A 72,089-nucleotide genomic window follows, 5' to 3' on the forward strand; every position below is an offset into this window, starting at 1 on the left:
ATTGCAATAAGCAAGATCACATAATGTTGACATGAAGAAGTCGATCAATATGACAAAACTCTGACGTTTTACTCAGTGACAACAATACAATACGTGCCTTAGCCCTTCCCGCCACTTGGTTAAATCACCGCAAGATTGAACCCACTATAAAGCGCCACTCCCTCTGAAGAAAAACTAATCAAACTTGGCCAAAGAAAATACATTGATCAGAGAGCATGCAAAGCTATTTAATTATATAGTAAGAAAATCTCAAAAGATTCAATTGATTTCAATGAATAATCTGATCATAAAGTGACAATTCATCATATCCCAACAAACACACCACCAACTACATTCGAATAGATCTGGATCATGTGAGCTAGCTCACGGGAATATGGTATTGAAGGTCAGAGAGAGAGAGAGAGAGAGAGGGAGAGAGAGAGCGAGAGAGAGAGAGAGGGAGAGAGAGAGAGAGAGTGAGACTACTCACACATCATCATGGAGGTAGCAAGGTTAATGAAGAAGACTTCGGCAATGGATTCCTCGTCCGGTAGAACTCCTGAATAGACCTCCAGATAGGTTCTCTGTGAAACAGGAACTTGCGGCGACGATAATATTTTTCAAAAACTACGACGGATGGTTTCGGTATTTATAGGGATTTGTGGCAGTGGAACGGAGCTAACGCGGCATTTGTAGGCCCTACATGCCCGGGCGGCGCATCCGGCCAGGGCGCGCCACCTAGCCATTTCGTCCCACGGTGGGTCATCTTGTCCTCGGCCGATACTTCTAGGGTCCCTCTTTATCCAGAAAAGATCGTTTAAAATTGGTATTGTGTTTTGACCTTCCTAAAAATTAATTTCCTGTGAAACTAAAAACAAGCAAAAAATAAGAACTAGCATTGGGTACTAAATTAATAGGTAGGTCCAGAAAAATAATAAAAAATGATATAAAAAGTGATAATATAATAGCATGCAACAGTAAAAATTATTGATACGTTTGAGTCGTATCAACATTTCAAATGAATAAAATTACTATATTTAGTGTATCTATCTACTACTTCCAAAATCGATGTAGATACATTAGATTTGGGCAAACCCTCAATGAGATCCACTATGAGCACGTGCCAAGCACCATCTAAAAAGGGGAGAGGGTTTCAAAAACCAAGGTACTTACTCATGTTTGGCCCATTGACAAGTCTACATTGTAGAACAAAATTATGCACATCTTGTTCAATTTCAGTCTAGTGAATTAGCTTTTTAATTCTCTGGTATGTGGCCTGAATTCCTAAATTTCGTCCAACAAAGGAAGAATGAAAAGCCTCAACCATCTTAGTTTGCTCTAGACCAAATTTTACTCTGAAATCTAATCAACCTATTTGCTAGTATATATCCAGGTTCAGCATTAGGAAATACAACCAGTTTAGTGAGATATTCTTGTGCTCTACGATCACCCGATACAACTTAAGTTCCTCTTGTAGCCAAACAGGTTGAGCAGTAGATACAACCTGGACTGCAAAACATGACCTAATCTATAAAGCCTATCAACAACTTTGTTGGCCAAAACTTTTTAAGTTGTAATTCAAACTATGCCAGATCCTATTCGACACCTTAAGCGTCGGATTTAGGCAAATCCCCTAACCGGCGCACACCCACCTCTCCGCCTTGAGCCAGCCCACTTGACGTTTTCTTTTGTATTCTATTGAAGTTCAAGAAAGATGCGCCCAACTAGTTTCGAACCCGAGATCCTTACGTAAATTGCAAAGAGAGGCAACCATCAGACAACGATAGCACTAATGATGACTCTGCTCATGGCTTTATTCTTAGTTAAAAATGAAGTAGTTTCTCTCTTTTGGTTTTTTCCTTATTTGTTTTGGCCAGTTTTTCTTTTTTTTTTCTTTCTCTTTCTTTTTCATTTTATTTTCTTTTTACAAATACGTTAATTATGTTTTTAAATCGTGACTTTTCTTAAATTCGCAAACTTATCTTCAAATTCATGATTTTTCTTTCTTTCTGCTAAATGCGTGAACTTTTTCTCTTCAAATTCGTGATTTTCTCTATTTAAAGTTGACAAACTTTTCTTCAAGATCGATGAACTTTTTTTTCAAGATCGATGAACTATTTTCCAAATACTATGAACTTTTTTCAGATTTGATGAACTTTATTTTTAGAATGAAAGAACTTTTTTCACATTTGATAAAAAAATCAAATTCAATGAACATTTTTTAGATTTGATGAACTTTTTTGAATCGATGAGCTTTGTTTGAAAGTCGATGAACCTTTTTTAAATTCAATAAAATTTTTGAGATTGGATGTCCTTTTCACAGAATCAATGAATTTTTTTCAAATCGATGAACTTTTCTTTCAAATTCGATGAAAAAGGCACCGCGCCGCTGTCCTCTACCTCTTGAAACAAGGACATGGCCCGAGGAGCAACTACCACCACGCCTTCTTTTCTTCCTCGGCTACCTCGGCTACGGCCTACGGGCACCGCCGTCTCCTCGCCGCCACGGTCTGCCTCTGGCCTCCCCCCACCACGGCTTCCAGCGTGTGGCCTCCGGATTCCCTTCTTCCCCGTTCAAGTCCGCCCTCGCACCGTTCAGAACCGAGCTCATGGCCATGGCCGTGAGCTCAGCCGGCCACTCCGGCGCCTCTCCTCAACCGGACGCACATGCGGGCATGCTCGTCCGCAGCCCTCTGTTGCTGCCAGCAGGCCTCTGCTGCTGCGGCGGGGAAGTCTAGCAACTACCGACGAAAAAAGGTTGTTGAAACATGTCGACATGTGATCTATGGTCCAAGATCTCGTTGTGGGGGAGATAACGGTAAAAGCCAATCGTGAATTCGAATAGCGGTCTACAAGATGCAGCTTTTCAAATTTCGACACAAAATGGATCTTTGACGATGCCATGCCTATGTGGCTTTGTATGCATTCCGACCGCATGCGTACTAAGACCTCTATGCAGCGTGTTGGAGCATCTCCAGCCATTCGGCCCCCTAGGGGCTGGAAATAGCATCGCCTGGGGTGAATTGATGATAATTTTGGCGTGAGGGTGGTTGGTTTTCCAGTCGCCGCCTCAAGGTCGCCCCACACTCCGTGTTTTAAAAAATAAGTTCGAACGAAATTCAGCCAAACGGAACATAGAATTCGGTGAAACTAGGCCAAACTAGCCAATTTCATTGATATTTATAAACAAAAGAAACATAAACTAAAAAAACAACTAAAAGGTACTACTAGAAATTAAAAAACTACACGCCGCCATGGCCGCCGCCGACCGCCTTCTACATGCCGAGCATCCGGTACGTCTGGGTGGTGTAGTCAGCGCCTTCGTCATGCGTGGGCAGCGAGAGGTCGGCCGCCGTGGGTACGCATGACCGGAGCGGGCAGGACACGTGTCGCCGCGCCTTCACTGCGTCGTCCATAGCATAAATGGCAGGCTAACCCCGGCGCGGCAGCCTTGGCATTGATTCCCCGCGGGAAATCAAGGCGATAAGGAAGACAAGACGCGGCTGGTCGCTGACTCGGCGGGCCCGCCAGGCTTTCGCGCCAAAAACGCTTTCCCCGGCACCCCCGGGCGCCTCCCAGCGCGCCGGGTTCGGCCTGGGTCTGTCGGCGGCAGTTTCGGGCCTAACCAGCAAAAATTGGGCTTCTTGGGGCGCGACTGTGTCGTTTTTTCAGTGACGACGATAAAAAAGGGGCTTTGGGGGCTTGTTGGGGGCGCGGCTGGAGGGGGAGCTCCTATGTGTCGCGTTATGCCGCAGAATGTCGAGCAAACGCACAAGGCGTCTGAAAATGTGCCAGCCCAAAGTACATTGTATGGCAGAATCGAAAATGGGCGATGCTAGGCGCCGGCGCACCGACCGAAAGTTTCGGCCGGTCCAGCCCCAGTCCTTGGATGCGAGCCCGCGCGGCCACTGGATGCAGCAAAAAAAAGATTCGTCCTGGGCTTCTTTTACCTCGGGTTAGATCTGCAGCTCCTGCTCGGTGCCCTCGTCGCCGCGCCTGCAGTCCCCTCTGGTGGCCGTCCTCGTCGCCGGTCTCCGTCCTCGTCGCCGGCTCGCGGCCCTCGCCCCCGGTCGCCGGTCGCGGTCCTTGTTACCGCCAGGTCGCCGTCCTTGCCCCCGATTGCTGATTTCCGTCCTTGTTGCCACCCGGTCGCCGTTCTTGCCGCTCCTGGTCGCCGGTCGCCGTCCTCGCCGTCACCGTGGTTCGCCCGGCTCCCCTGATTGAAGCTTTTTTGTCATTGCCGCTTGAAGCTTTTTCTCCTGGCGGTTGAAGCTTTTTCATTGCCGTTTGAAGCTTTTTTTCGCAGTGGAAGATTTTTCCTCGTGCCACTCTTGAAACTTTTCCTCTAGCTGGATGAAACTTTTCCACAAACTGTTGAAGCATTTTCTTCCTTGGTGGAAGCTAGACACTTGACTAGTTCCAGCAAAAAACGATGCCGGCTGAAGCAAAAAACGATGCCGGCTGTAGCAAAATCTGTTGGTCCAGCGAAAAAGTAGATGCCGTTGTAGCAAAAAATTGACACGGTTGTAGCTTTTCTCTCAATGGTTGAAGCTTTTCCCCTCTACGGTGGAAGCTTTCCTGTAAATGATTGAAACTTTTTCGTTTTGAGCAGCGCCGGTTGCAGCACCCGGTCATAGTGTAGGCAGCCGTGGCCACGGAAGCACATCGCAGCGTCTTCTCCATCGCCGTCCGCGGTCTCTGTGCTAAGCGCGCCCAGCAGCACGAGCACGATGAGCACCACGGCGCACCACCCAGCAGCAAGAACGATTGCGAACTGCCCTCCCGCGTCGTGAGGAAGAAGAAGTACGAAACAAGGAAAAAAACGGTTCGCAGGAGTCGCGCTCGTGGCCTGTGTGACGCACGATCCAGGCGGATCGCAGGGCTGGCGTGCGACCGGCCCAACCGGCTGGAACGATTTCCCATCGAAAATACCAAAAGCAAAAATCCAAGTGCTTACATGGAATCGAACACGGGAACTCCAGTGGAAGTGAGCAACTTTGTGCAGATATAAGCAGCCCAGCGGTTTAACAACTAACTACCCGTATGGACATACTGTAGACAAGCAAAACGACACTGTAGGAGTACTGTAGATATTGTATTTTTCTAAAACCGAACACTTCAAATTTCAAATTGTTTTTGGAACCACGAACACTTCAAAATTGCAAGCATTGTTTTGTTTGCAGGAACATTTTAAGAAAAGACAAACATAATTTTGAAAGCACGATCATTTTTCACAAAGACGAACATTGTTTTGAAATCGCGTACATTTTTCAAAAAGATGGACATTTTCCAAATTGCGAACATTATCTTGAAAAACGTGAATTTGTTTTAAAATTTACAAACATCGTCTGAAAATGTGACATTTTTCAACTTTACAAACATTTTGAATACGCAAACATTTCTTAAAATTTGTGAACAATTTTTAAAACATGATTTCTTTTTGAAAAAATTTGAATATTTTATGAATTGTGCTATTATTTTTGAAAATTGCAAACATACTTTTGATTGCATGAACATTTTTCAGAAAATACGAACATTGTTTTGAAAGCTCGAACATTTTTGACAGAGACAAACATTGTTTTGAAAGTGCGAACATTTTTCAAAAAGATGAACATTTTCCAAATTGCGAACATTATCTTGAAAAACGTGAATTTGTGATGAAATTTACGATTTTCTTTTGAAAAACTGACATTTTTCATCTTTACGAACATTTCAAATACGCGGATATTTTTTTAAAAATGAAATGTTTCTAGAATTTGTGAACATTTTTTTAAACATGATTTTTTTTTTGAAAACCCGGAATATATTTTCTAATTGGGGAACAATTTTTGAATTCTGGATATTTTATAAATTTTTGCGAATTTTGCTAAAAAGAAAAATAAAAGGAGGAAGAAAAAAAGATAAATAAAAAGAAAAAACCAAAACAGAAAAAACCTGAATGAAAACCAGCCTCGAAAAACAACAGCAAAAGGAAAAACCGGTTTGGGGAACCTTCTAAGAGGTTCCCAAAACCGGGACAAAACCACCAGCCCGCAATAGCCACGATAACCGCTAAATGGGCCCTGGCCGACTGAGCTCTTCGCGCCACTCGCCTCTGTGATCCTCCGCCAATTTGACCCAGAATGCGTCAAATAGGAAATACCGGCTGGAGATGCTCTTACGAAGAGTTTTTGGTTGGTGGTCAAATTATACAGACTTAAATATTCAATGCAAAATTACTCTCATAAACACATAAATCCAAGTCAGAAAGCTTATACACGACATAAAAAAAAAACCATAGTTACAACTACATTGTTACTTTATTTTCTGGACTTTAAAGTAAAATAGAACAAAGGAGAAGACATGCTAGTTCATCCAACTGTTACATACTAATATTACAGGTTGCATTTAATCAAAGACCCTTGAGGCCGGACTTGACTGTTGAGAGCCCTCCAGAGCCTCCAGGAACTAGACGCCAGCATCCTAGCCACGAGCTTCTCCATCGCTTGCCCCATAATGGAAAGTGCCATCGCTTGCCCCATAATGGAAAGTGCGCTGCCTGAGCATCTCCGTGAACTGCGCGCCGACGCCATGACCGGCCCTCGCCCCTTGAGCACAACTCCTCCACCTCTACGGCGGTCCTCACATACCCCGAGTGTTGGCCACAAGCGAGTCGACCTGTGCGGCCTGGCTCCAAAGCTCGGACTATAGACTACGTGTCAGAAATCCAAGGTCCTAGTTCTACAGGTACAAGACACAAATGCTAATATGATTCTTTAGTGCCCATTGATTACTGCAAAATGTAGGGTGTGCCATGTGTTTTGTGGTCAATTTGGTATCCTCCAAATTCTCACGGGAGCTAATTAAATTGGACGCTAGCCCTATCTTATTGAGGGTTAAAGACCATTGATATCATGGAAGGAAACACATGTGTATATACACTAGTAGAAAACAGGGCATTTGTCCCGGTTGGTAAGGGCCTTTTGTCCCGGTTCTTGAACCGGGACTAAAGGGTCGTTACTAATGCTTTCCCCCTTTAGTCCCGGTTCTAACACGAACCAGGATAGATGGGCCTCCACGTGGCCGGTGCGTCGAACCCAGGCAGGAGGGCCTTTGGTCCCGGTTGGTGGCACCAACCGGGACCAAAAGGCATCCACACGTCAGCATTTCAGTGGCTGCGGTTTTTATTTTTTTAAGGGGGGGGGGGGGTTTGGGGGTTTTGGGGATTAATTTAAGTGTTTCATATATTGTGTTAGCTAGCTAATTAATAGAGAGAAGTGTCCTCTCTTATGTCCGTGCTTGGTCGACGCTACGTACTGTACATAGAGAGGCCCTCGACACGTTAGCTAGTAAGAAAATGAAGGGAACCATTAAGTACAGAAGTTCATCATGCATACCGAGAGAAGTGATCGATCGACCTCTCCTTCTTTCAGAGATTGGTCGAACAACAAATTTTCGTATTATCTATCCGACGCTACTGGCTACATACATATACAATATGTAAGATCTCTTACAATCCCCTAGCATTTGAAATCAACTTCCACATGGTATTCTCCGACTTTATTGATAACGTGGTCAAGAAAGAATCCCGCCAATTCCTCTTGAATTGCTTTCATGCGATCTTGTTCTAGGAGTTCATTCCGCATCTGCCACGTCTAATTTGAAGAAGGGGGTTAATACAGATATGAATGAAACTCAACAGAAATGATGGTGTAATAAAATAAAATTGTGAATATTATTGCTTACGCACTTCATATTGTCTTTTAGAGTAGCCCCGCTTATTTTTCAAAGTCGCGTTGTAGATGAACTCGCACACGTAGTATCCACAGAAATTATTCCCTTCTTCCTGCCACAAGCACTTTACGAGAAATAGAGGTCAATCAAATTGATAATGAAGCATTATAAATGGCATTGATGAAAGTATAGCTATAGAATCAACGGAAGATGCGCTCAACTAGCTAGCTAGTAGTACTTACTTTCGGGTATGTATATCGCAGCTTCTTCGACAGTCCCGGAGCTTCTGCGGTGAACTGTTTCCAAACCCTGCAAGACAAAGAAAATAATTATTATTACTTGAGATATCAGGAAATGAACAAAAAGTTGCCGATATGATGATCGATTGAACTTACGTGTTAAGCAATTTAGTCATGTCCGCATAGGTTTCGGGATCTTTTTGTCTCGAGTCTAAGATGGTTACTACTCCCCGCTCAAGCTTAATCTCCATAAGAACATAGTGAAAGCTGCGCACGCATGCATAACTCATCAATTACATTATTATAATCTCGCTCGAGTAATAAGGGAAACCGAATATGCACACGATAGTAACACTCACTTGAAGTTGTAAGGAAAGAGTATTAAATCTTTGTTTTGATTTTTGATCAATGATTGTAGCAAGTTAGCCTCGGCCTCTTCGGCGTGCTTTTTAACCTGAATTTCATCTATGATATTTGTGTTAATGAACCCAATATCATACATTTCTTGTTTTCTATACTCGACGATCTTCAATCTGCATAATATAGTGAGGATAATTAATTATAAATATATGCAATGAAAGAGCCGAGCTATATATAGAGACTTAATGACAGAAATAGTACTTACAGACAGTAGCAAAAGACCGCTAACTTATCAAGGGCCTTTTGATTGAAGAACTCGAAGAACTCCTCAAATGGAACAGGCAACAGATCAGTTCCAACGAGGCCGTGCTCCTCTTAAATACTCAGATACAAAGTATTCGTCCCCCCAGACTCTCTGCAGGTTTTCATGTACCAATTATGGAATCTTCGCATCATCGTTGTTAGAGATTTTTCATCTTTGACGAGAGGCTTCCCGTACTCGTATCTGTGTTCATCCACCTCCAAGAAATCAAAATGTACATCATTAGGCAGGTAATCTCCAAGATTGTTATAACCGGGCACCGTCCCCGGAGCATTAGCGACGATGTCGCTAGACACATTGAGCGGGGGGCACGATTACTTTGCTTGTTTGCCGAGCTGGGCAATTTTTTTCCCAGCTGCTTGTTCTTTTAACCTTTTATCACTAACAGTACTTCCCGACCGGTTAGCTTCGAGATATGTCTTTGCAGTAATGTGTTCATAGTTGTTTTTCGGCGAAGACTTTGGTGGTTTTCTCAGGGCATCGATAGTGCGCTTTGCTTTCACCGGATCTATCTTCTCCTCCGGAGGTGGATGTCTCTTTGCTTTCACCCCTTCAAAGAAGTCGTTCACTTCGGTCTGCATGATCTTCGCGTTTTCCTCCTCGGTCCTCTCATATGGTAACTTCTCTAGAGGCTTGAGAGAAGGCCGTATATGTATTGCCTCCCGCCTCTGATGGCTGTACTGCTAGACGTCGGAGCAGACTGAGCGGCTGCGGCGTCTGTCTTCTTTCATGCTTGCTTACGAGGCGGAGGAGAAGGACTACGACGCACCGGAGCAGCCGGGGCAGCGGCGGGTCTCTTCCGCCCTTGCTGGTGAGGCGGAGAAGGAGGAGGTTGCTGGCTGCTCGGGTGCGCCGGTGCAGGCAGAGAAGGAGGCGGAGTGCCGCCACGCGCCGGAGAAGGAGGAGGCTGCTGGCTGCTCGGACGCGCCGGCACAGGCAGAGAAGGAGGCGGAGTGCCGCCACGCGCCGGAGAAGCAGGTCGAGTGCCCTGATCGTCACTCACCGGAGGAGGAGGCGGTGGAGGAGGCGGAGTGCCCTGACTCGCCGTAGGAGGAGGAGGAGGAGGCATCCAGTTCGGAAGCTTGATGAACTCCTTCCGCCATAGGCATGGAGTCTTCAGAGCAGAACCCAGCCGAGTCTCCCCTTCACCGGTAGGGTGGTCAAGCTGGAGGTCCTCAAATCCCTCCGTTATTTCGTTCACTGTCACCCTAGCATATCCTTCTGGAATCGGACGACAGTGAAAAGTTGCGCCGGGTTCAGAAGGTCGAACTTGGCCGACAGTCGCCTTGACTTTTAAGTTCTGCCATTGCGTCATGAGGTGGCAATTTTGAGCCTCCGGCTGAAGTAGCTCGGTGGAAGCCACGCTGCTTCTCCGCTGAGATGGCGGGGTAGCTTCGGGGGAAGCTTCTGCAGGTCGTTTGCTGTGATCTGCTTCTCGTTCCTCTAGCCCTTGTACCCTTTCGTGCAGCGCCTGTAGTTGGCTCTGCTCCAGTTTCTTCCTCCTCTCCTGCGTTTTGTAACCCCCTGCGTCCGGAAAACCAACCTTCCACGGAATGGAGTCTGGCGTGCCTCGTGTCCGTCCAGGATGCTCAGGATTCCCGAGGGCCATTGTGAGCTCGTCCTTCTCCCTGTCTGGAACGAACATCCCTTGCTGCGCTGCATCGATATAGTGCCGAAGCCTGTTGACTGGTATTTTCAGTTGCTCGTCCGTCCAACAGCACTTCCCTGATACAGGTCCAAGGTTCCGCCAGCCCCGAAAAACCAAGTCCGGCAACGGTCTAGTCAGTTCATTGTCTCTGGTTCGATCCCTTTATCAAGCAGATCATTCTCAGCCTTGGACCACTTAGGCCGGGCTTTGAGGTAGCCACCTGACCCCGTGCGATGGTGAAACTTCTTCTTCACAGCATTTTGCTTGTTTGTCGCCGACATATTCTTACTCTTTTCTGATGTCTTGTGGGCCACAAATGCGGGACAGTGATCTCTGATCTTCTCATATTTGCCGATGAATTCTGGTGTCTCTTTTTTGTCGACAAACTTGTTCAGCTCTTTCCTCCACCTTCTGAATAGGCCTGCCATCTTCTTAAGAGCACAAGACTTAATTAATTGCTCTTTAACTGGCTTCTCCGGATCCTCCTCTAGCGGTAGGGTGAAATTTTCCTTCATTCAGTCCAAAGATCATCTTTCTACATATCATTGACATAAGACACCTCAGGGTCTTCCTCCTTAGGCTTATACCATTGGTGGATGCTGATCGGGATCTTGTCCCTAACAAGAACCCCGCACTGAGCAGCAAATGCGTTCTTTGTTCTGGCCGTCGAGCTCGCCGCAGGGTGCACGCTGCAGGCACCCCTGGTGTCTTCTTCCCTGGGTAACCCAATTCTACATGTGGCCATTGTAGCAAAACAACTCGGTGTTTGTAGCTTTTCAAAATCCCCGGTGTAGCAAAAAAAACGAGCGCCAACACGTCGCGCAGCACCACTCCCTTAGATGTAGCAAAATAATCACAGGTTCCAGCTTCTTTAGATGCTGATTCCAACAATTCTATTTGCCGGTTGAAAACCTTTTGTGCTGCCCCTTCCAGCAAAAATGGCGGCGACAGAGCAGCCGCTCTCCACCGTCGCAACAAATGCCGTGGCTGGTTCCAGCAAAAATATGGATCCAGCAAAAAAGGGGTGGTAGCAAAAATCAAATACATAGGTAACAAATTTTTTGAGTGGTTCCAGCAAAAAGATAGATCGAAGCACAAAAATAATCAAAGACGGGGAAGTAGCAAAAATGAAGATGGTTGTAGCAAATATTTGTAGTGGTTCCAGCAAAAAATTCAAGGGCAGGTGGTGCAAAAAATCAACAAGAGACAGTGGTAGCAAAGAACTAGACTGGATCCAGCAAAAAGGTACCCAAAATTGTGGGATCGTAGCAAAAAAGATTTTGATTCCAGCAAAACAACAAACTAGTTGTAGCAAGAAATCTGGCCAAATTGCAGCTCCTGTCGAGGCAGGATCCAGCATCTTGTCCATCAATAAAAATCCATGGCCAGGGAGGTGGCCTCCTGTCGCAGCACCGGCCGTCATGACTCGATGCAAAGCACCCCCTGCCCCCTCGACTACGCAGCTCCCCGACCTCTCCCTGTTGCGGATTTCCACCCATGGGGAAAAGCACAAGGAGGAGGGTTCTCTTCTGACCATTCCCATGAAAAAAACCGCGCCGCCCAGGTGGTGTTTGGCGGCCATCGCCGGTGTAGCTGTGGTGTCCGGTGGCTGAATTAGGAACGCAACGCAGAGCGAGAGCGAGAGGGAGTCTGGTGCCTGGTTGGTATGAAAATACTCAGGTGGGTCCGACGGGGGTGGGAGGGCAAGGGGAGCGGCGGCGGCCGGCGGGGAGAGGAGACAGACAACTATTTCCCGGAGCTCAAACTCCAGCTCACACAACACATACGAGCAGTCCATCGTGACCTACAACCTCTCGGCAATGCAGAGCCTACGAAACGAAATCCAGCGAGCTCTACATGCTCAACCACGGGACTCATCCGCCCTCGTGCATGGAGCCACAAACTCAACCACGGGACTCAGTATCCTCCGCTGCATTGGACACGCCCTAACGCGCTCAACGCGCGCAAGCCACGACCCCCCTGCTACTGCTGCACTCCTACCAGCCTGAGCTACATATAATATCCATATAGAGAACCTACACAGCACTGCAGCCTAGCCTTCTCCGCCCAAAGCTAATTGTAGGCGCCATGGACCCCTTTATCATTCCTGCTATCGGATGGGGCGTGTCTGCTCTAGGTTGGGTCGCCTCGCCCATCATCTCCAAGCTCCTCACCAAAGGATTCGACCACCTCGGCTATGACACGGCAACTAAGCTGGCACAGCTTGAGCCCAAAATCTTGGTGCTGGAACGGGTGACGCAAGTTGTCGAGACGAGCCGAGACAGGCCTCGTCTAGAGAAGCTGTTCAAGGAGCTTAAATCTGCTTTCTATGAAGCCGAAGAAATCTTGGATGCTGTGGAGTATCGCTGTCTTGAGAGACAGATCCAAGAAGGCAAACTTCAGTCTTCTATGGACAAGTTTTAGTATTCTATGGGCAAGTTCTTCTCCCTAATAAATGAGGTACTTTTGTTGCTTCCAATTATTTTCATTTCTCTCAGGCCCTCCAATTTTGTTGTTCCATGTACATATATATGCTTGAAGGAAAATTATATGCGTCTACTACAACACTAAAATTACGGTGTATTTGGATGAAAAGTTAGTTTCATCATGAATGAAATTGTGAGTTTGGCTCCTCAAGTCGAAAGAACATCCCTCATCGAAACGGCGATCTTAAGGGTTTTTTTTTTTTGAAACAAAGGGGGATTCTGTTGAATCATGATACTGTTTTGAGAGGATACAAACATCAAAAGTTCACACCTGACCTCTGCATAACAAGAGGGAAACGACCCATACAAAACTAATGGGATGGGTTGTTAGCAATCAAAGGCACACCACATAATCATCTAGCATGCTTTGCGGTCTGCCTCGAGGTCGGGGAACTAGTGGCAGTGTGTGGTGTTGTCGTCTGATACAGACCAGCCATTGCCTGCCACTTGTGAGGACCACATGGACCTCCGAAGCGTCCTGAACACGGGATTATGGGGGTGTCGGTGTCCTTTCTCCTAGACAAATACTTTGTCATGTTGTGGCGAGCGGCTCTCGCCTCGGCTCATCAGCCCACCACCAGGACTGTGCGTGTATACTGCTGCTTGGACAGTGGCAAGTGGAGGAGACAACATAGGATGACTTCGCTTGGTGGTCTCGAGCTCCGGGGTGAAAACCCTAGGTATGACCCTTTGGTTATACCTGGCAATGGCGGCGTTCTTCGCGTCGTAACCTTGATTAAGGCATTGCTCGGAGTTTTCTTGGACTTGATCTTCACGGTTAAAACCCACGATCTGACCTTCGATTTTTGGATCGGGTGACTGCGGCGCTTGCACGTCGTTCTCTTCCTGAAGATATCACTTTTGAAGAACCTTCTTCATACTCCTTGACCTGTCAAGAGATGATTGGAGCCGATGGTCACTGTCGTATGTCATCAATCACTGTTTTCATCGCTTTCCTTTTTCTCTTCCCCCCCCCCCCCTTCGCCTAGGCATAGCTTCGGTCTTAAATGACTTTGCTATTAGCCGACGTGATACTTCACGCGTGTGTGTGTTAGTGTTGGTTGTGTGCATCATAGTTACGCAGAGGCCGAGTGTGTAGCTATAATTGTATCGATCGATGCTTGATTTCGAGTAAATAAAAAACACCCTTTGTCGAGAAAAGTATTACCTTTGATTGTATTAGTTATCTGAGATCAGTTGGCAGCTCATAGAGGAGGTTCCGAATCAGACCTCCATCCGTTGTTCTTGGTGAAGATGCTGCGTTAGTCAAATGATTACTCGGAGATAATTAGCCGACTAGAAATTAATGCATCCATGGTGGTTTGACATTTCTATGGATCTTTGATCACCTGCTGTATTTTTGTGCCAATCCATTGGCCAAATTGAATGTGGCCTAAGCCTTGATTGAGATGTTTGCAAGCCAAATTTTAGAAAATTTGGACGGATGCAAAGTAAGCATTGCCTCAAAAGCCACAAGACAAGGTCAGGAGATGTGTAGTTGTACAGATGGTTCCCTTCTCTAGGATTGACAAACATCATGAGAAGAAAGCATGACAAGATAGTAATACAGTAGTAGAGAATGTTAACTCCTCTTGTATCCAGTGCTATATCTTGTACACCGTGATTCTGGTCCATGAGAATTCTCTTAGGGCAACTCCAACGCACCGACGCATTTTGTCCGTGCGCGTCCATTTGGGTCGAAACAGAGAGCAATCATGCCCAACGTGCCGAAGCAAACAGACATCCATCAGTTTTCGGTCCGCCCATGACTTATTTCCGGCCGAAATTTGGGCCAAGTTTGCGTCAGCACGGAAACTGATTGGACGCTCGCGACGCCCGTCCTTGTCCTCCCCCTGGCCCACCCGTCGGTGGCACAACGCCCATTCTCTTCTCCCCTCCAGTTGGGAATGTTGCATGGAAAACAAAAAATTTCTACGCACACGCAAGATCTATACATGGAGATGCATAGCTACGAGAGGGGGAGAGCATCTACATACCGTTGTAGATCGCTAAGCGGAAGCGTTTATCAACACGTTTGATGTAGTTGTACACCTTCATGACCCGGCCCGATCAAGTACCGAACGTACGACACCTCCATGTTCAGCACACGTTCAGCTTGAACGTCCTCGGCTTCTTGATCCAGTAAGAGGGCGAAGTAGTAGATGAGTTCCCGTAGCACGACGGCGTGGTGACGGTGGTGGTGAAGAACAATCTCCGCAGGGCTTTGCCAAGCACAACGGAAACTAGATGGAGGATAAACTAGAGGGGACATGGTTGCTGGCACACGGTTTGGTGAATCTTGATGTGTTTCGGGTGCTAGCCCTGCCCCTCTATTTCTATGTTGAGCCCTAGGGTTGTTTCTTGGAGAAAGTGACTCCTCAAAGTCGGTTTGGCACGCAGGGCAAGAGTCCTTCTCGGACTTCAGGACTAGACGCCAGGGTCCTCGGCGTCTGCCCCCCGGCCTCCGCAAAACATCCTTTTTGCACCTTCCTATAGCCCCGTGGGCTTTACCCCTTGGTATAAATAAAGTGTTCTCGCACCTGAACATTTCGGGAAACATCCAAAATCTTTTCAAGTGAATTTCGAAACCCTTTCGGAGACCAAACACTATTATCCCATATATCAATCTTTACCTCCGTACTATTCCGGAGCTCCTCGTCATGTTCGTGATCTCATCCGGGACACCGAACAACATTCAGTCACCAACATACATAACACATAATAATATATCGTCAACAAGCGTTAAGCATGCGGACCCTATGGGTTTGAGAATGATGTAGACATGACTGAGATGCTTCTCTGGTCAATAACCAATAACGGGACCTGGATGCCCATATTGGTTCCTACATTTTTTACGAAGATCTTTATCGGTAGAACCTTTATGACAACATACTTAGTTCCCTTTGTCCGTCTATATGTTACTTGCCCGAGATTCGATCATCGATATCTCCATACCTAGTTCAATCTCGTTACCGGCAAGTCTCTTTACTCGTACCGTAATACATCATCCGGTAACTAACTCCTTAGTCACTTTGCTTGCAAACTTCTTGCTATGGTGTATTACCGAGAGGGACCAGAGATACCACCCCGTCATACGGAGTGACAAATCCCAGTCTCGATCCATGCCAACTCAACAGACACCTTCGGAGATACCTGTAGAGCACCTCTATGATCACCCAGTTATGTTGTGACGTTTGGTGGCACACAGGACATGCCTCCAGAGTCCGGGAGTTGCACGATCTCATGGTCGAAAAAACATGTATTTGACATTAAGAAAGCAGTAACAATAAACTAAACGATCATATGCTATGCTAACGGTTGGGTCTTGTCCAGCACATCATTCTCCTAATGATGTGATCCCGTTATCAAATGACAACTCATGTCTATGGTTAGGAAACCTTAACCATGTTTGATCAACGAGCTAGTCTAGTAGAGGCTCACTAGGGACACGGTATTTGTTTATGTATCTACACATGTATTCGTTCTGGTTAATACAATTCTAGTATGAATAATAAACCCTTATCATGAATAAGGAAATATAATAGTAACAACTTTATTATTGCCTCTAGGGCATATTTCCATCACCTAAGAGAGTGCTAGGAAGGATGTGGAGCGTGTTTTTGGTGTACTAAAATCTTTGATGGGTCATCCTTCGGTATCCTGCTAGAACTGGAAGCACCAAGAAGTTATGTGAGGTGGTGGTGACTGCTTGTGTGATCATGCACTGCATGATCGTAAAGGATGAGCATGAGGATCAAATGTTCGACCAAGGGTTTCAATTTCAGTGTGAAAGTATTGTGTCTGAGCATGTACCGACAACGCTTACACAGTTCAACCAATTTTATCTTGAAATGTGTGATTGATCAACTCATATTTAACTCCAAAATGATTTGGTTGAGCATATGTGGACTCATTTAGGCAAACAATAGACGTATTGGTTCTTTTTCTTTGTATGCGTTTCTGAGATTTAAATTTCATTTGGTTTGTAAACAATGATATTTTTATTTAGTGGTAAACTATTTATTATTGTGGTACAATGTTATTTATTTGGTTGTAATAAAAATATGTGCAATGTTACTTTTTTAATATATTCATGCAAAGACGTGCATGGACGCCGCCCCGTTGACCGATCCAAACTATGAAAAGCGGACAAAAACCATTTGCGTCGACCAGTTGGAGTAGCTCTTAGGCTTCCCTTTGCGAAACAAACATCTTTCTTCCAAATTGCCAAAATTCTAGCTCATGAGTATGTTCATATAGTGCATGGAGGATGTGCGTACACACATTCATGCGTGTGTTGATAGACTGGCATGTGTGTGTGTGTGATTTCTGTGTGGCTACCTTGCCAGAAACAACACTTTTCCCGGCGGCCAAAAGCCCACAGGAAAATGCAATTACCGTCAGTAAAATATTTCCTGTCGGCTCACCGACAGGAAAATTCCGTCAGGAATAAAACGACAGGAAAATTCCGTCAGGAATAAAACGACAGGGAAATTCTCTAATGCCCTGACGGTAAACCGACAAGAAATACTTCCCTGGCGGTTATTCCCGTCGGCCACCCTCAAGAATATCTTGATTCGTCAAGTTTAGAAACCAAATTTTGTGACAGCCAGCCGACAGAGAAACATGCTTTTTCCTTACGTGGTTGACACTTAGGAAAAAAGGGAAAATACTTTGCATGGTGTAATTAACAATTCCAAAATATTTCTATAAGTGATCGAATTAAACCATGATCCACATCATTCCTCTTGCATGCATCCAAAATTAGTGTATACATAGCACATATCAATCCATGATCAGATATCTGGTAATTGACATGTCAAAAGTTTACTTGCTCAAAGGGAATAACATAATAGTGGTACACATACATGCCAATCCCACTCTAAATCTTCATCCATCACCTACATACATATCAGTCCATAGGTTTCTAAGTCATCTAGACACCACCGATGTTCTCATCATCGTTGTTGCATATAGTGTCGTCAGTGTTGACGTGGTTGTCCGTACCACCATCGTCCAAGCTAACATGGGATAAATAGGTGTCCCCCCTGGAAAGTCATTTACAACATTAATGAGAACTACTATTGAAAATAAAATAAAAGGATGGTGAGCAACATATCAGGTAGATACAGTTTTAAAGATGTTTTGGCCCTCTTTGTACTCCCTCATCATAAATAAGTAATGCATAAATAAATAATGGGAGAGGTATTACCAATGTGTGAGAGGTACCTGAGAAAGGTTTTGCTTCGCATTTCACTTCTGCTTTAGATGTTGCAACTCCTTTGTCCATCCATTTTTACCACAAAACTTCGCCCATTAGGAGGAATCTACATGTTGTTTCATCATTGGCACAAGAAAGCTTGTTTGACCATTAGTCCACGATGCCTTACCCTTTTTCCACTAAAATAAACAACAAAGAATTGTGGGCATACTTTATATAAACATTCTGATGAACCATCTATCCAGTAGTGTAATCAATAACTTGAGGACATAGGCAACAAGCAAGAAAAAAATGCAACACACATCACTTCCCTTGCAGACAATTCAGTCTTTTTTCGAATTAATCACATGTGTTCGGTCTTAGTTTCTCTAAGCTGGGTCGGCCCATTCGGGCGACAGCCCCTGTGCGGCGTGCGTCTGTTGGACGCAGCGCGCGTCACATAGGAGGTCCCAATTTTTCGCGCAGGCAAGCAATTGTTTTGGCGCGAACATGGGCTCTGGTGGGACGGGCTGGTCTAAGTATTTTCATGTGCGGCCCAACTTACAGGACAATGTATTTTCCTGTGAGTTACACTCCGACCCTACAGCAAAATGTCCGATTTTTCTCGCGTCTTAAATATGCCCGTCAGGAAAATACGTATTCATGTGAGCCTCTTCGGGCCTCATGGGAAAATGGAACACCGCGGGGAAAAGTGCAGTTTCTTGTAGTGTTGTGTTCTTTTGGGTGGGCCTCATGGGAATTGTTTGTGTAAAGAAAGAACCAAAATCTCCCATCTATAGTGCTCACACACAATTTATTTTTGAAAGATTTCTCGCTTGTTTTTTGGCGTCGCAGGAGAGTGGGATGTCAAAGAAAAAGCTGATAGGGAGCCTAAAGAAGATAGAAGACATTATAAATGAAGCACATCAAATTTTGAATAAGCTTAGCTTGTCAAGCATAAGTGATGTCCATAGAAGACATGGAATGGATGCTAATCGTCCTACTACTGCAGTTTCTGCGCATAAAGTGCTTGGTCGAGATAATGACCGCGACAAGATCATAAAAATGATTCATGAGAAGGAAGGCGGTGTTCAACCAAGCACCTACAACGGTCTATGCTTTTCTGTAATTGGCATACATGGAGTTGGTGGGTCAGGGAAATCTACCCTTGCACAATTAGTTTATGCCCATGAGGAAAAGGACAAGAAAGACAAGAAGGAAGGCCATTTCGACCTTGTTATGTGGGTCCATGTCTCTCAGAGTTTTAGGTTAGGCGACATCTTTAAGGAGTTGTATGAGGAAGCTTCAGAGCCTAAGGTTCCATGCCCTCAATTTAATAACATGAATTCCTTGGAAAAAGAATTGGAGAGGAAACTAGATGGAAAGCGATTCCTTCTGGTCTTAGATGATGTCTGGTGCAATAAGGATGTCGCTAATCAGAATCTACCAGAGTTACTTTCTCCGTTGAAGGTTGGAAAGAGAGGAAGCAAGATCCTATTGACAACTCGAAGTAGATATGTATTCCCAGATCTAGGTCCTGATGTGAGATATACTGCCATGCCGGTACCCGAGTTTGATGATGCTGCCTTCTTTGAGTTGTTCATGCATTATGCCCTTGAAGATGTCCAAGATCAAAGAAAGTTCGAGAGCATTGGGGCTGAGATTGCAAAAAAGTTGATGAGGTCACCTCTAGCAGCTAAAACAGTGGGAGGAAATTTACGTCGGCAACAAGAGGTTAAATATTGGAGAGGAGTCAATGATAAGGACCTTATCAATAAACGGACAGGACCTCTGTGGTGGAGCTACTATCAACTTGATGAGCAGGCTAGGCGTTGCTTTGCATATTGCAGTATTTTTCCTAGAAGACATCGATTGCGCCGTGATGACTTAGTGAGACTGTGGGTTGCAGAAGGGTTCATAAGAAGCACGGATGAAGGGGGTGATATTGAAGAAGTTGCTGAGGAAATCTTTAATGAACTATTGTCGATCTCATTTCTTCAACCGGTAGTCCGTGGCTGGGAGTACTATTATTATGGCATGGGAAAGGACCACTATTTAGTTCATGATCTGCTGCATGATTTAGCAGAGGCAGTAGCTGGCAGTGACTGCTTCAGAATTGACAATAACACGAGCCAGAAAGGAGGAGGATGGACAGGAGATGTTCCCCGAGACGTTCGCCATCTTTTTGTTCAGAGTTATGATGCAACATTGATTACTGAGAAGATTCTTGAATTGGGAAAGTTACACACTCTCATCATTTATAGTGTTGGAGGGGATACACCAGTTGAGGAAATAGTCATCAAGAACATACTCAAGAGCCTGCCGAAACTGCGGGTACTAGCAATTGCTTTTGGAGAAGAGGATGCATTTATTTGTGGACAAAATATATTCGCAGTAACTATCAGTCAATTAAAGCATCTTCGCTATCTTGCTGTACGGGTGGAAAATACATGCACAGTAATTTTACCAAGCACAGTAAACCAGCTTTACCAGGTGCAGCTGTTAGATTTTGGTAGATGCAGTGGTTTGCTACTTTCCTGCCATGATCTTGTCAACTTGCGGCATTTATTATGCGGTTCAGAATTTGCAGAATTATCAATTTCTAACATCAGTTGGCTTATCTCACTCCAAACCCTCCAAACATTCCAAGTATGGGGATTATTAAAAGGGCAGGAGGCAAAGCAGTTGAGGTACCTAAACAGGCTCAGCGGCAAATTGAGTATCTCTGGTCTGGAAAGTGTTGAAAGCAGAGAGGAAGCTCTTGAAGTCGATCTAGCTGCCAAGAAACGGCTCACAGATCTAACACTGTCATTCTTTGCAAGTTCAGAAGTTGCAGCAATGGTACTCGAGGGCCTTTGTCCTCCCGTGGGGCTTAAAGACCTGACAATCCGTGGCTACAATGGTTTGGTATACCCAAAGTGGATGGTGGGTAGGCAAAATGGTGGACCAGAGAAGCTGCAGAATCTTACTCTCTTCTTCTGGAGCCAGCCAGGACCTGCTCCTGCACTGGAGGCTTTCATTCATCTTCGTTTGCTCCATCTGACGCACTGCAGTTGGAGCGCCTTGCCAGGCAATATGGAGCACCTTAGCTCGCTCGAGGCACTATGGATCTATAATTGTTCGAATGTTCGGTCGCTTCCAAAGCTACCACAGTCTCTTGAGGATTTTGCACTCGTCCACTGCAACGATGGGTTTATGGAGTCTTGTCAAACAGTTGGACATCCAAACTGGCAAAACATTCAACACATCCCCAGCAAATATTTTGGGAGTAAGAACACATCCCAAAAAGGGTAGATGTGCTGCTGGGCTGGGGGACTGTGATTCACATCTATTTCTGGGTTGATTTGTATTGTATTTTTTTTTGGAAAAGGGGGGACTCTCCGGCCTCTGCATCAGAACAATGCATACGGCCACATAAATAAATAAAATAGGTTCAACAATGTCATAGAGTCTTGAAACAAAATAAAGGCGAGCTCACATAGAGCCTCGACGCCAAAACGAGAAAAGGCCATAAAGCCACAACCGGCTGGCAAAATAAAGATAGGAAAACTAATTGCCTATCCTATTACATGACCGCCATCCAAACCGGTTGAAGATATCTCGCGCTATCATCTCCCACCGGACAGATCCAGTAATCAAACGCTCCCTGGCCTCCGTCGGAGTGAGTAAGGACCACATACGGATCAGCGCCGTAGCACGGAATATAACCTGCAAAAAATGAATAGTAGTTATTCTGTTAAAAGCCAAATCATTTCTGCAATTCCAAATTGCCCATAACAACGCACAAACTCCTACACGAATATGTCTAGCTGTACCGGACTCTATCCCATCCAGCCACGTTCCAAATAACGACCCGACCGAACTTGGAGGAGTAATGTTAAAGGGAATTTGCACGGTGCACCATAGAATTCTCGCCAACGGACACTCAAAGAATAGATGCTTAATGGTCTCGTCCCGATCACAGAAACTACATCTAGTAGATCCTGTCCAATTCCGCTTAACCAAGTTGTCCTTTGTTAAAATAACCTGTTTATGGACAAACCACATAAACACTTTAATTTTCAAAGGCACTTTTATTTTCCAAACATGTTTGGAGCTAGGAATGACAGTCGAGTTAATAACATCGATGTACATCGACTTAACAGTAAATTGTCCAGACCTAGTAAGTTTCCAACACAACTGATCGAGCTGATGATTTAAAAAATGGGGAGATTTTCACTTCCCGGCCTCTGCACCAACTAAGGATGCATAGGGCCATTTTAGTATGAGTACCAAGATAAACATGGTCCTCAGAATTTTTTAAATGAGTATCAAGATATTTTTTGATGAGTGATTTGTATTGTACTGTGTAGCCTGGATTCTCACTTGTGAGGCCGGTTGCTGTGATTTGGGAGTGACACTGAATAACAACGGTGTTGTAATGTCACAAGAGGTGAATGAATTTGTCAGCCTACATTTTAATTGGTTATGCCGACTATGTATTTAAATTTAATTTCAGAACCTGAAGTTGGAGCTGGAGCTGACGTTGTGTAATTCAGTTTCAGAATCTGAAGTTGAGCTGACGTCGTTGTCATTCAGTTTCCGAATTTTGGCTCCATTTATTTACTAGGTAGTTTGTTTCACCTCCTTTTTTTGAATTAAAAAGAAGAAAACTTAACAAGGAATATGGAACGTGGATTAACGAAAATAGAGAGCAGAGGAAGAGCGACGAATAAGACATGCAACAGGGAACCATGATTTTGATCCTCACGAGGGGAAGACACCAGCCCCCTCCCCCCGCGTCGTCCGCTCCTGGGCAACACGGGGGCGAACCCCTAGATCCGGCGCCAGGCACCCCCGCCCGCCTCCTCTTCCCTCCGCCGTCGTCGGCGGCCGTCCCGGGCTTCGCCCGTGCGGTTGCTGGCGGCGGCGGGGCGTCCCTGCGTGCTCCCCTGCCCGGATCTGCGCCCCATCTCTCCTCCCGACGGCGACCCTTCCTCTCCGGCATCCTCTCCTGGCGCGGTGCTCAGCCCCGGATCTGGCCTCTGCGGCGTTGGCCATGGCGGCTGCCGTCCCGGCCGGCTTCGGGGTGGCTTGAGATCCAGCCGCCCGTCTGGCCGCCATGGTGGCCTCCCTTCCAGATCCGCGCTGGTGGCGGCCTGTGGTCCTTCTCTTGACCGGCGGGGGGACGACTAGGGGTTGTAGCCCCTCTGCTCGGCCTGGGCGTGTTGCCCCTGCTCCGGTTCTTGGGGTTGCCCTCCGGCTGGATCTGGGGTGTTTGAGCGCCGTAGGCCCCCTTCCCCGGTGGATGTGGTGGTGGTCTGGTCCGCCGTTCTGGCGTGGTGCCAGGGCTGCTCCCTGTGTTGGTGGAGATGCTCGTGGTGGGTGGATGCCGGGGCGGCGGCCCCGGGCTGTGAGGGCGGTGCCGGTTCTACGGCGAGCGGCGGCCGCGAGGGCTGTACCGCAACCTCGGTCGTGCAGGCGACGAGGTTGTGGCGGGCGTGCTCTGTCTGGTGAAGATCGACTCCCTCCGCTCGCAGATGCACCCAACGGCCTGATCCGGCCATGGCGGCTTTGTCGCGTCGGCTCGTGCTCTTGGGTTCGGTTGGTTGGGAGTGGAGTGTGGGATCGGGGAAACCCTTGGCCTTTGGTGGCTACGGCGAGGCCGTCTCCATTTTCTTGGAGTCGGTCCCCTTCTTGGAGGCCTCGTCGAGATCCCCGTCTGCTTCCTTCTTCCACGCTCCTGCATGGGGCGAAAGTCCTAGATCCCCTTGTGGGCGGCGGCGGCGTGTCGACGTCGTTCCCTTCTTGGAGGCATCGTCTGGGGTTCGTGGAGGTGTGGATGGTGCTTTTCTGCTTGGTGAGGGCAGTGTGGCGGCGAGCTGTTCCTTGTTCCCCGTCTCCTCCGTGCGGTCTTCATATTGTGTAGGCGCTCTTCAGCTTGCGTCTAGTTGGGTGGCTGCCCAGGTGGTGGTGAGGTCGTGGGATCCCAGCAGAGGAACTGCTCTGCTCCCTCATGCCCGAGCTGCCAGGCGGCATTGCCCATTCGGCTCTAGGGTGAGCACTTTACCTTCCGACGGTTCGGCGCCCTTCGAGCCAGGGCGAGAGGATTGTTGTCTTCTTCGGAGGTAGAAGCGAGTGGCTTGTCGACCTTGGCATGTTCTGCGGGAGTAGGCGAGTAGATGTTGGTTATCGATGCTGGTTTCTTCCTGCCCTCACCCTGCTGCTGGTGTGGCTTTGCTCATGGCGTCTGACCTTGGTGATCTTGGCTAGGCTCCTATTTCTATCTCTTATTTGCCTGTATCACAAATAGGTCGTAAGTTGCTACAGCTCTCTGTATCTTTGCCGTTTCTGTTTCTATCTTGTTGTATGCTTTCTTGTAATTCTGGCCAGTTGATGGCTTTGTTAATTCAAAGCCTGGTTAGGTTCGAGCCTTTTCTCGGGCTCGGCCGACACCTTTTCTCAAAAAAAAAAGGGAACCATGATTTTGGCTTCTCACGTCCAAACTGAACTGATGGAAGATGTCAACCAACTGAATATGAATTCAGTAGCAAAACCCAAATGAATTCCGTCGCAGTCGCTGCCAAAACTCGGTGGTGGTGCTTTGGTTCTTGAGCAAATATCTCACGCACCTTGAATTTATCCTTTGTCTGATTATTAACAACCAGCCAAAGAAGTTGCTGTTTTGTTCCAGATATATGAGTGGGAGAAATATTCAAATTGGAGGCATGCCTCAACAAACAAATAAGCGTGTGTCATTCAGTTTTCAGTTTCATAAGCTGCAAGTTGCCGGGCCAGGCCGGGCCGGGCTGCCCTTGGCCAGGACTACCTACAGCTCAACTGTCATTCAATTTTCAGTCATAACTAGTACATTTTTGTTACGGACGTTTTGGGTTTTTTGAAACAGTGGACCGTGCGATTGGTAGGTTTTTGAGAAAAATTAAAATTCAGTAGTTTTTTTTTGGAACCCTAGCCTGTAAACTAGTAGTTTTATGCTATTTACTCAAACATATGTGATGCTCTGCTTTTCTTCAACAGACAATCGGTTATAATAGTTTTGCGCCCAATCAGATCAGGCTACGAAACATATATATATATCCAGTTTGGGACACCTAGGTGCCTGGGCACCTTGCCTCTTCATCGTTGGATCGTGTTCAGGGATTGATTTGGAAACCAATAAAAATGCATTAATTGCTAGTTAATTTGGCAGGCTTTAATTCGTGGATGGTCCCATGCATGCATGTCGCGTGATAAAAAAGGCAAGGTATTAATATGTAAGTCAACATTTATTACTTTCTTATATAGCATGTATTCTGCCCCTTGTACGCAAGATTTCATTGGATATATACGCACCCTGAGAATGCACATAATTTTGGTATTGCATACCTGTATTAGATAGTTAGAAAATAAAATAAAACATAAATAGTTCTAAAAATAAATTATTGGGCATATACGTACCCACATGTATACATAAATACACGAGTAGGTATTTGATACCCGTATTTGTACATAATATCGTTAGTAGGTATTTTTTTTGTGGTATCGTTAGTAGGTATTAAATACCCATATATTTACATAAATTATTGGGTATATACATACCCGATATATACATAATTTCGTTGTCAAGTTAGGAGAGAGAGAGAGAGAGAGAGACGAGTTGTCAAGTTAGGAGCTTGTGAGTTCAGACAAAGGAGAGGAGGTATGAAACGAAACTCCCAAGTCAGATTACAGTCATATTTGCATGGAAAGCTTGAAACCTGCCATGCATGGTAGTGCTGCAGCCGCAGCCATGGTTTTGAGCCCTCCAAACAAATTCAGAATATGCAACATATTAGTCTTGCATGTGCCGCATCGCAGCGGAAAACATGGTCTGTGATGCTCTGTTTCTTGGATCAGCAAGAATCCCAGGCACCTTGAATTGATCCTTTGTGCAAAGAAATTCTTGCCTTTTTTAGGAGCATGATTGCCTGTTCCAGATGAAGGAACCTCACAAAACATCAGCATGCGAGTGAGAGCAACACAACTACTCCTACTTCACTACGGATTGTAGTATAAACAAGCCTCAACAAAAAAATACTGTATATTCAAATCCAGGTGAGCACAATCAACACACGTGCTCAAACGGTCGAGAAATACAGTTAAAGCATAGGAGCAGCAGATTGCACCTGTCTTACTATTATTATTACAGGTGAAAATGCTCATCCCGACACACACGCTTACAAACAAAGCTAGCTGCAAAAGAGAAGAGAAGCCCTTTCTTACATCGACACCATTCTAATTACCAAACTGAAACTGAACAACTCAGCAGCGTAAAGAAGAGCATTCAGTTTCAGTTTCAGGACCTGACAGTTTTGAGTCATAAGTGCATTTTGGCTCCATTTATTTGCATAAGGAAGTGTATATGATTTTCCCTTCTCACGCCCAGACTGCTCGCCGCACCTATTCCACTGATTACAGATATCAACCAAATGAAGATGAATTCAGCAGCATATATAAACCAATTCTTGTGCCTTTTCAGGAGCATGAAGGAACCGAACCTGCTGCCATGAAGTAGTATTGTCTTATTACAGGTGAAAATGCTCATCTCTTGAGCGAGTTCAGAGCTACAGTCCTGGTTATAGCGAGCAATGCTTCGGTACACCCCCCTCACAAAACGTATAAAGGGTAGTATAGACTTTTCACAAATTGTACTCACTTTTCTACGCATACGTTGTAGGTTCGTATAATACCCGGCGAACAGCCCTCCCACATTGGCTCAGCCCATTTAGCTTTTTTAGTTTTAATCATCAAAAAATGCACTCACGCACTACATGTAACCGCACAAACCATCTGGGCTAGCACATCTGATATGCTTACTAACCTTCTTTTCTTCTTCTTGTTCGAGAGACACAACGCCAAGAAAAAAAAACACAGCACCTTCACTCTTTGGTTTATGTTTTTTTGCACGGTTTTTGTTACGGTTTCTAGTTTTCCTGTTTTGTTCATAAAAGACTAATAATTGTTTTTTAAAATTGTGCATAAATTTCAAAAAAAATGTTCATGCCTTTCAAACTTGCTCAGAATGTCAAAACACAAACAGTTTTTTTATAAAATAACAAAATTTTAAACATGTACATTTTTTTAAAAAACAGTAACGAATTTGGAATTCCAGAAGAATATGAAAAAAATGAATTCCAAATTTTTTTAATTTATGAGAAATAGAAACAATAAACAGAATAAACGAAAAGTCAAAGAAGACAAAAAATGAACAAGAGAGAATATAAAAAGAGAAAAAGAAAAAACACGGTTCACGACCTTCGAGAATGTCCCAAAGCCAGAAAAAATGGCTGGGAAGCCAAGGTTCCCAAAACCGAGAAAACCTTTTAGCAAATTTCCTTAGTGAACTTTTTTTTGAAAATTTTCAGATCCATGAATATTTTGTAAAAAAATTGATGAACTTTTTTCAAATCTGTGAGCTCTTGGATCAGGCCCACACGCGCCCGACGAGAGCAATGTCGTCGCCTAGTTAGGCCAAGACCTAAGCGTTCTATTTTCTTTTCTATCTTTTTCATTTCATTTCTTATTTTACTAATTCAATTTTCTCTTTTTTTAATACCAAAATACATGTTTTAACTAACTTTTTAAACTAATGGTTCCAAATTATTTTTTCTATTTTTTTATTAAATGCTTTTAAAAAATACTTACGGTTTTCAATTTTATCCCTTTGTATTTATTAGTTCGGGTCATTTCAAGGATGTCCAAAAAACACCATGTTTAACGGAGATTATTCGGTAAGGTCAGAATGGTTCTTTTGAGAGCACATTATTTTTCAATATCTTTGAGATGGCCCCAATTTCCCCAGCAAAAAAAAAAGAAGTAATGGACCTAATTTTTCCCATGGCCTTTTATGAGCAATTCAGGGCACCATGCCAAGTTGATTTGGTTTTGACAAGTTCTGCATTTTCTGGAGTTTTCTTAATAAAAGAAGACCGATAAAATGGTCGAACATGTGGCAACTTACATATGGTGTCGGAAATTGTTAAACCTAGCATGGTTGCCTACCATGGGCATGCCCATCCGGGTGCACCCTCCATTGAACATGGTCTAGTTTTGAAAAAAATTAAATGACCCAAACTTTTGCAGGCAGGGGGCATGCCCGTGGTAAGGATCCATGCCAGGTTTGAACGACTTCCGACAAAATATGCAAGTTGTGACACGTCCTATCATTTAGCTGCCTTTTTTAACCGAGAGAAGTCCAGAAAAGATCAAATTTGTCGAAAACCAAAACAACTTGGCATGGTGCGTTTAATCGATCATATAAGATCATGGAAAGATTTAGGGTGAATTTAATGGATGCCGCAAAAACATGCCCTCAAATGGACCCTTCTCGCTTACCTGAACACCCTCTGTTGAACATGATATATTTTTGGACATGCATGAAATGACCCCAACCTTTTCCAGTAGGCGGGCATGCCCATGGTAGGCATCCATGTCAGGTTTGAATGAATTTCCCACAATATATGCATGTTGTGTCACGTCCGGCCATTTATAAGCCAGTTTTCACCAAGAAAACTATAAAAAATGCAAGAATTATCGAAAACTTAAACAACTTGACATGGTGCCTTGATTTAACCATAGAAGGAGGTGGGAAAAATTAGGCCATTTGAAGGATGTTGAGAAACAATGTACCCTCAGGTAGAGTCTTCTAGCCAACCCGAACATCCTCCATTAAACATGGTCTACTTTTGGACATTCTAAAATGACCACAACCTTTTCAACCTGGTGGGCATAACCATGGTAGTCATCCATGCCAGGTTTGAGCGATTTCTGACACAGTATGCAAGTTGTGACACGTCCACCCATTCATCGGCCGTTTTTGACAGGAAAACTCTGAAAAATGCAAAACTTGCGGAAAAGCAAAACAACTTGGCATGGTGCCTTGAATTGGTCATACAAGGCATCAAAAAAAATATGGGCCATTTCAAGCATGTCGGGAAACGACGTGCTCTTATATGGAGCCATCTCGCCTACTCGAACACCTCTGTTGATCATGGTCTAAGTTTTTCTTTTTCCATCTTTTGTAGTGCATCAAATATAACACTGAAAAAAAGACTCTGGTTTTCCTTTTCAACCGGGCTGGTTTTTTCTTCGGTTTTTACATGGGTTTTTATATTATTTTGTTTTTCTTTTATTTTATTGATTTTGAAAAAAGTTCATCAAAAAATCAAAATAAGTTTATCGATTTTGAAGGAAAGTTCATTAATTTGGGAAAAAAATCACAAATTTGAAAAAAAAACATTGATTTAGAAACAAAGTTCGTCAATTTTATAAAAAAGTTCAACAATTTTCAAAAACAAATCGCCAATTTGCGAAATAGTTCATGAATTTGAGAAGAGAACTGATCAATTTTAGGGAAAAAAAGTTCACTGATTTGGAAGAAAAATTCAAGAATTTGAAATTTTGTCGTCATTTTGGAAGAAAATGTTCCGCTTTTCCAGTGTCCTATTTTAAGTATTAAAAGAAATACACAACATGTGACCTCCCGTTGCCGAGATGGTTAGTGCGGGTGCTGAATGGGCCAGCCCGCGGCAGGGTGTGCACGTCCGTTCATGTACAGTGTATACGTGTTTGTAAAAAGAAACAGCATATACGTGAAGAGTTTATAAATTATGACTATCATGCCCTTACTTATGAAGAGGTACCGGTTAATCTGAGCCGTCCTTGTGTTTAGGGGGGTGTACCGAAGCAGAAGTGGGAGCTCACGCGACACTTGGTCTTCACCTTGTTGATATCCCTTGCTCTTGGGTGTGCACCTCGCATCTGCTCCACTAACCTCCCAGTGTTCCTCATCCAGCTCCAGGCTGTCCAGCACCGACACACCCTCCAGCAGCTTCAGCTTCGGGCAATCGCAGATGTCCACCGTCCGCAGCTTGGACAGGCCGCTGATCCTCTTGAGCTCGGGGCAGCAGTACACATTCAGCTCCACAACCGAAGGGAAATTCTCCACATATTCTAGGAGCGGGAGCTTCTCTAGCTCAAGGATTCTCAGATTATGCCTGCGGCCACTAGCAAGTCCTCGGGGAAGGTGTGTCAGCTTGCAGTCCCCGATTCCTAGATGCTCCAGAGCTGGCATGGCGATGACTTTGCTCTGCTCCTCCTCCGCCTCCCACTCCCACTCCTTCCATCCCGACAGCCCATCCAACACCAATCTTCTCAGACTTGGGAATGCGACTTCCCTTGCGGCATCTTCATGGGTCTGGAAGTCAGGCCCGACATGCTCGATGGCTGGAGCATGCTCGATCCCTAGTCTTTCCAAACTGCGGATCCTGCACAAACCATCGGGTAGTCGGGTGCAGTGGGTTATGTGCTCTAGGCCAATATGCTTCAAGCTCTTAAAGGTTGTTGCCGCTGGGGACTGCAACCAATTTGGTAGTCGACCACCAAAATATCTTACTATTCCTAGAGTCTCCAATCTAGCAGGTGAAGGGCAGAGCTCATCAACTACAGACTCTATTCTCTCTTGTTGCTCCACCCCAATTTGGTGCACTTGATCTTCCTCCTCTTTCTCATCCTTGTAGAAATTTAACTCCAAATATTCTAGATTCTCCTTGTTGCTAATCTGGGCCCTTTTAGCAACTGAACTACCAGGCACATTTTCTAGGCCTTGGACTTCAAGGCATCTAAGATGTGGAAGAGCCTCCAACTCTTCTAAAGTGCACCACTCCCCATCCATCTTCACTGGAAACCCAGCAAGGGTTCTCAAATTTGTTAAGCCACCAAACCCTCTTGGTATAACATCTACATTGGACCCATCTAAGTTAAGATATCTTAAACACGCTAGTTTTGTGATGTTGTCAGGAAGCTTTTCCAACTTTGTACAATTCCTGAGATGAATGTGCTGAAGGAACCTCAACTTATGGATGTCATCTGGAAGCCTAGATATGTTTGTATTAGAGAATGACAAGTGTCTTAGGTGTCTTAGCTCCCCCAAAGAGTCCACTAACCAATCAGATTCCTTGGAGCTTATATCCAGTACCCGCAGATTAGCAAAATTTGCCAATGAACCACCAGGTTCAATCTCACAGTCTATTAGTAATAATGTCCTCAATCTTTCTTGCTTCTCTAGGATGGTCCAGTCTAGTTTTGCATGAGTTGCTTTTATTGAGAGACGACAAAAGTATTTGTTTTCTGGAAGAAGATTTCTAATGTCTGCTTGATCCTTTTGAACCACGAAAGCTTCTTCTTTAGCCATAAATTGAGCAAACGAGCGGACAACATCATGCAGGGTGTACTCCCATATGTTATTATCTGAATCATCAGGCTCCAAAAGATTCCTATCCTCCAACTCCCGATGATACCCATGCCCTCTTTCTTCTAGATCAAGTTGGTCTGACCCCGACCTCTCACCATCTTGAACAAACCCTTCACTAATCCACAAGCTAATAACTCCATCCTTCCCAAAACGTGAACCCTTTGGCAAAAGTGAGTAATAGAGAAAGCATTGCTTCAAATCGGGGGATAAATCATCGTAGCTCAAGCTTACTGAGTAATTTAGTTCCTCTTGTGACATGTCGTCCTCTTTCCAGCCAAGATTCTTGTGCAAAATAATTTCCCAGTCACGTTCCTTAGGATCTTTTCTGCTTAAGAGTCCACCCATCACTTTAATAGCAAGTGGTAACCCATCACATTTTTTTACAATCTTCATCCCAATATCTTTCAGATCATCAAAATCTCTTCCAACACCAACCTGCCAACAGTATAGGACAACTTAGTACTATGTCTGAGCTACATCTTTTTGGATAGAAAAGAAGAAAAATAACTTTGATCAAAACAACATGTGTAGTACTTCTAGAAATATAATGCCTCATAGTAAAAATTTGAAATTCTATTGTGTTCATAAATATTAAAAATACTACACATTTTTAGATGAAAAACGGTGATATGCTTAATCAAAGTTAAAATTTCAAAATTTAGAAAATCTAGTTACATATAAATTCAAAACTAAGACTTGAAACATAGCTTTCCAGGTTGCAAAATACAGAACCTTGAAAGAACTAAAATTTCTACTAACTAAACATTTTCCTATCTGAATTAAAATTTCAAGATTTAAGATTTATTCATAGTTCTCTATGCTTTTCCATTTTAGATTGATCTGACCGATTATGGATTCACATATACATACATAAGAAACTTGTCATTTTCTTGCCAAGGTAGGACTTATGTTCCACCGCAACTAAAAAACCAGGGATACATGCGGCAACTAGCGCATGTATCGGATACCATTCAATTGCCATATGAAAAAGGAACCATTCAATTTGCCATGAATAATAGGAATACATTTTTCCATTAAAATATACACATCAAAAGCAGTAGTCAAATGTATTTGTTGTCGATCGAGCCAATATCATAAACAACACTGGAAAAAAGTATTTAATATAAAATACAATATAATAAAACTGATATACAAAGGTACACACATGACTATCATACATCCAACCCAAATGTGCAACAGGTACTGCTAGATAAAGTTTGACTAGATTGATGTCCAAAATATTGATTAGTTACTGACCTGTGGCTGTGGCAGCTGTTTCTTTAGCAAACACCAAGAATCTTCATCATCTAGTTTGTTGACACGCAGGATGGAAGCTCCCATGCTCCGAACGACATCAACCTTTCTTGAGGTAACCAAGACTCGGCTTCCTGGTTGTGTATCGGCGGCATTAAGAACGGGGGTGCGGAGCACGTGGTTCCATGCTTCTTGGTTCCACACATCATCCATGACCAACAGAAACTTTTTCTTCGATATGGCGTCGGTGAGGTCCTGCACGAGGATGGTCTCATCCTTGTTCTCACTGTGCTCACCCCCGGCTTGGGAGATGGCGGCCCTTAGTAGGTCCACCTTGGTGAACTGCTGAGTGATGCTCAGCCATATCTTGATTTGGAACTCCTCCTTGATGGCCTTGCTTGCGAAGACCTTCTTCGCCAGGGTGCTCTTGCCTATGCCACCCTGGCCAACGATGGCCACCACCCTGAGGACACTGCTACCATGCTCGTTACGGCCATCGGCGATCAGCTTATGCTCCAGTTCCTCTGTATTCTCCTTGATCTGATCCCCAACAAGATCTGAATGGACGAACTGTGCGCTCTCACGCCTGGGGTGTGCAGAATTGGTCAACGACCTCCTCCGCTCCTCGTAGGAGCCGAGGTCAATGAAGTTGAAGTCAGCGACGCCCTTGGGGATGGTGGCCATCTCATCGTTGGCGAACCTGGGGTTCTGCACACAGAACAAGAATGGATATATTATTTAAATATTCGTTAAAATATTTCATGCAATCACGACACCTGGATATGCAAATCTGAAACATCATGATTTTTTAATGAATGAAGTATGTCGATAGTGAAAGTTAAAATTTTGGACCCTGATAAGTGCCACATCTGTGGCAACTCCGAATGTTTTTTTAGGCAAGTTCAGTGGCGCTAGGATGGTAACTTTAGTTGTCACGCATGACAACTTCCTTTTTCGGTGGCAAGTTCAGTTTTTTTGGGGGCAGTTGTTTTTTCTTTTCGGATGGCAACTTTTGTTCTAAACAAACGTCAGGGCCGGAGTGCTTCGTGCCACACATGTAGCACTTATCATTTTGGAAAAAATATTTGGTTGATAAAGATTCTAAAACTACTATGCGGCGAAACATGGATGTACGAGTAAAGCAATTATCTTCAAGGGACTCCTGGCCCCTATTCCTTGAGCACCAAATCTCATACTTTAGCAGCTTAAATGGTTCCAGTGCAAGGATTCAAGTGGTATCTATAGCAACTCAGAATCAAGGAACATACCTGGACATTTGTCATTTCATGAGGCCTATCAATTATATTCCGTGCACTAGGCGGTCTCTTTTTTGGGTTGAAGTCCATGCACTCTAAAGCTATCTCGTAGCATACTCATATTTGTTCGCACAATGTGTCTTGTTGTGATCTCTCCAACTTATCACTCCAACTCTCAAGTACCTAAGAATTATAGAGATGAGTTATGGTCTACAAAATGGATCATCAATATCTTTCTATATAGGAAAAATGCATATGTATACCATATACCTACCACAAAATCCAAGCATCAAACTAACAACAAAAATGTTCTAAAAAGTAAACTATGTCCCACTAGATTCAAGGGATATCTATCACTCCATGTAAATTGCCCAATTAGAAATGAAGCATCAAACTAATAAAGAAAATCCTCTAAAAAGTTACTTCTTTTGCCTGGGAATAAATAATTTCAAGCACAGGTATGTTCTTTGAAGCCTATCAATTAGTTTTTTTTTGGGTAGTTGTTTTTTTTCGAATGGCAACTTTAGTTCTAAACAAACGTCAGGGCCGGAGTGCTTCGTGCCACACATGTAGCACTTATCATTTTGGAAAAATATTTGGTTGATGAAGATTCTAAAACTACTATGCGGCGAAACATGGATGTACGAGTAAAGCAATTATCTTCAAGGGACTCTTGGCCCCTATTCCTCGAGCACCAAATCTCATACTTTAGCAGCTTAAATGGTTCCAGTGCAAGGATTCAAGTGGTATCTATAGCAACTCAGAATCAAAGAACATACCTGGACACTTGTCATTTCATGAAGCCTATCATTTCTATATAGTAATGTCAAGTGCTGATTCTTTTGCACCCAAATTGTGGTGTGTTTCCGGAAATAATATTTGATAACATCTCAAAGTAAAATGTAATGGCAATATGCTAAGTAAAAGTGCGACAATTATTTTGAAGCCGGCCCTTCTTAGCCGTGAAAAATGAGCTTTTTATCTTTATAGCAATGGTATATGTTGTTCTTACATCCCGAATATCTTGATAACCCTTCTGTCCGGTAAGTATTTCAATGATAATTACACCGAGACTATACAAGTCAGCACTGCGTGCGATTACGCCCGCGTCACGAAGTTCTGGCGCCAAATATCCTCTGTATAAAAAAAAATAATGTAGGATCAGTTAATGTACAAAGAGGGTGCAATTTTAAATCAGAGAGCACAAATACTAAATTTTCAAGAGGAGTTAGCTAGCTTACAATGTTCCTAATATAGTTTTGGTAATATGTCGGCTTTGATTTTCGTCGAAGCATCTTGACAGCCCGAAATCAGTAATTTTTGGTACCATGTTATTTCCGAGCAGTATATTGGCGGGTTTCAGATCCAAGTGAATAATATTATTCTCATGAAGGTACTGTAGATCTTCGCAAATCCCTTTGATTATTCTATAGCAGGTTCCCCACTCACGGTGTGCATCTATAAAGGGGAGAAGGGAGACGGTGTTTTATAATTTGAGATACTTGATGTCTTAACTTTGGAATAGTACTAGATGATATATGAAAAATTACACAATTTCGAGCACAGGAACTTAATAAAATAAATAAAGAGAACAGTTAAGAGGCTGCATGGTCGTACCGATCATGTACTTATCAAGACTTCCTTGTGGTATATACTCGAAGCAAAGCAATCTTTGGTGGACATCTGCCATGACAAGTTTATTGTGGTATGTTTCCATAGTTCCTTGTCTGTTAGCACAATATCCCAGAAATCTTACTACATTTTTGTGTTTCACCCGCATTAAGCATTCAACCTCTCGGTGAAATTCCATTTCATCCATAAAAGCGTTGGACATCCTCTTCACAGCGACCGCCCTCTTGCCAAGTATTCCCTATCATGCAGCACAGTCACAGGTGTTGCCTTGAGTTTGATTCAAGTTTTGGAATCAAGGTTCCGTGTGTAATTATGCGTGTTGCGTACCTTATACACGACTGCAAATCCACCTCTTCTAATCTCATGGTCATGAGAGAAATCTCCGGTGATGTCCTCCAATAGAGATAATGGCAGGGCCCTGGGATCGGCGGTTTCGTCGACTAACATGTGCTCTAGGTCACTTCGTGCAGTACTAGCTTTCCGTTTGGCCATTGGTAGTTAGTAGTATGTGATTAACCTGGAAATTGATGAATGATGAACCCGCAGAGGGCAGATCCACATAAGCAGCTTCCAAACTCGGTGGCGGTTGAAGGCGCGTAGGGGATACTGATAGAGGAAAGAAGAGTGAGTTGGTACAGATTATTTGAGAAATGAACAGCACGCTGATTAATCACACACAACGCCAGGTACAGATCCTTGGATATAGCGAAAAAGTAGGAAAACCATGCTAATCGACAAACTAGCTAGCTATATGCATGCAAATAAGCATGATGATTTAACAACGGACGGATTATCACCTCGATCGGTCAGCTTGCAAAGAAAGCATGATTAACGACGTAGGGATTATTACCTTGGCTGGGTCAGCTTGCAGTTGCAGAGCGAGAGCAAATAGGATCTCGTTGGGTTGTTTCCCCGATCTGCTTCGGTTCAACTGTGGTGGTGGTGGAAGAGCAGAGCGAGAACAAAATAGGATCTGGTTGGGTTCTTCGCTCCGATGAAGAGTCTTCATGGAGCGAGAAAAGCCCAACAAACACCAGCTGTGGCCCAACAACCCATGAAAGATGCGAGTAAATAAAATATGCACAAGCTGGTTAATTAGGCCATCTCCAACGCGGATCATTGTCCGACGTAGTTTGCCATCCAATTTGATATCAAACGGAGCGGGGTGCATGTGTCCGGACCACATCAACGCGTCTGACATCCTGGTCCCACCTCAAAACCCTCTCCCATGCGAACAATTCTTCGCTCCCTCGTGCCCCATTAATGTTGATCATGAGCGGACATGATCGTTTATTAGACGCGAGTGATGGCGGCTACGCATCATGGCGGAGGAGTGTGACACCCTGTTCGCGGAGATCAACGCGGAGACGGGCGCAGAGGAGATGTGAGCGATCGCGGACGTCGCTAGCTCCGTGTCAGTCGCACCGCCCGTGTGGTTCACACCCTACCGCGGTGACCATGAGGCCGGCTCATCCACGTCGACGGCGTCCACATGGCTGACTGCTTCAAGGCAAAGTAGGAGGTGGGACATGGATTTGGTTGGGACCGGTTATACTGGTCTAAGGGCATCTACAGCTGGACTTGTCCGATAGTGGGCACGTCCGCGGTCACTGACCGGTCACGCCTTAAATTTTTCTCTTACGCATCCGCTTACCACATATCCGGCATCCTATATTCATACTACGCATGCAAAAGCGATGAGCTACTCTACGTGATCAAACAATAGACAACGAAATCAGCATGAAACGGGCAACCAAATGCACATAAACAAACTGTACATCATCCAAAAGACCATCCGAGTTCATCGCCAGACAAATTCTTAACTTTAACAACTAAAAACGATAATAAGCATAGGAGGAGAAGCGTCTTCACTACTTTCTCGACGTGCCTTTGCCCTTCCAGTCACTGGCGTAGCTGTAGACGCCCACGACTTGTGAAGGATCTTGGTCATCGGAGGAGGAGGTGGAGCTATGGTCGTCGCCGTCGTCGGACGAGGAGTCGGAGAGGAGGATCAACCCCTTCATCCGGCAAACGGCCTTGTCCTGCTGCCGCTTCAACTTGGCCACCCGAGCTGCCTCCACCGTTGCCTCATTCGTCTCACACCCCGACTGCTCTATGGCAAGCCGGAGCACCTTCGCGTCTTTGCTCGCCATTGCCAGCGACCAGCGGTAGACCCAAGCGAGGAGCCGCTCGTCCTTATCAGGTTGTACAGGCATCCCGCGGCGGCAGTGCATGGACTGCTCCAAGGCAATGCGGAGGGCCAGCTCCTCCTCAACGTCGAGGCTGAAGCCGGAGTGGCTGCCGGAGCTCGACATTGTGCCGGATTGGATCGGGATCGAAGAGGGGAGAGGACGGAGCGAGAGAGGGGTGTGTGTGAGCTGGGTTCGAAGCGAGGAGCCGGATTGTGGTTTTCTTTGGGACAGCCGTGGGGTCGGCGATGGGTCGGGCCTATCAGGTCCGACATGGCGGACGCGCCCGAACGTGCCCGTGTCGTCCCATATCCGCCCTACATTTGGACCTGATATGGGGGATGTCGGACGGCCGGGGCAATTGAGGCCAATTTGAGGCGACCGGATGGATCAGTTTTTTGTGATCGGTCAGTGACCAATCCACCTGTCCGGACGTTTAAGACGGGTTTAGGACACCCGACTGTAGATGCTCTAACCGCTGGCTCCTCTCATGTCTGACCCGGTTATATTGAGCTAACCGCCGACTCCCCTCGGGTCTAACCCGGTCATATCGGGTAAAAGTTCCCGGTTAGATTGGGCTGCTTTTCTCAGCCACGCTGCACTGTTTTGACTGTCTAGGTTGCATTCGATTTCGGACGGAGATGACCAAGAAAACAAAATTGTTGTGCTCGACGAGAGGAGGAACTTTAATGTTGCGCACTCTTATATTTGATGAGGCTATCTTAAGGCCCTGCCAAAATCTGACATCAACAAAGCCTTTGGAAATTTCGTCAGGGAAGATAGATGCATACAATTGCCGGCGGCCCCCTTTTTATGTCGCATAAATCGGAGTGGTCTTGTCTTGTGCTGGTCAATCAATATAGGGAAGATCGATCGATGCACGGAGAAAGCACTCTCTTGTTCTTGTCGATACATACATGAGTATTAGTAGTTTTGATCGATATGTCAGCCGCGCGCGCCGTGTTTGTAACAATCGACAAGAGCGTCGATGTTCCCAAAGTTAATTGTGCCATGCCTTGCAGATTTTTCTTAAAGAAGGATGACCCAGGCCTCTACGTTACCTGATGCATCAAATCATTTTATTAAATATAGTACGAGGTTCAAAACAAAGGCCTCAAGCAAACCGTGTATAAAAGTAAAAGAAAGTGTCATAACCGGTGAAAATATGGCAAAGATTACTAAGGGCATTTTGAACACCGATCCTCAAACCGCCAAAATACGTCCGGACTGCACGGTGCAGGTGTGTTGTGTCATCCAACACGATCATGTATCGCTTGTGTCCGCTTGGGTCCTTGCTACTGAGGTGAGACCCATGTTGGGAGTACCAGAGCCAAGCGCTAAGTGCTTCTCACAAAATGCGAGAAATAGCATTGGTGATCCTTAACATGCTACATCCCCACCAACCACGCACCCCGAGAGCAAACCGACCAACCTATGTGTGGTTCCTGGTTGTTGAAAGATTCTAGATTCTTCACCTGGGTTTCTTTTCATGTGTTTCTCCAGCCATTTTACCTATTTCCTTTCAGGTTTTTAGAAGTTTTCTTGTTTGTTTTCCTTCTTCTTTTTTCTTTGCTTTTCTTCTCTCTTTATTTTTTTTCTTCCATTCATTATCGAATGAATACATTTAAAATTTGTGAAATTTTTATAATGTTTTAATATTTTTAAATTTTCAAACATTATTAGAATCATTTTTAAGTTTGTAATTTTTTTAATTCATTGTTTCCAAAAATGAAAGAATATTTTTAGAATTTTGTGAATATTTTTAAATTCATGCTTTCTTTGAAAAACAAATAATAATGATTATTATTCTGTTTTTAATTGAACATTTTTTGTTTGAAACCATTTTGAATTTCACAAACAGTTGGTAGAATTTTTGAATATTGAACTCGTGAATCAAAAACTCTTTAACATTTTGAAATAATTCATGAATAATTTTCATGTTATATATTTTTGGGCCACGGCTTCAACAATCAAAGGATATATTTTTGGCTCGTAGCTTCAAAGGATATATTTGTAGAAAAAACCATGATCAGCTTGTCCAACAGTCAAAGGATATATTTGTAGAAAAGCCCCTGATAAGCTTGTCCAATAATCAAAGTATATATTTTTAGAAAAAACCCTGATCACCTTGTCCAACAATCAAAGGATATATTTGTAGAAAAGCCCCTGATAAGCTTGTCCAATAATCAAAGTATATATTTGTAGAAAAAACCCTGATCACCTTGTCCAACAATCAAAGGATATATTTGTGGGCACAACTTCAACATTGGCGGTTTCGAGTCTCCTCTTCGGTGTTGTCGATTAAGGGCAGTGGGGCCGGGGGCTGAGGAGAGTGGGGATGATCCCCAGTCGATGAGCCACAAGGTCTCGGGTTGCGCAGTGGCCCGCTTCATCGACTCACAACACAACATTGTTTGCTATGACGTTTCTTTGTTTCTGAGCAAGTTGGTGTCTTCCATCTGTCCATCAAAGCGTTGGCCAAGACGACGTACGGCGGTGACGGTTGTCTGTCTTACGTTTAGGTCCCCCAAAATTATACTTTTATTTTCTGTGGGGTCCTTTTAGCAAGGTGTTGTTCCTCTGATCTTCTTACTATTTCTAGATCGTGGCTATGTGTGGGTTTATAATCCAACTGTTGAATGAATGCCATGTAGTTTATCTAAAGAAATACTGCCATCAGCCTATCGATGCCGGTCGAGATGGGAGAGTGAAACTGACCCAGACTAGGCTGGGCATGTCAATTGGGCTTGTATTGCTCGATTGATTTCTTTGATCTGCTCTGGACTTTTCTTTTCCCAAAGGAGTATAACCCCGGCCTCTGCATCAAGACGATGCATAGAGCCATATATTATTAAGAATGCAAAATCCAGCAGCCAAACAACATTGTCTCGGAAACAAAGCAAAAAAGATAACTCGTGGCCACATGCCTCGCGACAGTAAGTCCACTACTTAGCAACTAACCCTATGTTACAAGACGACATTGAAGGAAATATACCCTAGAGGCAATAATAAAGTTATTATTTATTTCCTTATATCATGATAAATGTTTATTATTCATGCTAGAATTGTATTAACCGGAAACATAATACATGTGTGAATACATAGACAAACATAGTGTCACTAGTATGCCTCTACTTGACTAGCTCCTTTATCAAAGATGGTTATGTTTCCTAACCATGGACAAAAGAGTTGTCATTTGATTAACGGGATCACATCATTAGGAGAATGATGTGATTGACTTGACCCATTCCGTTAGCTTAGCACCTGATCATTTAGTATGTTGCTATTGCTTTCTTCATGACTTATACATGTTCCTGTAACTATGAGATTATGCAACTCCCGTTTACCGGAGGAACACTTTGGGTGCTACCAAACGTCACAACGTAACTGGGTAGTTATAAAGGAGTACTACAGGTGTCACCAAAGGTACATGTTGGGTTGGCGTATTTCGAGATTAGGTTTTGTCACTCCGATTGTCGGAGAGGTATCTCTGGGCCCTCTCGGTAATGCACATCACTATAAGCCTTGCAAGCAATGTAGCTAATGAGTTAGTTACGGAATGATGCATTACGTAACGAGTAAACAGACTTACCAGTAACGAGATTGAACTAGGTATTGGATACCGACGATCGAATCTCGGCCAAGTAACATACCGATGACAAAGGGAACAACGTATGTTGTTATGCGGTTTGATCGATAAAGATCTTCGTAGAATATGTGGGAGCCAATATGAGCATCCAGGTTCCGCTATTGGTTATTGACCGAGAATAGTTCTAGGTCATGTCTACATAGTTCTCGAACCCGTAGGGTCCGCACGCTTAAGGTTTCGATGACAGTTATATTATGAGTTTATGAGTTTTGATGTACCGAAGGAGTTCGGAGTCCCAGATGAGATCGGGGACATGACGAGGAGTCTCGAAATGGTCGAGACGTAAAGATCGATATATTGTACGACTATATTCGGACTTCGGAAAGGTTCCGAGTGATTCGGGTATTTTTCGGAGTACCGGAAAGTTACGGGAATTCGCCGGGGAGTATATGGGCCTTATTGGGCCATACGGGAATAGAGGAGAGAGGCCAAAAGGAAGGAGGCCTGCGCCCCCACTCTGGTCCGAATTGGACAAAGGGGGCAGCCCTCTTTTCCTTCTCCCTCTCCCCCTCTTTCCTTCTCCAACAAGGAAAGGAGGAGTCCTACTCCCGGTGGGAGTAGGACTCCCCCCTTGGCGCGCCTCCTCCCAAGGCCGGCCGCCTCCCCCCTTGCTCCTTTATATACGGGGGCATGGGGCACCCCAGAACACACAAGTTGATCTACGTGATCGTTCCTTAGCCGTGTGCGGTGATCGTTCCTTAGCCGTGTGCGGTGCCCCCCTCCACCATATTCCACCTCGGTCATATCGTTGCGATGCTTAGGCGAAGCCCTGCGCCGGTAGAACATCATCATCGTCACCACGCCGTCGTGCTGACGAAACTCATCCCCGACACCCTGCTGGATCAGAGTCCGGGGATCATCATCAAGCTGAACGTGTGCTGAACTCGGAGGTGCCGTACGTTCGGTACTTGGATCGGTCGGATCGTGAAGACGTACGACTACATCAACCGCGTTGTGCTAACTCTTCTGCTTACGGTCTACGAGGGTACGTGGACAACACTCTCCCCTCTCGTTGCTATGCATCACCATGATCTTGTGTGTGCATAGGAATTTTTTTGAAATTACTACATTCCCCAACAGACATCAACAAGAAAAATACACAACTTCTAGACTACGCCTTCATGAAGGAATCGACACATGTGCACGATGATGGTGAGTCCAACACAAGGTTGAACTCTAGATTCTCATCCCCAAAGTCAAGTTTCTATCCACCACCTTCAACTGGACATAGCATGATCAGAGATGCGTTCAAGCACTTTGATAACCATGATAGGTCTGAAGTGTCCAATGTCCATAGCCCCAACTACTTTGGGGATCAGGGTAATGACACCAAAGTTTATTCTCGACATGTCAAAAGTTCCAATATAAAATTCATGGAACATTGGCATGATCACAGGTTTGAGAACATTCCAGAATTTCTGAAAGAAGGCCACCAGCAGGCCGTCAGGCCCCGACGCCAAACCCGCCTTCATAGAGGCGATAGCCCTGCCCACCCCTTCGGGTGAGAATGGGAGAATTAATTCCACATTCTCATTATCAGATACCCTGTCCGCAAGCGTCCAAAAGTTCTCCGCCAATGACACCCCCTACGGGGTTCCGCCGTAAAGAGCCCCTTATAGAAAGAGTAAATGTGGGTTCTCATCTCATCCGGGTGTTTCAGGAGGGTGTCTCCCTCCCAGAGACACGGGATGGAGCACTTATGACGGCGTCCATTGGCGATCACCTGGAATTAAGTGGTATTAGCATCGCCTTCGAGGAGCCACTTCTGGCCCCCTCGGTGTTGCTAGAACAGTTATCCTGCCTCGAAGATCTCCATCAACGAGGAGTCAGCAAAGTACCGGCGTAACCAATCATCGGTGTGCAGAACTGACTCGACGACTTGTGCGTTCTCGCGCCTAGGGTGTGCAGAACTGGTGAGCGGCCTCCTCCGTTCCTCGTACGAGGTAAGGTCAATGTTTAAGTTGAAGCCATCAACACCGTTGCGGATGGTGAGCAGCTGATCGTTGAGATTCTTGATGCGGCTTCCTACCTGGTTGGCAAATCCCGGGTTTTGCACGAAGAAGAGAAATGGCTGGAGGATACCCTGCAGCTTCTCCCCCACGCAGCCCAGAAATGGCAGCTTCTCCTGGAGCCGGAGGCATAAGCCGGTGGAGTGCTGCTTCTCCTCTCGGTCCATGGCCTCGAGGTGGCAGAGATCAAGGATGTCTTCGGCCTCGTACATGGCATCCTTGAGCTTGGTCACCCACGCCTGCACGCTCTTGTCGGTGATTCGCCTCCTCTCGGCATTGGTGAGGAGGTTCCGGAGGGGTTCCACGTTGCCTTGCAGCTTGTTGATCTCGTGGGAGACGCCAAGCAGCATGCGAATCTTCTCTTCTCCCATGTCCATGATGTTGTTCATCACACGGGCTGCCAAAGCATCAAGGACAGCCGCCATGGCTTCCTTCCTGCATGTGTACACCACACCACAACCAGTTAAGCATAATATGTATACAGATTAATATGCATGGGAAGATGTTGGTACAGTGCAGGTAGCAGGTAGAGGACAGCGATATATCGCGTCCCTCGCACCCCTCGCGTCGCCTCCCCCCGGGCGACGCCAGGGGCCCCAACCCTAGCGCCGCTAGCACCTCTCCCTCCACCCCTTCCTGCCGCTGCCGCCGGCGTGGGCCACGGTGGCGGCGGGCCCGGTGCCAAAGTTTCTGGGCGGGGGGAGGCGGCGGATCCCATCTGAGGCGGCGGGGGCGGCCCTTCTCATGCGATCCAACAGCGGCGGCTGGGACGGAGATTTCGGTCTGTGCGGCGGGGGGCCGAGCAGCATCGCCGGCGAAGCGGCGGCCCTGCATGGACGGCGGCGGTGGCAGCGCCCCATCCGGCGAGGTGGGCTGTCCTGCTCGTGATGGTGACGATGGCTACTGCGGATCCAACGCCCCGTTTGGATCCGTCGCGGGGAGGCCTTTCGCCGACCGGCGACGCGTGGAGGGACCGGTGAGGAGATGCCGGATCTCCGCCGGAGTACCGACGACAACATACGGCTTCGTGGCGAGGTTCCGCTCGGTTCCAGCTAGCCACGAGGTCGGGAAGACGTAGCTTCCGGTGAAAATCGCGCCAGACTGCGGTCTTGGCGGACGATGGCGGCGTCTCAGACGTCGTTTCCTTCTGGAGGCATCGTCGTTGCAGGTCTCATCAACCTGATCGGGTAGTTCCGGAGGAAACCCTAGATCTGGGTCTACTGAATTGGACGATGACGGTGCTATCGGTATCGTTCTCCCTCCTGGGGGTATCGTTTTGGAGCGAGTGCTGGTTGGAGGGGACAAGAGGAGGAGCGGTGTTTCATTTGCTCCATTGATGACGGCGGATGTCGGCGGCGTGGCGCAGTGGAGACTCGGCGCCTGATTAGCGAAGATGGACTCGCGCAGGAGGGTGACGCTGCCTGACGTCATGGTGGCGTCGGCGGCAGTTGGACCGGCCAAGGTTGATGCAGCAGTACAACTCTGAAGATGGATTCGTGGCAGGTGGCTGCGGCTGCCTCATACCCGGTAGGGGTCCTGGTTGAGAAGCACGCCGGACTGGTGGGTGCCCATGCCCGGCAGGCGTCCTGGGTGGCACCTCAAGTCTTTAGATGTTTAGGTTTGGCTGCATGGTCTGTTTGGTATTAGGCCCAGACTTTCAGCGCCCCTACATCAACTGGATAGGGATAGCGACAGTTGTTGCTTAGTTTAGTGCCTTTAGACTTATTGTTGTATGACTCTGTACGGTCTTGTGTCAATAATTAATAAAGTGGCCGTATGCATCGTCAAGATGCAGAGGCCGGGGGTCGTCCTCCTTTTCTAAAAAAAAAAACAGGTAGAGATGGACCGATGGATGTACTCCCTCCGTGCCAAAAATAAGTGTCTCAACTTTATACTAACTTTAGTACAAAGTTGCACTAAGGTTGAGACACTTATTTTGAGACGGAGGGAGTAGTTAAAAATTAACGACACAAAAGAATCATCCATTGCACTAAGGTTAATAAGCATGTTTTGCCATGTGACTCGATAATCGGAGTCCCCAATACAGACAGACAGACAGACAAACAGAGCTAGAGGGGATCTGGCAGACGGCGATGACACTTAATTAAGTATGTACGTTTAATTAGTGGAAACTGCAAAGGCTTCAACGACTCTCTTTACAGATCTGCAGCAGTGACTATTTGAGAATAAGCGCGCGCTTGCACGTCCCTCTCTCACTGACCAGGTTGATGGACTTGACATGGTATTTGTCCATCTCATCAGGTCAAGCAAGCAAGCGGTCTTATTGGCAACTAATTGCAGGTTAGGATGCTCGTATCATCAGGTCAAGTAATTTGTTAGTTGAGCTGAAAAGCAGGCACCTTATGGTGCTAGTTAAATCAATATCAATGTTGAAACTTGTTTGTCCTAACTCCTAACACTGCAAATATTTATACATAAACGAAAAATAGAGAGATATTGCAGATACTAACTTATAATGTGCACCAAAGAAATTGCGTTGCACACATGCTAGTTTAGTTTTCACAAGAGTTGGTGCGCTTGTTACTAGAGCAATTTCTTTCACTAGACTAGAATGGAGCGGAGCGGAGTCGGAACAAAATGTACACTATAACACTTGATGTACTCCGTAACAGAGACATTCAATCGGAGAGAAACAGACACTGTAATGTATTTCCAAGCAATATGTATCTATTCGTAACCCGTAACAGATCCCTATCTATTCAGATGAGGTAGGGATCTTGCATTTTGCATATCCAAGCAAACGGAGGCATTCTGAATAGATACATACAAAATGCCTCGCGTCTGCTGCTTGGAAATGCAAAATGCAAGATCCCTATCTGAATCAAGATCCCTTTGGGAAATACAGCAAGTAAAAGTAAACACAGCAGAAATCCTAGACAGTCCGTTTGGTTTGCGGACGGACGGATTATCACCTTGCGTTGCAGTTGCAGTTGCAGTGAGAGCCGAGAGGATTCAACAAGGCAGGCAGTGGGATGGGATCTATCTCTTCTCTTCTTGGTTGTTTGCAGCTGAAGCCACTCACTCCTAGTAGAATGAATATATAGATAGATCCCCTTGTCGATGGAGAGCCAGAGCGGAGAGGGGATCCACTCCGGACGCCAAGTAGTGGCGGCTGGAGACGGTACGGTGGGTGGTGGATGGCCGGCCAAAGTGACGGCGGCCGGCGGGGAGAGCAGAGCTGCTGCTGCTGCAAGCTGGCCGAGCAGATCTGGGGGAGAAAGAGCAAGCTGGGCAACTAATCCACAGCGTCGTCGGTCTTCATTGCCATTCAATGACTGGTCTACTACTACCCCTGCAGCTTGCATTATTGGAGAGAGAGAGGGGGGGGGGGGGGGGGGGGGGCTGCGAGCTGCTACCTCCACCTCCGTCCTTCATTGGTCATTTTTCAAATTTATGTCAAATTTTAACCATACATTTGACTACTAAAGTATTAATGCATGTCACAAAAAACTGTGTTGTTGCACTCGTATTTTAATGTACTTTCAAATGATATTAGTTTTGTTACATATATAACTTATATTTTGGTAATTAAAACCATGGTCAAATATAAGACATGATACGAGGTAGACTAGTAAACCATGACGGAGGTAGTAAAATTCAAAATTTACCGCTATCAAAAGGCAGACACTGCCTCGTAGATCTAACATCAATAACCCACCAGAGTCGCTGCATCGGAGCCAAGAGCTGCAGAAACCTTATTCTTTTTTTTATCATCGCCATTGCTGAAGACCAAGTCATGGACAATCAATCAAAGACCATAACTGACAAAACCTAGATGATTGGACGGACACACGACAAGATCCCCGGGGTTCTCCTTCTTCCCGCCGATGACGGACCAAACGGCGGAGAAGACGGAACCCCGGTGATGCGGGTTGCATCTTTGTTCTCTAGTCAAGTCGTGGCGGCTAGGTTGGGTATGTCTATTCATTTTTTCAATTTTGTTTTGTTTATAATTATTCCTGTATTTTGAGTAAACTATGTTCAAGTGTTTTTTTTAAATATGTTCATATATTTTCCCACACGCTTAAAACATGTTCGTGACAATTTTGAAAAATGTTATTGAAAATGTCAAAAAAAAATCATGCATTTTTTTATTTTTTAATGAATATCTTTGTGGTATTTTATAAATATCCACATGTTTCAAAATTGTTCATGAACTTTTCTCTGAAAACAATTCATGAAAATGTTTAAAAAAATTGCATAATTTTTTAAACAAAACTGTTCACGGCATATAAAAACTTTCACTCCTTTTACACAAACATCATGAAACTTTCAAATGGGGGGTGAAGAAAAATAGAAAAAATAAATCGGAAGAAAATGTAAAAATTAAGAAAAAACACACACTAAAAGTAAGGCGGAATGAAAACAAATACAGAAATCCACAAAACAAATGGACGAAAAATGGTTTCCCATTTTAAAATAGTGTCATAACCATAGAAAATACCGATGTCCCAAGAAACAAATCAAAGAAACCGCTCCATCCTTTCTATTAGGCCACGATCCATGTAGGGAGCGCCTCGATGAAAGCGGGAGCAACTAGTTGACGAGCGCTCCTTCGGGAGCCTCGCAATGATCACTTGCGAGTGGGCTGAAAGTGCGCCACTTGGCGCGCTCTCAGCCGCCGCCACGTGTCATGCTCTGAGCACTCCCTTTGGAATTTTTTTATTTTTATTTTTCCGCACGCTTTTTCAGCTTTCAACATTGTTTTGTCGATTTTTTCTAGTTTTGGGTTTTCCACCGGTCTTTCTTAGCTTTTGGATAAAAAAATCTTCCTTAGTTATTGGGTTTTCACGAGCTTTTTTTGCTTCCGCGAGAGATACGGTTTTGCTTTTGCGAGAGGCATGACCATGCCTCTCGAAACGGAAAAAGGAACCTGATTTCTTTTTTTCCTTCCGCGAGAGGCACGGTTTTGCTTTTGCGAGAGGCACGGTCATGCCTCTTGGAAATTGAAAAGAAAATGAGTTTTGTGTTTTTTCTTCTGCGAGAGGCATGGTTGTGCTTTTGCGAGAGGCATGGTTGTGCCTCTCGAAAACGGAAAAAGAATGTGTTTTATGTTTTTTTCCTTGCACGAGAGGCGTGGGTGTGCTTTCGCGAGAGGCACGGCCGTGCCTCTTGGAAACGAAAAAAACGCGTTTTTTTGCTTCCACGAGAGGCACGGTTTTTCTTTCGCGAGAGGCGCGGTTGTGCTTTCGCGAGAGGCACAGCCGTGCCTCTTTCGGAAAGGAAAAGAACTGTGCTTCTGATTCGGTTTTTTCGTCCTTTTTTTGTGAAAAAGAAGTTCATCAAAACATATCAACATGGGATTAATTTTGAAAATCTCAATGCGAGATATCCAACGGTGTAACGGTTCGAGTTTTGGACACACGATTTAAGAGATATAACATTTTGAATAAACGGATCTACGAAAAAGGAAAAACACTCAGGGACAAGTGGCGCAACTTGAAAGGTGGAAGTGATCTTTGTAAGGAGTACTCCTCAATTAATGATTTCAGAAAAGCGCTAAGTGCTACTCAAATAAGTGACAAATAACATTTGCGATGCTTAGGCAGACCCTAGAGGTAATCCACGGGCCTATATATGTTTTTCAAGGTTATATGAAGATTCTAAAAGGTTCTTCACCCAAGACTCTTTTCTTTGTTTGCTGTACCGGTTTTATAGATTTCCTGTTGTGGTTTTAATTATTTTCTTACTTCCTTTTATTTTTTTTTATTTTTTTCCTTTTTATGAATATTTTGAAATGGTTTTTTTTCAATTTTGTTAACCCTTTGTTTGCTAGTTTTCAGAAATCCATAAAGATTTTTGAAATTTTGAGTATAATTTAAATTCATGACTTTTAAAGACAAGTAATGGTTTTTTTAAATTAATATTTTAATAAATCGTGGTTTTTGGAAATGTAATGAACCTTTTAAACAAATTGAACATTTGTTTCCAAAGTTTTGAACATTTTAAGATTTCACATTTTCTTAAAATTCATGAATATTTTTGAATTTGTGATATTTGTAAAAAAATCATGAAATTACTAAATATTGTTTGGGATATTTTTTAAATCTCCAATCAAAACGAAGTGAATAGTAATATTTTTCAAGGAGAATATGGAAAACCAGCTCAACAAGGTAATGATACCCTGTATTTTTCTTGAACAAGTTGGGTTGTGATTAGAGAATTCTCCATGTGACACATTCAACAAGGTAATTATACCCTCGGATGATGCCATCAATTGCTCCAGCCGCCAATGGAACTAGCTTTCACCGGCAGTACATCAAATCCTGAACCAGCTGGTGCACCTGAACCTCCCCCACCTGCTTTCGCCCTCCAAGCAAGCACTTGATCAGTTAGTTAGAGCTTCTCATGGATGCGTTTGTGCATACAAGTGTTGTTCTACCCCAATTTTGTGTGTCTCACTCTCTACATTGTATCAGATACTTCCACACTTCCGCCTCTCGATGGATCTCTTTGATCTTTCCCCCTCTACCTTCGGATGCCTCTCTCGAACCTCACCTTGAACATCCACTCCCAGGTCCCTATCCTCTCGAGTTGACGCGCCCAACTACATCGTCTGGAGCTCCTTCATCCATGTGCTCCCTCGAGCTAGTGTTGTGCATAGGTTGGTGCCATGCAAGCGCTCTGTGGAGACATTGCATTCTAGATGTTCGATAAAATGTCCAAACCAAAGATAGATTAAAAAATGGAAAACCGCGAATGCCTAAGCACCTGTCGCATCGGAGAGGTCCAAACGCACGAATGCCTAACCGCGAGGCGCTCAGCTACCTCGCCGCTGCCGACCGCCCCCATAGCTCCTCTCCATAAAGAAAAATTGCACAAGAACGCCACCGTTTTTCCCCCTCACCCTGCAGTCTTTTCCCCTTCCCACGCCGCCTAGTGGCCCAATGTACCTTGCTGGTTCAAGGCGGTTCATAATGAGTCAACATAGGCTGACAAGGTGGTCCCACGCACCCTCCAACGCCGCGATTCGCCCTAGAGCTGCATTTTAAGAGAGCTTACACTACTAGGAAAAAGCATATACACAGAAAGTTACTAGTAGCGAGGGTTCGCAGGTTTTTAAACCTCGCTACTACTAAGTTGATAGCAGTAGCGCGGGTTTTTAACCCTCGCTACTACTAAGCGGTCTCTACCGTGCCCCCCGGGACATGCCATAGTAGTAGCGCGGGTTTTTAAAACCTCGCTACTACTAAGTTTGATAGCAGTAGCGTTGGTTTTTAGCCCCCGCTACTACTAAGTGGTGCCATAGTAGTAGCGAGGGGGTAAAAAACCGCGCTGCTACTAAAGGTCCCATTTTCAAACACTAGCCCCCCGGTGGATCGCCTTTTCAGTTTAAAAAAAATTAAAAGAAAATGATGAAAATGTCAAAAAAAAAGAAAATAAGTTTCCCATGTGATATGTGGTCTAGTTGTTGGGAAAATTTGCAGATATGAATTTCGACTTTATTTGCAAAATCTCTCGAGAATTTGTAAAAATGGGCATAACTTTTGCATACTAACTCGGATGAAAAAGTTTTTTATATGAAAAACCATCTACTCGAAAAGTTACATCCAAATTTAACTGGAAACCCCGTTAAACATTTTCAAAATCCTCAAAAACCTAACAGAAAAAAAAGTTACGGGGCTTTTAAGATCTAGAGTGGAAAAAATCAAAAAAAAATTCAAACTGTGTGGTCAAACTGTGGTCAAACAATGGTCAAACTAATTATTCTAGAATATTAGTGTTACTAAATAATTATTTTAGTTTTTTGAATTTTGGTCAAATCTGGTCAAACTGTGGTCAAACTATGGTCAAACTAATTATTCAAGAAATATTAGTGTTACTAATTTTTTAGAACAATAGTTTCAAACTCAAATAATGAAATGTGTGACTTCATGCTCAAGCTAAATTCCTGAGGTTAATAGGGTTGACATCTTACTATTGTCAGGAAAACAACAAGTGCAGTGAGAGGATGGGTGACCGTCCGGGAAGTTAGATGATTTGAAATGATGAGGGGTGATTAGAGATTAAATTGAGCAGCAATGAGGGGTGAATAAAGATTTGAGGTTAAAATAATTTAGAAATTTGAAAATTAGGGGAAAAAATAGAAATATTTTTTTGAAAAAATTAAAAAAAAACGCGCTGGTAGTAGTAGCGCGGGTTTTTACCCACGCTACTACTAAAGGACGTAGCAGTAGCGCGGGTGCCTACGTTAGCTGTAGCGCCTTATTAGTAGTGCCGGCCCCCGCGCTGCTAATAGGCCCAAAACCCGCGCTGCTGCTAGGCTTCTCCCTAGTAGTGTTAGTATCTATATACCGATACTCCCTCCCTTCCTTTACACTTTAGCTACATTTCAGTCAGCTGACTTTTAGTTTTGTGGTCTGTCGATTTTCTATTCGTTGGATCTGCTTTGAGATATGTGATGTTTTTATTTATTTCTGTTTAATTCTATTGTGGGCTAGGTGGAATCAATTGACCCTTATTTTGGGTTAGTACAATTGCTTCTTGGGCTCGTTTTTGTTCTTCTGAGTTGTGTTTTTCTCTTTCCATTTTTCCTTTTCTTTATTGATTATTTTTTGTTTTAGTGGGTTTTTTGCTGAGTGTAATTATATAATACAAACACATTACAATATGTGCCAAAATTTCACGATTTTATGATTGTTTTTGCATATTACGATAAAGTGTAATTTTGGTGCAAAGTTGTGCATAAGTTTTTTTTATTTCATGATCTCATCTGAGGCCTTTACAGGTACTCTGTCGGAGAAGGAATCGATGACAAAGGGCTTCTGTATTATCCTTACAGCCTTCCTATGTTCCGTGAGTAGTTCATCACAGACCTACGGGTCTGTATCTTGTAGCTAGATGACTTCTTCTCTCTTTGATCTTCAATAACATGTTCTCCTCAATCTTCTTGGAGTTCTATCCGATGTAATTCTCTTTCACGGTGTGTTTATTCAGATACGATGAATTGTGGGTTTTTGATCTCAATATTTATGAATAGTAATTGAGTCTTTTCTGAACTATATTATGCATGATTGTTATAGCTTCATATTTCTCTCCGATCTATCCGTTTGGTTTGTCCAACTGATTGATTTATCTTGCAATTGGAGAGGTGCTTTGTAATGCGTTCAATCTTGCGGTGCTCTATATCCCAGTGACACAAGGAGAGAAGACACGTATTTGTATTGTTGTCATTAAGGGGAAACGACGGAGTTTATTCATATCGGTTGAGTTTACTTTGTCTACATCATGATATATCAAATCTTCGCATTTTTTTTAAAAACTATCATGAATTTTAAAAGGGTAGAAAAATAACCATCAATATAAAATAAAATTAGAAAAAGGAAATAATAAAAACAAGGAAATTCGAGTAGAACAAATACACAAATAATCGGGCAGAATGAAATATAAAAATAATATAACATAAAAACATAAATCCACCTAAATAATGGACGAAAAACGGTATCCCTTTTTTCTTAACACAAAACTGTATCCCATTTTAAAATAATGTAACCATGAAGAAAAAACAATGCCCATAAAAACAAATAGAAAAAACGGCTCCATCCTTGCTATCGTGCCGCGATCCCAATAGCATGACGGGGCCCCCGTAGAGGGAACAGACGGGCCTATGTATTGTTTTTTTCACGATTTTGGGAAAATGCTAAAAGTTTCTTCTCCAGAGAGTTTTTTTGTTGTTTGCTCTTGTTTCATTTTGGGATTTTAATTTTTTTTCCTATTTAATTTTCCTTATTTTCTTTTCTTCTCCCTTTTTATTTTTAAAATGAATATTTTTAAATGAACTTTGTTCAATTTATTAACTGTTTCATTTTTTATATTCACTAGTTTTTCAATAGTCCATAAATATTTATGAAAATTTTGAATGTAATTATAATTTATGACCTTTTAATAAAATGAATGATTTTGAAAAAAAATCATATTTTCAAAATTCATGGTTTCTAAGAAAAAATTAATTAACCTTTTGATTTTTTGTGAAAATATGTTTCCCAAATTTTCAACATTTTAAATTTTCACAACTTTCTGCATTCATGATTTTGTTTGGGTATGTTTAAAAAGATATGCAATAAAAATAAGTTAAAATAGTTATATTTTTCCTAGAGAATATAAAAACCACCTCAACAAGCTAATTATAACCTAGTTTTCGTTGAGCAAGTTGGGTGATGAAATGAGAATTCGCCATGTGACGCGTTCACCACACCCCGAACTAGATTGCTACCTGTTGCACCATGGTCACGTACATCACCCTCTGCCCACCGCTTTGGTGTATGTGAACCTACATCACGCTGGTCGTGACCAAATTGTAGGCCCCGCCCGCCACTGGAGGCTCCACCTCAGTGCCCACCTCCTTGTCGTGATAGCTGGCCGGAATCTTGATGGTGTCGGCGTGTGGATCGTGGGATGACGGTGTCGCTCGGTTGTGGCGCGTTGTGATGGAGTCAATCTAGCAGATCTCAGGTAGGGCTTCCGGAGCTAGTATCCTTGGCACGATGATAAGAGTGGACACATGGATTTGGGCTCTTTCGAAGAGATAATGCGCTATGTCATATTTTGATTGTATTGAGTTTGAGGGCGTACAGAGTACATGTTGATCTAGCATGAGATTGACTGTTTATGAGTCTTCATCTACCGTTCTCACCCCTCGGTTTATATAGGTACCAGAGGTGCCTAGGGTTTACGCATAGGTCGGTTACATCTAAGGGTAAACGTGATGAAGACAATCTCCAAGTCTTGAAGTACGTGCCAATTCTTTGAAAGATGTCCACCTTGGCGCTCCTGGGCCCGACAAACGTGACCCACTGATTGATTATAATGGGGGTCCTCGGCCCGGCCCATATAGCTGGGAGCCCACGTGGCTAGCACCCCCTAGTCTAGGACACCATCATGGCGCAACATGCACGCCACGGACGCCAACAAGCGCTCTGTGCATACATTATGTTCGATTAAATGTCCACACCAAAGATAGACTAAAAAAGAGAGGAAAACATTGCCATGTGGACGTGACTAGGTCAAAACCACCATGAGTCCGTACAGTACCGCTTCAGTTGAGTCAAGGGATGAAACTTCTCCGGTTTGGAAAGTTCAACCTGTAAGTCGTCCGGTTTTGAAGTGAAGGTACGAAATATGCACTTCTCAATTAGTTGAAGGGGTAAAAGTAGTCTTTTCTCTTCTTCTTCTTCTTCTTCTTCTTCTTCTTCTTGTAAAATCTTGCTAGAACCAAGAACTGCCAATATTTGGGAAGGAGCATGATGCATGCATGATCAAAGCATTGCTTTCTACTAGAACCATTTCTCCTCTCCTCCTCTAATTGACAAGTTCATTTCATTGATCATGCTTTGCACCTACCAAGCACGAGTTCATTTATGCATGTTTGCTTATTATTAGTGGGCATGCGAGGAGGTCAATTAGTTGAGCACCCTGCAGCTGATCCTGACGTTGCCGTCCGGGTTGAGGTCCAGCTGCCCCATCCTCCCCATCCCCTGCACGAACGTCTCGAAGAAGTCGTCCGGGCTGTCGGCGAACTGCTTCACATACGTGGCCGTCTCCGGCGACCCGGTGAGCAGCGTCTGGTCGGACGTCAGCAGACCCCTCCTGGCCTGCAGGCCCTTGTAGTACTCGACGTCGAAGGCGTTGCTGGTGGCGTCGAGCTTGGCCGTGGCGCCGTCGCCGCCGGCCTTGCAGGTCTTGGCCAGGGACGCCGCCATCCAGGCCTCCATCGTGGGGTCCTTGCCGGCCTTGCCGAAGCCGCTGAGCCGGTTCTTGAAGTTGGCGCAGTGGGCCTGGCCGAGCGTGTGGGCGCCGGAGAGCGCCACGAGCTCCGGCACGGTGAAGCCGTGGTCACCGACGAACACCTTGATAAGCTCGGACGCGTTGAGCGTCGCGGCGGGGAGCGCGGAGGTGTCGGCGGCGCGGGAGACGTAACCGTCCTTGCGGCCCATGGGCACCATGTAGTAGAGGTCCCCAGCCATGAAGACGGAGTCCCGGGCGGCGAGCGCGAGGACGTCGGCGCAGGAGACGGTGCCGGGGCACTGCGCCTCGAGGGCGGCCTTGACGGCGTCGATGACCTCGAAGCCGCGCAGGGACTTGTCGGTGAGCGCGTCCTTCTCGGCGGTGCCGTGGGCCTTGGTGGAGTCGAGGAGCACCGAGGCGTCGCAGCCGCGGACGAAGCAGTCGTGGAAGTGAAGCCGGAGCAGCGACGCCGCCAGGGTGGGGTCCTTGTCCAGCGCCTTGAACACCACGCCGCGCACGATGTCTTGGGCGTGCGGGCACGTCATGGAGTAGTAATCCATGCTCAGACCACCACCTTCGCCTCCCCATTCATGGTCACCACTACCGCCATATCCGTATCCACGTCCTCCTCCTCCTCCTCCTCTACGACCTTGTGCCGCCGCGCCACCGGGGGCCGCCACCATGAGCAGCAGCAGCACGGCCACTACGGCAGCGGTTGCGCGAGTGACATGCTGCTGCTTCATGCTCACCATGGTCTTGCCTTTTTGTTGTGATAGTCTATGCATGGTTAATCTGGATTTGGATCGACCAAGCTACGATTTACCACCAGTTAAGCTGCACGCATGGCATGGACACAACAAGTGAGAGAGAGGTATTTATAGACACGTCGATAGAGGAGGGTTGGGCAGTTCACCTGACAGTAATGCTACACATACTAACGAGTTACAGGATTACACAAAGAGGATTAAATTGATTGGTCGGTAGGTGAGGGAAGTGGCACACGCCCTTTAAAATCAGGGGGATCAAGTTTATGATTGGTTAAGAGATGGAAAGTGCTTGTAAAATCATGTAATCCCTCTGTTCCTAAATGTAAGTCTTTGTAGAGATTCCACTATGAACCACATACGGATGTATATAGATGCATTTTAAGTTTAGATTCATTCATTTTGCTCCGTATGTAGTCTACTTAATGGAATAATCCCTACAAAGGCTTATATTCAGGAACGAAGGGACACTAGTAGAAAAACCCATATTAGTCCCGGTTGGTGAGGGCCTTTTGTCCCGGTTCTTGAACCGGGCCTTTTGTCCCGGTTCTTGAACCGGGACTAAAGGGTCGTTACTAATGCCCTAGACCTTTAGTCCCGGTTCTCACACGAACCGGGACAGATGGGCCTCCACGTGGCCGATGCGCCGAGCCCAGGCAGGAGTGCCTTTTGTCCCGGTTGGTGGCACCAACCAGGACCAAAAGGCATCCACACGTCAGCATTTCCGTCTTCTCCTTTTGACTTTCGCATTGCGTCCTTGCATCGACAATGACCCGGCGGAGATCATCATCATCGGGCACATCATCTGGTTCCTCTTGATCTTCAGCCACTTCGCCCGTTGCAGCATCATCGTGCACATCGTCTGGTTCCTCTTGATGTTCAGTAGCATCACCGTATTCAGGGGGCACATAGTTGTCATCGTACTCTTCTTCTTCGCCGTCTTCCATCATAACCCCTATTTCTCCGTGCCTCGTCCAAACATTATAGTGTGGCATGAAACCCTTGTAAAGCAGGTGGGTGTGAAGGATTTTTCGGTCAGAGTAAGACTTCGTATTCCCACATATAGGGGATGGACAACACATAAAACATTCTGCTTGTTTGCCTCAGCCACTTCGAGAAAATCATGCACGTCCTTAATGTACTCGGAGGTGTGTCTGTCACCGTACATCCATTGTCGGTTCATCTGCGTGCATTATATATAATTAAGTGACCAATGACCCACGTGGCCCGGCCGGCCCCCGGGGCTCACGAACCGGGTCCAATGCCACCATGGGTCCCGGTTCTGGACTGAACCGGGACTAATGGGCTGACCCGGCCTGGACCTTGGCCCCCTTTTCTACTAGTGGGAGTATTTGTTTGTAGGTCTAGCATTTTTGTTCAACTAAATGCATGCCTATGTCACATAAATAGATACTCTCTCCGTTTTTATTTACTCTTTATATTTGATTGAAGGCAAGCTTCATAAAGTTTGACTAAGTTTATAAAAAATAATATAAAAATTAACATAAAAATCTATATGATGTGAAAGTACATTCAACAATGAATCTGATGGTTTGATTTGTTATTGTATATGTTAATATTTTTGTTTATAAACTTTGTCAAGGTTTACAAAGATTGACTTTTATCAAAGCTAATGCGTGGATTAAATAAAAACAAAGGGAGTAGATGACCTATAAATTAAATCAATATATATATATGCGCGCGCACTATAAGAGACGAGAGACCTCACTAGGACTAGGATCGATAATGCATGTGCATGCTGCAATATATACTATAGTATTTTAGTTGGGAAAACCTTTTTCTGGCCAACACTATATGCATGGATGGTTGGATAGCCATCTCATCGTTACCTTCCCAACCCAATTAAGCCAGTGGACACTGAGGGAAGTGACGGTTAACTCAGCATGCATGCATGGTTCAGGCACTTTCAAAAATAAAAAAATGTCACAAGTGCTAATCCGTCCATGAGTGGAGCATAATGCTTGCATGCATGCGTGCGTGCTATAATACGTATCATCCTCTAGCCTCTAGGCATTCCTGTCAACACCCGAATTACCTAGTGGCAATATATCATAATCTCAACAAATAGTATTAAAATGGCAACAACTTGATGGATATTTAGTGTTAGGTACTTTCTTCGTCTTAAACTATTTGTCTTAAATTTGTCTAGATACGGATGTCTGTAACGTGTCAAAGTAATTTTAAATGATGGTAATATATATTTTTCTTCGTCCGAAAATACTTATCGAAGCAATGAATAACCATGGATGTATTTAAAATTAAATAACACCTAGACACACCCATTTCTCTGACAAATATGTATCAGAGAACTTACTCTCTTGTGACAGAGCCAGCCAGGAGCTGCTCCTGCACTGAAGGCTTCCAATCCTCTTCGTAAGCTCTTTGTGTGGATCTGCAATGGGAAGGAACACCTTGCCAGGCAATATGGAGCACCTCAGCTCGCTCGAATCACTAATCATTATTGAATGTTTGAATGTCCGGTCGCTTCCAACGCTACCAGAGTCTCTTCCCTCAGTGTGCGCCGATGGGTTCATGGAGTCTTGTCAAACAGTTGGACATCCAAACTGGCAAAACATTCAACACATCCCAGGAAAACTTTGTAGGTGAGGAATGCAATTCCCCTTGTAGAGTTGCCTTATGAATTATTATTACGTTATTATAGTGACCGCCTATGTTACATTCTCTAATTATAATACATGTGCTTCCTTTTGTAGGGTCTGATGACAATACTGGAATCGCGTTATACGCCGAGTGCCACGGACACTCGGCAAAGGCCCAAAAATTGCCGGCAAAGCCTTTGCCGAGAGTTGCACTCGGCAAAAGCTGCCCGGCGTACACCTCTCAGGCAAATAGGAATTTGTCGAGAGCCAGGACATGAGCACTCGGTAAAGAGTTTATCAAGAGCTAAACAGTACAGCTCGGCAAAATAAATTAGCTAACGGACAACAGACACAGACGACAGTTGCCACATGGCGCATATTTGCCGAGAGCCACACTCGGCAAACAAAGCCAATTGGAAAGTGCCACGTGTTAGCTCCTGACATGTGGGTCCACAATAACATGCCGAGGGTCATCTTTGCCGAGAGCCACTCTCGGCAAACAAAGCCAATAGAAAAGCGCCACGTGTCAGCTCCTGACATGTGGGTCCATAATAACATGCCAATGGCCATCTTTGCCGAGAGCCACTCTCGGCAAACAAAGCCAATAGGAAAGCGCCACGTGTCAGCTCCTGACATGTGGGTCCACAATAAAGGGCCGAGGGCCATCTTTGCCGAGAGCCACTCTCAGCAAACTAAGCCAATAGGAAAGCACCACGTGTCAGCTCTTGACATGTGGGTCCACAATAACATGTTGAGGGCCATCTTTGCCGAGAGCCACTCTCGGCAAAGCCAATAGGAAAGTGCCACGTGCCAGCTCCCAACATGTGGGTCCACAATAACATGCCGAGGGCCATCTTTGCCGAGAGCCACTCTCGGCAAAAAAGGCCAATAGGAAAGCGCCACGTCACTTGTCCTGAAAGCCGGGTTCGTACTTTGCCGAGAGCCACTCTCGGCAAACCTTGTGCCTTTACCGAGATGTTTCTCGGTAAAGTTGTCAGGGGGCGCTACAGGCTGTTATCCTTTTTCGAGAGGCCTCTCGCCCACCATAGACTCGGTCCAGCGGATGAACACAGTCGGTCATTGAGGGAGTCCTGGATTGGGGGGGGGGGGATGTCCGGATGGCCGGACTATGACCTTTGGCCGGACTCCCAGACTATGAAGATACAAGATTGAAGACTTCGTCCCATGTCCGGATAGGACTTTCCTTGGCATGGAAGGCAAGCTTGGCGATATGATATGAAGATCTCCTCCCATTGTAACCGACTCTATGTAACCCTAGCCCTCTCCGGTGTCTATATAAACCGGAGAGTTTTAGTCCGTAGGACGAACAACAATCACACCGTAGGCTAGCTTCTAGGGTTTAGCCTCTCTGATCTCGTGGTAGATCAACTCTTGTACTACCCATATCATCAATATTAATCAAGCAGGAGTAGGGTTTTACCTCCATCGAGAGGGCCCGAACCTGGGTAAAAACATCGTGTGCCTTGTCTCCTGTTACCATCCGCCTAGACGCACAGTTCGGGACCCCCTACCCGAGATCCGCCGGTTTTGACACCGACATTGGTGCTTTCATTGAGAGTTCCTCTGTGTCGTCACCTTTAGGCCCGATGGCTTCTTCGATCATCAACCACGACGCGGTCCAGGGTGAGACTTTCTGTCATGCCCAAGATGCGACCCTATCCTAAAGGAACTCGAAGGTCCCACCAAGGATAGAAGCGCATCTTGAAGACGCTTTTGCAAGGTGGATATCATTACATCAACATTACATAATAGATGGGGATACATACAAGAGGCATACAATGCCACACGAATACAACATCATCATACATAAGATCAACATCCGACTACGGATGAAACACAAACAGAAGCTCAAACGACATCCACCCTGCTAGCCCAGGCTGCCAACCTGGAACCTATCCCCTGATCGAAGAAGAAGCAGAAGAAGAACTCCAAAACAAGCAAACATCGCTCTCGCGTCATGATCATCGCATAACCTGTACCTGCAACTGTTGTTGTAGTAATCTGTGAGCCAAGAGGACTCAGCAATCCCATTACCATGGGTATCAAGACTAGCAAAGCTTAAAGGGGTAAGGAAGGGGTAAAGTGGTGAGGTTGCAGCAGCAACTAAGCATATATGGTGGCTAACATACGCAAATAAGAGCGAGAAGAGAGCAAGCGGAACGGTCGTGAAGCTAGCAATGATCAAGAAGTGATCCTGAACTCCTACTTACGTCAAACATAACCCAAAAACCGTGTTCACTTCCCGGACTCCGCCGAGAAGAGACCATCACGGCTACACACGCGGTTGATGCATTTTAATTCGGATCTGGTGTCAAGTTATCTACAACCAGACATTAACAAATTCCCATATGCCCATAACCGCGGGCACGGCTTTCGAAAGTTTAAACCCTGCAGGGGTGTCCCAACTTAGCCCATGATAAGCTCTCGCGATCAACGAAGGATATACCTTCTCCCGGGAAGACCCGATCAGACTCGGAATCCCGGTTTACAAGACATTTCGACAATGGTAAAACAAGACCAGCAAGACCGCCCGATGCGCCAACAATCCCGATAGGAGCTGCACATATCTCGTTCTCAGGGCAACACCGGATGAGACAGGCTACGAGTAAAACCAGGCTTTGAGTTTCCCCGAGGTGGCCCCGCAGGCGGCTCGGTTCGGACCAACACTTAGACAAGCACTGGCCCGGGGGGGCTAAAATAAAGATGACCCTCGGGTTAGCCGACCCAAGGGAAGGGTATAGGTGGTGGTGAGGCAAATGGTAAAACCAAGGTTGGGCCTTGCTGGAGGAGTTTTATTCAAAGCGAACTGTCAAGGGGGTCCCATAAATCACCCAACCGCGTAAGGAACGCAAAATCCGGGAACATAACACCGGTATGACGGAAACTAGGGCGGCAAGAGTGGAGCAAAACACCAGGCGTAAGGCCGAGTCTTCCACACTTTACCAAGTATATAGATGCATTAATTAAAATAAGAGATATTGTGATATCCCAACATAATCCTGTCCACCATGGAGCAATCTTCAACTTCACCTGCAACTAACAACGCTATAAGAGGGGCTGAGCAAAGCGGTAACATAGCCAAGCAATGGTTTGCTAGGAAGTGTGAAAAGGTTAGAGGCTGAACATGGCAATTTGGGAAGGCTTGAAGAACAAGTGATAGGTAGCGCAGCATAGCGATAGAACGAAGCAACTAGCATAGCAATGATAGTAGTGAGATCCAGGGTAGCGGTCATCTTGCCTGAAATCCCGCTAGGAAGAAGAACGAGTCCATGACGAAGATGAACGGACGTAGTCGAACGAATCCTCACAATCACAACATTACCGGAACTAAGAATCAACACCGGAAAGAAACAAACAACATGGTAAATGCACAAGCATAAACATGGCATGATGCACAAACAAGTATGATGCATGTTCGGTTTAAAGAGCATGGCATGGCAAAGTGCAACCAACAATGCTACAAGTTAAGTGGAGCTCAATATGCAACGAGTTGCATATTGACTAAACACCACATTCAAGTTATTTAGTTCGCTCTCGTTTAGGTACCCAACAATATTAAATGTTGATTAACATGACAAGAGGTGAAGCATAATTAAACTACCTATCTAGGCAAATTTAAATGAGGCCGGAACAACGAACAACAATTCCGGAAAATCCCCATGAGCAATATTCGAATTTGGTACTGTTCTGTCCTAAAGCATATTTTAGAGTTGTTAAACATGCAAAGTAATGCTACCATGTTAATCTATGCATTTTTCCACCCCATTTACATATAAAGTTTATTAAATTTGGAGCTACGGTTATTTAGTTATAAAATAAATCATTTTAGCATGGCATTTATGCAAAATTAAACAAACAGCAAGTTTAAACATATTTAACATGGACGAAAGTGGCATAATGTGAGATTAGAAGAAATTCTAAGCATTTTCCATATATAAAACATTTTAATATGATGCACGGTTCATGAGTTATTATATGCATGAAGTTCAAGGGTTTTTCTGTAAAACTGTAAATCAATGGATAATAGACAAATTCGCATAACTGGAAAAAAACATGAACGGGCCGAATCTGGTGCACTGCGGGGCTGAACAAGAGGGGCTGTGGGGAGCTCACCCATGGGCCACGGCCCGTTGGCGGAGAGGAGGCTGGAAGGGGCACTGGGCCTTGGGGAGGCGCTGGCCCACGCATCAGGGTGACAGGTCAACGACGTGGGCGAGCGGGCGGGTTGCTGTTGCTCGAAGCAGAGGACGACAGCAGGCACTGGACAGTCGCAGGTGGGACTCCGGCAAGCGGCAAGATGGAGAGGGGTCGGCGCGGGAGCTCGGGTTGCGGGTCAACAGAGGAGGCGCTCGGCTGGGTCAACTCCGGCGCGAGGCAGAGCTGGTCTTGACGAAGGCGTGGTCAACACGAGGCGCGGGCGAACGGGCGCCTCGTCCTCTTCTCGTCAGGAAGCAGAGCAGCGGCAGTGTCTTCAGGCGATGCAAGGCGCGGCGGCGGAACTTGGAAGATGTGGCACGACGGTGCTCAGGCGAATCCGGCAGGAGGAGGCTGGGATCACAAGGCCTCGCCGGATCTTGTGGAGGCGGCGACGAACGGAGCAGGATGGTGGCGCAGCTGTAAAGGCCATGGCGGGGAAGAATTTTAGAGGGGATGCAGCAGGAAAGAGTGAACGCAAGGGAAGGGGAGCAGCAGCAGGGCTCACCGGAGCACAAGCGGGCGGCGAGGACGAAGCAGAGGCAACCCAAGGTGGCAGGTACCAGGGCGGTGCAGCTCCATCTCCATGGACGGCCAGCCAAGGTTTTTTCCTGCGAAGAGAAAACGAGAGAGATGAGAGATTCTGAGAGAGAGCAAGATCCAGGGGGAAAACAAAGGGAGAAGGAGGAACGGGCGGTTCCTAGTGACTGTCGCTGCTGGCCGGGAACCTTCAACGGGGAAGCACCGGCGAGGAGGAGGCTGAGCGCGGGAGGCCGGCGCTGGGTCGTTGAGGGAGAACCTGGATAGGGGCTCGAACGAGCAGGAGATCGGGCGTGGTGGTAGAAGGCCTGCAGGAGGAGGCAGCAGGTGAGGAGGAGTTGGATCGAGGGAAGCTCAGGAATGGAAATGGAGGCTGTGGATTGGGCAGCGGCAAAAATAAAGGGAGGTGGTCGGATTGAATTTGGATCGGGAGGGGATCCCGAGGTGGGAGGTGGAGCTAGTGGCGGCGGCGCGACAGGACAAGGGAGAGGATTTTTGGGGTTTGCCAAAATGGACTAGGGGTGGATGAATATATATACATCACGGATTAAGTTAGGGGCTACCTCGTCCCTCCGATCACAATCGAACGGATGCGAATAAATAGACTAGGGAGTCCAAATAAGAAAACGGGGATGTTTTAGGGATGTTGGGGGATGATTCGGACTCATCGGTCATGACCGTGCGGGTCGGGTTCGGGCAAGTTTTGGACGCGCACACGAGGGGGTCTGTGCACTTTACAGAGAGACTCCGGTTTAGGTAAGAGGGAAAAACGAAGAACAAGGTTGGACTCGAAACGGTCAACGAAGGCAAGGGGTGACGCGGCAACTACGAGCGGATACGGGTTTTATGAAAACATGCGGATGCAATGCGCATGATGCTATGATATGAAATGCAAGACATGAACAAAAGCAAAACAAAAGACAAAAACCCAACCACGAAGGAAATAACATATCGCATCTCCGGAAAAGGCAAGAGTTGGAGTTATGAATATGGAAAGTTGTATCCGGGGCATTACAACACTCCACCACTACGAGAGGATCTAGTCCCGAGATCTAGGATGGCACCGGAGAGAAACGAAAGAGGAAGAGAAGAGGTAAAACTAAGTTGCTTCTTTGACGAACGAGTGAAACCACGAACCTTGAGAGGTTGAGCAATTTATAAGAAAGAGTACAACAAAGATGAATGAGATTGCAACAATCCATTAGAAAAGAGGAACAAAGAACATTACGATAACTTGAAGGTTGCAAAGACATGAATCAAGAGTTTAATGGACAAGATAGAGTTCGAAACCACTCCGGTTAAAACAAGATGAGAGAGGAAGAATTCAGGCAGCACTCCGTTTGAACATGGAAGGACTAGAACATGAACTTGATAAGATGGGATGATACTTGATGAAATCAACAACACACTACCTCCGAAACTATTGAAAGAATGGCACAAGGGGTAAGAAAGATTTCAGACAGCTCTCCAATTGAGGAAGGAGGCAAAACTTGATAAGATGAGAGAACTCGAATGAAAACACGACACGCCGGTTAAATGGATAAGCATGAAAAGAACATGATCTTGACAAAATGAGGTGATGGGTGAAGAGCGCAGCATCACAATGACTCCGAAATGAAAGAATAGAAGCTAGATCATTGTGATAAAGGGAACGAAGAAGGAAAAGACAACTCCTACCACAATTGAATTTGGAAAGCATCCTTGCAAGAAGGTTAGAACAAAGTCGTTGGAAGACCAACAACGAAAAGAATAAGTTTGTAGTGGGCTTATGGGAACATCTCAACATTATGAGGTGACAACCAACCACTAAAGGAAACAATTGCTTGTTTTAGATCGACGAAGAGATGAACACTTCTTCCACAAAGATGATAAAGAGATAACTTGGATCATTGATAAGCACCACAAATAGCAACATTCCTAATGGAAGGCTTTAGGTGAAATATGACACAAGATAACTCCAACGAAGAGATTGGTGGATTTAAAATATCTCATTCTTACAACATGTGAATCGAGAAACATGAATGGAAATTGTCAAGAGTGACATAACACCACCTCAAAAGATAAGGTAGAAAGAATTGCACTTTGGAATGCAAGATGAAGAATACTTGAGCTCCTCAAAACAAAACATGTGTTGAGCACCATGTTTATTTTAGAGTGTAGCTTGGCGGATCATAGCTTCGAGAGAAATCTTGAAGAACAATTGAAGAATGAAAAGAATCCTTGACGAACCACCATGTAGAGCCTCCATGAAGAACTCCGGTAATAAAAGGATGATAGAAAGAAAGAGAAGTTGAAAACACAAGGTGAAGCCTTGCGATGATTTAGATGGAGCTTCGCGATGAAATGGCCGAGGAAATTTGAACTCTAGAAAAGAAAAGATGAAGCATCTCGAACCGAGAAATGTGACATGATGAATAACTCTGGAAAGAAGAAACTAGATCATTTGGATGAAACAATAATAAGAATTACGTTATCCCTATCCTTCACCAATTTAAATTGAAGACAAGCAACGGATTTGGCATACTACTTATTCTCGTAGAAGGGATTAAGAGGGATATAGCGTAAACTTGAGGAAGGTCTTCAACGACCACCGGTAGGATTGAAACAACGAAATAACGAGTGAATTGATATGATAACGAAGGAAGAGAAATCTTGAACGAACCACCGTAAGAATTGAAAATGAAAATAGCAAAGGCACAATTCACCGGAAAGAATTGGAAAATGAATGAAGATACTTGAGGGGATTTAGCTACCTGAGAATAAAGAGATCATGAACTGATTAGAGGATATTAGAACGATTCACCGGTAAGATTTGGAGAATGATAGCTACATGCTGAGAATGAATAATTATGACATGATGGCCTTCGGAGGAAAGAAATGGAAACAACTCATGAAATGCTCCGGATGGGTGAAAAGAATTCCCACAATCGAAAACAATTATGAGAGGATGGAATCAAACTTGAACTATGCATCTTGGGAAGAACGGGTAAGGATTTAAGAGGAACTCTTCTTCGGTCTTCAAAATCCGAGAATGACGAGGAGAAACACCACCCAATTGTTTAGACACCCCGGAACAAAGAAGAATAGAAATGATGAACCGACGATGAAAAGAATTTGAAAGCGATCTTGAAGAAGACATATGACTGATGAAAATTCATTCTTACATCAAACTTCGAAAGACTTTGGGAATGGCTCCATGAAAATTAGAAGAGTCAGGTAAGATCCTGGGAAAAGACCTGTGGGTTAGGTCCCACTCAAAAGAAACACCGTTGAAGGATTGCTTGAAATAGAGATTGCACCGATAGAATTAAATAGCTTGAATGAGAGAAGAAAACCTTGAAATAAATCGAACGAATTAAGAATGGACACACAAATCTTCTGAGATATCTTCAACACTCCGGAACAAATGAATAGCAAGAGGTGAGTGATTGATAGGTGCACCGGTATGAGAAAGCATTTGACACGAGGAAAAGAGTATGATCAACACTGCAAGCTTGAATTGGATCCACCGGAGAAGAAATAACAACGAAGGATGATGAACTTGAAATTGTTGAGCATCTTCATGGGAAATCGCCGGATAAGAACATTGAGAGAAAATAATGAAGAGACTTCTCTCAAATAAAAGGATACATGATTAAGAAATCTGAGTCCTTGAAGAAAAAGGGTGGGAGGGCGGGAAAACAAAGGCAACTTGGGGCAGATGGAATGGATACCGTTGAAGAACACTTAGAATTGATCTTGCGGATGTTGAAAATGATCGGATCCACTTGAAGAGAAGCACACCGGTTGGAAAAGAGTTGACATGACAACCTCAGTGATCAAGAAGGATTAGTATTCACATAGCAATATGAGAACACCGTTTAGGAAAGGTATGGATTCAACACTTGACATCGAAGCAACTCAAATACCACAAATAAAACAAAACAAAGGATTTGGCTTGCAGAATAAGCCGGAAACAAATACATATCATAGAGATTTACCCAATCCCATATCATGCATCTGTTAGAAAGATATTCTAGGAGCTACTTGAATTCCCACCTATAAACTCCCGAAACTTTCTGGTTATGCAATCTGGTGTTGGGGATACAGGGGAAGCAATATATCTCACCCAAACTAACAATCCCTACATCCAGGTGTATCCATCCGTCAACACATAACCAAGAAAACTCCGGAAATCGTGTACCTCAACCTTCGAAAAGCATCCGTTATACGAGCTATGGCAATACTCCCGAACTCCCCAGTACTGGGTGGCGTCGAGGTTATCTCACCAACAACTGCATAAAAGAGATTTTCGATGTCGGCAAAACTCAGGTATTCCAGAACTGCAACGATAAAATTGTGACGACAACACCTCGGAGCTCAACTCCCCGGGTCAAAGCCACATAATAGATAGGAGGCACCAAGAACAATGTTCTCGTCACAAAACCATCGGAACGATTTCTAGATACCCGCGTGATCCTAGAATTTTTTTTAGTGAAATTTGAGGAGAGGAAAGTCAAAACATCTACGTCAGGAGACCTCACCAGAGCGACGAAGGGGGCTGAGGAGTAAAAAGAATCCTACTCTCTGATATATATAATCCTAAGACTCAAAACATTTTTGTTCTAGACTCAACAACGGCCAACAATCAAGGGGGCTCCTATGGTCGGTCGAGGCTCTGATTACCAACTTGTCACGCCCAAGATGCGACCCTATCCTAAAGGAACTCGAAGGTCCCACCAAGGATAGAAGCGCATCTTGAAGACGCTTTTGCAAGGTGGATATCATTACATCAACATTACATAATAGATGGGGATACATACAAGAGGCATACAATGCCACACGAATACAACATCATCATACATAAGATCAACATCCGACTACGGATGAAACACAAACAGAAGCTCAAACGACATCCACCCTGCTAGCCCAGGCTGCCAACCTGGAACCTATCCCCTGATCGAAGAAGAAGCAGAATAAGAACTCCAAAACAAGCAAACATCGCTCTCGCGTCATGATCATCGCATAACCTGTACCTACAACTGTTGTTGTAGTAATCTGTGAGCCAAGAGGACTCAGCAATCCCATTACCATGGGTATCAAGACTAGCAAAGCTTAAAGGGGTAAGGAAGGGGTAAAGTGGTGAGGTTGCAGCAGCAACTAAGCATATATGGTGGCTAACATACGCAAATAAGAGCGAGAAGAGAGCAAGCGGAACGGTCGTGAAGCTAGCAATGATCAAGAAGTGATCCTGAACTCCTACTTACGTCAAACATAACCCAAAAACCGTGTTCACTTCCCGGACTCCGCCGAGAAGAGACCATCACGGCTACACACGCGGTTGATGCATTTTAATTCGGATCTGGTGTCAAGTTATCTACAACCAGACATTAACAAATTCCCATATGCCCATAACCGCGGGCACGGCTTTCGAAAGTTTAAACCCTGCAGGGGTGTCCCAACTTAGCCCATGATAAGCTCTCGCGATCAACGAAGGATATACCTTCTCCCGGGAAGACCCGATCAGACTCGGAATCCCGGTTTACAAGACATTTCGACAATGGTAAAACAAGACCAGCAAGACCGCCCGATGCGCCAACAATCCCGATAGGAGCTGCACATATCTCGTTCTCAGGGCAACACCGGATGAGACAGGCTACGAGTAAAACCAGGCTTTGAGTTTCCCCGAGGTGGCCCCGCAGGCGGCTCGGTTCGGACCAACACTTAGACAAGCACTGGCCCGGGGGGGCTAAAATAAAGATGACCCTCGGGTTGGCCGACCCAAGGGAAGGGTATAGGTGGTGGTGAGGCAAATGGTAAAACCAAGGTTGGGCCTTGCTGGAGGAGTTTTATTCAAAGCGAACTGTCAAGGGGGTCCCATAAATCACCCAACCGCGTAAGGAACGCAAAATCCGGGAACATAACACCGGTATGACGGAAACTAGGGCGGCAAGAGTGGAGCAAAACACCAGGCATAAGGCCGAGTCTTCCACCCTTTACCAAGTATATAGATGCATTAATTAAAATAAGAGATATTGTGATATCCCAACATAATCCTGTCCACCATGGAGCAATCTTCAACTTCACCTGCAACTAACAACGCTATAAGAGGGGCTGAGCAAAGCGGTAACATAGCCAAGCAATGGTTTGCTAGGAAGTGTGAAAAGGTTAGAGGCTGAACATGGCAATTTGGGAAGGCTTGAAGAACAAGTGATAGGTAGCGCAGCATAGCGATAGAACGAAGCAACTAGCATAGCAATGATAGTAGTGAGATCCAGGGTAGCGGTCATCTTGCCTGAAATCCCGCTAGGAAGAAGAACGAGTCCATGACGAAGATGAACGGACGTAGTCGAACAAATCCTCACAATCACAACATTACCGGAACTAAGAATCAACACCGGAAAGAAACAAACAACATGGTAAATGCACAAGCATAAACATGGCATGATGCACAAACAAGTATGATGCATGTTCGGTTTAAAGAGCATGGCATGGCAAAGTGTAACCAACAATGCTACAAGTTAAGTGGAGCTCAATATGCAACGAGTTGCATATTGACTAAACACCACATTCAAGTTATTTAGTTCGCTCTCGTTTAGGTACCCAACAATATTAAATGTTGATTAACATGACAAGAGGTGAAGCATAATTAAACTACCTATCTAGGCAAATTTAAATGAGGCCGGAACAACGAACAACAATTCCGGAAAATCCCCATGAGCAATATTCGAATTTGGTACTGTTCTGTCCTAAAGCATATTTTAGAGTTGTTAAACATGCAAAGTAATGCTACCATGTTAATCTATGCATTTTTCCACCCCATTTACATATAAAGTTTATTAAATTTGGAGCTACGGTTATTTAGTTATAAAATAAATCATTTTAGCATGGCATTTATGCAAAATTAAACAAACAGCAAGTTTAAACATATTTAACATGGATGAAAGTGGCATAATGTGAGATTAGAAGAAATTCTAAGCATTTTTCATATATAAAACATTTTAATATGATGCACGGTTCATGAGTTATTATATGCATGAAGTTCAAGGGTTTTTCTGTAAAACTATAAATCATTGGATAATAGACAAATTCGCATAACTGGAAAAAAACATGAACGGGCCGAATCCGGTGCACTGCGGGGCTGAACAGGAGGGGCTGTGGGGAGCTCACCCATGGGCCACGGCCCATTGGCGAAGAGGAGGCTGGAAGGGGCACTGTGCCTTGGGGAGGCGCTGGCCCACGCATCAGGGCGACAGGTCAACGACGCGGGCGAGCGGGCGGGCTGTTGTTGCTCGAAGCAGAGGACGACAGCAGGCGCTGGACGGTTGCAGGTGGGACTCCAGCAAGCGGCAGGATGGGGTGGGGTCGGTGCGGGAGCTTGGGTCGCGGGTCAACAGAGGAGGCGCTCGGCTGGGTCAACTCCGGCGCGAGGCAGAGCTGGTCTTGACGAAGGCGTGGTCAACACGAGGCGCGGGCGAACGGGCGCCTCGTCCTCTACTCGTCAGGAAGCAGAGCAGCGGCGACGTCTTCAGGCGATGCAGGGCGCGGCGGCGGAACATGGAAGATGTGGCACGACGGTGCTCGGGCGAATCCGGCAAGAGGAGGCTGGGATCGCAAGGCCTCGTCGGATCTTGCGGAGGCGGCGATGAATGGAGCAGGGTGGTGGCGCAGCTGCAAAGGCCATGGCGGGGAAGAATTTTAGAGGGGATGCAGCAGGAAAGAGAGAACGCAAGGGAAGGGGAGCAGTAGCAGGGCTCACCAGAGCACAAGCGGGCGGCGAGGACGAAGCAGAGGCAACCCGAGGTGGCAGGTACCAGGGCGGCGCGGCTCCATCTGCATGGATGGGCGGCCAAGGTTTCTTTCCTGCGAAGAGAAAACAAGAGAGATGAGAGATTCTGAGAGAGAGCGAGATCCAGGGGAAAATGAAGGGAGAAGGTGGAATGGGCGGTTCCTAGTGACTGTCGCTGCTGGCTGGGAACTTTCGACGGGGAAGCACCAGCGAGGAGGAGGCTGAGCGCGGGAGGCCGGCGCTGGGTCGTTGCGGGAGAACCTGGACAGGGGCTCGAACGAGCAGGAGATCGGGCGTGGTGGTAGAAGGCCTGCGGGAGGAGGCAGCAGGTGAGGAGGAGTTGGATCGAGGGAAGCTTGGGAAGGGAAGTGGAGGGTGTGGATTGGGCAGCGGCAAAAATCAAGGGAGGTGGTCGGATTGAATTTGGATCGGGAGGGGATCCCGAGGTGGGAGGTGGAGCTAGTGGCGGCAGCGCGACGGGACAAGGGAGAGGATTTTTAGGGTTTGCCAAAATGGACTAGGGGTGGATGAATATATATACATCACGGATTAAGTTAGGGGCTACCTCGTCCCTCCGATCACAATCGAACGGACGCGAATAAATAGACTAAGGAGTCCAAATAAGAAAACGGGGATGTTTTAGGGATGTTGGGGGATGATTCGGACTCATCGGTCATGACCGTGCGGGTTGGGTTCGGGCAAGTTTCGGACGCGCACACGAGGGGGTATGTGCACTTTACAGATAGACTCCAGTTTAGGTAAGAGGGAAAAACGAAGAACAAGGTTGGACTCAAAACGGTCAACGAAGGCAAGGGGTGACGCGGCAACTACGAGCGGATATGGGTTTTATGGAAACATGCGGATGCAATGCGCATGATGCTATGATATGAAATGCAAGACATGAACAAAAGCAAAACAAAAGACAAAAACCCAACCACGAAGGAAATAACATATCGCATCTCCGGAAAAGGCAAGAGTTGGAGTTACGAATATGGAAAGTTGTATCCGGGGCGTTACACTTTCCTCCCCGGACAGATCTTTGTATTCGGCGGCTTCGCACTACGGGCCAATTCTCTTGGCCATCTGGAGCAGATTGAAAGCTACGCCCCTGGCCATCAGGTCAGGTTTGGAAGCTTAAACTACACGGCCGACATCCGCGGGGACTTGATCTTTGACGGATTCGAGCCACGGCCGAGCGCGCCGCACTGTCATGATGGGCATGATCTATCT

The 72,089-nt window shown here is 45.2% G+C and overlaps 3 protein-coding genes across 3 annotated transcripts; 1 reads left to right on the forward strand and 2 right to left on the reverse strand.

The window, feature by feature from the left end:
• The first annotated feature begins 12,349 nt into the window (after positions 1 to 12,349).
• LOC123038346 (putative disease resistance protein RGA4) lies at positions 12,350 to 21,241 on the forward strand. The gene is made up of 4 exons (XM_044462183.1): positions 12,350 to 12,678; positions 16,415 to 16,556; positions 18,803 to 20,141; positions 20,529 to 21,241. Exons 1-4 carry the CDS (start codon positions 12,350 to 12,352, stop codon positions 21,239 to 21,241), a joined length of 2,523 nt encoding a protein of 840 aa, XP_044318118.1.
• Positions 21,242 to 28,437: 7,196 nt separating this feature from the next.
• Positions 28,438 to 46,476, reverse strand: LOC123038347 (putative disease resistance protein RGA3). Its single transcript, XM_044462184.1, has 6 exons — positions 46,290 to 46,476; positions 46,140 to 46,248; positions 43,173 to 43,641; positions 32,475 to 33,137; positions 29,647 to 31,652; positions 28,438 to 28,477 (listed from the first exon to the last, which is right to left on the reverse strand). The coding sequence occupies exons 3-6, from the start codon at positions 43,629 to 43,631 to the stop codon at positions 28,438 to 28,440; spliced, it is 3,168 nt and encodes a 1,055-aa protein (XP_044318119.1). The 5' UTR covers positions 43,632 to 43,641; positions 46,140 to 46,248; positions 46,290 to 46,476.
• Positions 46,477 to 54,330: 7,854 nt separating this feature from the next.
• Positions 54,331 to 55,800, reverse strand: LOC123186812 (peroxidase 47-like). Its single transcript, XM_044598511.1, has one exon. It carries the CDS (start codon positions 55,734 to 55,736, stop codon positions 54,627 to 54,629), a length of 1,110 nt encoding a protein of 369 aa, XP_044454446.1. The 5' UTR covers positions 55,737 to 55,800; the 3' UTR covers positions 54,331 to 54,626.
• Between the last annotated feature and the right edge of the window lie 16,289 nt (positions 55,801 to 72,089).

The sequence above is a fragment of the Triticum aestivum genome, chromosome 2A (assembly GCF_018294505.1).
Source record: "Triticum aestivum cultivar Chinese Spring chromosome 2A, IWGSC CS RefSeq v2.1, whole genome shotgun sequence".
Taxonomy (NCBI): Eukaryota; Viridiplantae; Streptophyta; class Magnoliopsida; order Poales; family Poaceae; genus Triticum; species Triticum aestivum.

Coding starts and splice junctions, on each gene's coding strand:
- LOC123038346 (XM_044462183.1), top strand. CDS start 12,350: ATGGACCCCTTTATCATTCCTGCTATCGGATGGGGCGTGTCTGCTCTA. Junction 16,557..18,802: donor AAAGTATTGTGTCTGAGCAT/GTACCGACAACG, acceptor TTGGCGTCGCAG/GAGAGTGGGATGTCAAAGAA. Junction 20,142..20,528: donor TCGCCATCTTTTTGTTCAGA/GTTATGATGCAA, acceptor TATGCGGTTCAG/AATTTGCAGAATTATCAATT.
- LOC123038347 (XM_044462184.1), bottom strand. CDS start 43,631: ATGGCGGCTGTCCTTGATGCTTTGGCAGCCCGTGTGATGAACAACATC. Junction 33,138..43,172: donor TGCTCACCATCCGCAACGGT/GTTGATGGCTTC, acceptor ACCATCCCCAAG/GGCGTCGCTGACTTCAACTT. Junction 31,653..32,474: donor AACAGCTGCCACAGCCACAG/GTCAGTAACTAA, acceptor TACTGTTGGCAG/GTTGGTGTTGGAAGAGATTT.
- LOC123186812 (XM_044598511.1), bottom strand. CDS start 55,736: ATGCATAGACTATCACAACAAAAAGGCAAGACCATGGTGAGCATGAAG.